At 34.6% G+C, this 72,089-nt stretch overlaps 2 protein-coding genes across 2 annotated transcripts; one reads left to right on the top strand and one right to left on the bottom strand.

Annotated features, from left to right (window-relative positions):
• Positions 1-38,349: 38,349 nt before the first annotated feature.
• LOC145136716 (leucine-rich repeat receptor protein kinase HPCA1-like) lies at positions 38,350-44,673 on the bottom strand. Its single transcript, XM_079070825.1, has 19 exons — positions 44,509-44,673; positions 44,074-44,194; positions 43,901-43,972; positions 43,714-43,788; positions 43,375-43,446; positions 43,122-43,283; positions 42,824-42,898; positions 42,656-42,727; positions 42,497-42,568; positions 42,330-42,398; positions 42,156-42,230; positions 42,003-42,074; positions 41,787-41,921; positions 41,050-41,531; positions 40,551-40,709; positions 40,143-40,279; positions 39,849-40,068; positions 39,341-39,576; positions 38,350-39,042 (listed from the first exon to the last, which is right to left on the bottom strand). Exons 1-19 carry the CDS (start codon positions 44,582-44,584, stop codon positions 38,569-38,571), a joined length of 2,856 nt encoding a protein of 951 aa, XP_078926951.1. The 5' UTR covers positions 44,585-44,673; the 3' UTR covers positions 38,350-38,568.
• Positions 44,674-52,096: 7,423 nt separating this feature from the next.
• Positions 52,097-52,489, top strand: LOC145140412 (uncharacterized). The gene has a single exon (XM_079073914.1). The coding sequence runs from the start codon at positions 52,097-52,099 to the stop codon at positions 52,487-52,489; it is 393 nt and encodes a 130-aa protein (XP_078930040.1).
• The last annotated feature ends 19,600 nt before the right edge of the window (positions 52,490-72,089 follow it).

Genomic DNA, 72,089 nt, shown 5'->3' with positions numbered 1-72,089 from the left:
GCCCGAGTACAGAGGTTGAGATAGCAGAAATAAGTCGAGTACCTTATGCTTCTGCAGTAGGCTCGATCATGTATGCTATGACCTGCACTCGTCCTGATGTAGCCTTTGCTTTAAGCATGGTTAGCAGGTATCAGGGGAATCCTGGTAAGGCTCACTGGACAGCGGTAAAGAATATTCTCAAGTACCTGCGAAGGACTAAGGACTGGGTCCTTACCCTTGGTGGGAATGATGACTTGAGAGTTGCAGGGTATAGTGATGCCAGTTTCCAGACTGATAGGGATAATTTCCGCTCTCAGTCGGGCTGGGTCTTTACCTTAAATGGAGGAGCAATCTCTTGGAAAAGTTCCAAGCAGGAGACAGTGGTTGATTCAACTTGCGAATCAGAGTATATAGCGGCAAGCGAGGCGGCAAAGGAGGCTATATGGCTAAAGAACTTCATTGGAGACCTTGGAGTTGTACCAGCTATAACGAAGCCCATAAAGATTTTCTGTGATAGTGAAAGTGCAGTTGCCTTAGCAAAGGAACCTAGGGATCATGGGAGATCCAGACACATTGACAGAAAATACCATTTCATCAGACATCGTATAGAAGAAGGACTCCTCATGGCAAAGAGGGTATCATCGGATGAGAACCCGGCAGATCCCCTCACGAAGGGACTGGGTAGGGTTAAGCATCTCCAGCATGCTAGGAGCATAGGGATGAAGGATGATATTAGTTTTAGTAGTTAGATAATTTTGAAATATGTAAAGTGTAATTGACATTTGATGATGAATAAAAGTTGTGTTTATTTATGAGTAAAGTGTTGCTATCCCTTGTCAATCGTTTACTATTATTTCTTTTGCATGTTTTGACTTCCTGAATATTTATGTTGTGTTTTTACATATTATTCAAATTATCCACAGTCAGTCATATGTTGGAAGTAGATATGAAGTAAGATTGTCATGAGTTGCTTGTAGAGGTCTAAGATGTTGGACATGGCCTCAACACTCATGAGTGCTCATAAGTTCTGAGTATTGGATTCAACCCACGCTCGCTGATATCACTTCATGGAATTTATCTCGAGTGATCGCGAGACGGTAATATCATATAAGTCTTCAAACCTAGAGATATGACTTGTTAACTATGAGTTAGTTATGCATTGATCGTGCGAAAACGCATTGGTAACTCCATGTTATAAAACGTGCGTTTGTGTGTAATTTAACAAGTAGTAGAACAAGCATATGAGTCGAAGTTTATCTGTTCCTTCTTGGATTAGAAGCGATATCTGGGCCCCTCGATGATCTTGTTTTGACCCATGTACCGGGCCCGGTCAAAACTAAGTTGATGTGTTCAATTAAGTTCTATGTCAAACAAATCGGAAATCAGGAAACAGACTGCTGGACAAAAGTAAGACATTATTCCATATATTTGTCCGGCTGATATCAAGAACAGAGGATTATATGATCACTTAACTGAAATGGCGTACCAGCATCTTCTCAGTTCCGAGAAACCTTGAAAAGAGCTACGATTGCCGATCGGTTCCTGAAGTCATACTTGCAGTTATAGTTATTAGACTTATCCAAGTGGGAGACTGTTGGATAAGGTGTCTAAGTCCATAACTATTTCTGGTATGTACTTGACCCGACTCGGCATGGTCCATTTGGGTTGCATGGCACCATGCAATTGGATAGACTAAATAAGAGAAATATTACACTTGTGGTTTAATAATATATTATAAGTTCTAATATATTAATAGTATTATTTAATTAGTATTGATCAAGAATTAATCTATAATTAATTAAGTGATCAAGTGGTGACTAATTAAATATATGGGTTGATTTTGTAAATCATCCATAACTCATATAGTGGGCTAAAAGGCTCCATGGATAATCAAGTTGGGTTAAACCCATTGGATGCTACATGGAGGCTCCATGGGAGTTACAAACCCATGGGTCATGGAAATGAAGAGTCATGACACATTAAGGTTTACATGGTGTAACCCTAGATGTGTCAACACTATATAAAGAACATACTATTCACCAAAATCGGCTACACAAGAAAGAAAGAGGGCTAGGCCGATTTTTGCAAGTGTTCAACTTCTCTCAAGTCTACTCCAAAATCATTTGGTGTTGTGTGAAGCATTTGAGGCATCACACTTGGGGTGCTAGGCTCTCAAGGTTTCAAGGAATCATAACAACAACAAGGTATGTATTTCTAGCTATCTTTTATGTTATAATGTTCCCCATGTATGCTAGATAGGTTTATGAACCTTGGAATAAAGTATTTTGCATGTATCTTAGACAAACATAGATCCAAGGTTTTCTAGGGTTGCATGTACACTTAGGAGTGTTAGAATTGCTCAAAACCCTTCACAATCTCCAAAGGTTACAATGAATTTGAAGTCAAAACCCAAATGTGTTGGTGGTTCATTTAAAGATGTTCTTGGATCGTTGATGAACACGAAAAACACGAAGAACGAGTTGTACATCTCGCATAATGGGTGGTACAATGTTCAAATTGGAGATTTTGTCATTCCAACAAAAGAACAAAGATCTTCAAAATTTGATTCGTTCGTTGAAAACGGAACTCGATTCGTCAAAAAGATATCTCAAATTTTCAAATGGATTCCAAAACGTCCATGATTTCAATTCGTGTTTTTTGTTTTTCGTTTTTGATCGATTTGTCTCATTGGATCAAACCCGTTTCAACCCCATTGATTGATCTAATTATTTTTGGTTAGATCAAACTCAAACCAATATCAAAATCATAATCTCATAAAAAAATTTAATTCATTTTTGTTACTCAATTTCGAAATATTACAGTTCACGATTTGTTGTAGTCCAATATCTTGAATCTGATTACTGTTCATCCAGTCCGAATACGAGCCCAAAATACATAATTCTTTTTGTTCAATTTTGTGATCTGATCAACTTTGAGCCCACAATTCTTTTGATCCGATAATTCTGAGCCCATAAATCAAGGATTGAGCCTAATGATTCAATTAAGAGAAAATGACAAAATTAGCCAAATACACTAATTACCTTACAAATTTAGCCAAAAAAATAGAAATTGCAAAAATAACCAGTAAATTCGCAGATGGAAAAGCCCCATCTGCGATTTTGGCTTTCCATCTGTGAATGTACAAGTGCCTAATGCACAACTATGCTTTATACACTTGTACATTCGCAGATGGAAAAGTCCATCTGCGATTTTTGTTGTTCATCTGCGATTTTCGAGGTGAAAATCTATAAAACGGTTTTTTTTTCTTCATTTTTCACTCTTCAATATAGAAAAACTTTCTCTCTCTCGGGGATTCCTTTTGACGATTTTTTGAAGAAAATTGACAATTATTTCAACAATCCTGAAAATATGGTTAGATTTTAACTCTTTTTATGTTTAAATTAACATTTATTTAGTATATGTCTTTATTATTTTATTATTTATTGTATTAGTTAGTGTAAAAAAAATGAAATTATATTGTTTGTGATAGGGTAATTTTGTTGTATTTGATAGTTTTAATATTTGTTATTAGTAAACTTGAAGTTTAAATGTTATTTTGTTAGTGGTTGTATGAATGTACAAATAGAGACTGCGTAGAGTGTGCATCGGGTAGTTGCACATTTAGTAAAATGGTTAGAATATGCTAAATTTTTTAAGTTATTAGTTAAATAAATTGTTAGAAAAATGTTTACAATATGTTTTGGTTAGTGGTTTAAGTTGATAAATTGATATAGCATGGTTAGAATATGTTATTTGTCGTTTGTATAGTTGTTGTATAACTTGCAAAATTGTATATTCTTATCTCATAATTGTTTTTATAAATTGAAAAATGGTTAAAATAATGTTTACAATATGTCTAGAATAGTCGTTTGTATATTTGTCGTATAAGTTGAAAATTTGTATATATTTGTTGGTGAAGTATAAAAAAATTTATAGTATGGTTAGAAAATTTTATAATATGTGTACAATAGTCGTTTATATATTTGTCGTATAACTTGAAATTTTGTATATATTTGTTGTTTTATTAGAAAAAAAATTTATAGTATGGTTAGAAATTGTTATTTTATATAATTTGAAAGTTAAAATTTTTTTGTATATTTGTCGTATAACTTGGAAAATTGTTAATTTAGTTGTCGTTTTAGTTAAAAAACTGTTTGTTTATATGGTTAGAAAATGTTATTTTATATAATTAGAAAGATAAAAATCGTTTGTATATTTGTCGTATAACTTGGAAAATTGTTTATATAGTTGTCGTTTAAGTTGAAAAATTGTTGTAGTATGTTATTGTTTTTAGCGTAAATATATAAATTATTTATTAAATATTTGTATTCGCATTGTTATTATTGCATTTAATAATCATATATTTTAAAATGAAATATTTGTTTAGTTTTCTAATACGTTATTGTGTTTTGTGCAGCATGATTATAATAATTTCAATGTGAAAGCTATTGTAAACTTAAAAGGATAGGGGTGTAACATATGGGAAGTATTTAAAGTGTTAGATGGTGTCAGACGTGATATATTTAGAGATACGGTATTTGGTTCCTTGTTGGACGTCCCTCGTTTACAAGGGGACGGATTGTTGTTCCACAAAATGTTCCTTCATCAGATACGGATGGACGCTGTTTTATCTCCAGATGGAATAAAACGGTTATATTTTAGAGTAGGCGATACGAAAATGGTATATGGGCCGGAAGAGTTTTGTTTGATAACCGGGTTGAAATTTGGGGAGTATCCAAAAAACATCGGGAAAAAAGTGTCAGAAAAAATAGTTAGTAGTAAAAAAGATGTTTATTGCGTGAGCGGCTATTTCCCCGAACTATACAAATAGTTCGGTGAAAATCGGTGACCTGAAAAGTTTTATTTTAAATCAACCATTCTTAAAAGTTGACGACGCCGATGCAGTTAGAGTATGTTTGATATACATTTTGTGTGAAGGTTTTTTGGGAAAAGAAATAAATGATCGGGTGCCACACGATTGGTTTTTTTTGGCTGAGAATTTGGATGTCTGGAACAGGTATTTTTTGTTTACTTTGAAAGTTTTATATTATTAATGTTAATTTATATTATAACTAAAAAAATTTGTTTTGTTAGTTTCGCTTGGGGTAGCTATTTATGGGATTTTACGTATGATGACCTTGAGGATACATGGAACAAGATAAATAAATATTTATCACTTCCTTAGCGTCGTCAAACTTTAAAATACAACGTCTCAGGATTTACGGCTCCAATTAAGGTATAAAAATTTACTTATGTTTAAATGGTTTTATTGTTATGTTAGTTATTTTAATTTTAACTTTTATTACTATAATTGTAAAAATTGTAGATATGGATATATGAGATGCTTCCGGCTGTTCGTGCCTGTGGATTTGTATTGAGAAAAAATGGAGACATGCCTCGGATGAAACGATGGAGTGGGACAAAAAAATTGAAATTGTTGATGTGAACAAGATTTTTTCAAAGATACAGGTTTATAAATATTTTTTTATTATTAATAAACTTTATTATTATATTTTTATATGCATTTTTAATATGTTCAATTTTTTAGGAGGGACAACCACCAAGACAAAAGATGTTACCCAGTGATGATGAGATGACATCTTGTTATTATATGTCATTTCAAGAGTATGTATATGGTGAACGAAAATCAGTTACATCCCCAGTACGGGACCATTTTAGGAGACAAGACGAATCTTCGTCTAGTGGTCGCTCTCATGGTAGAGGTGGGCGCAGTGGGAAACACAAGCTAGAGGAGGTGTTGAAACGGCTACATGCACTGGAGCAACATGTGTTTACGAACCGAGAACCTAGAGAGGTGTTTGTTGAAGAAGTGAATAATGAAAATCTATGGAATAACATCACTTTTGAGGAGCCTGCAGTATTCCAAACAAAATTTGATGAACGGGTTAGTAACAAGCTACATTATTTTTTTTAATTTATTAACATGTATGAATATTTGTGTTCATATTTTATAATTGAAAATGTAGGTTGTAGAAGATGAAGTGATGAATAAAAATAATACAAATGAAAATATTTTTGGTGATATTGAAGACGACAAGGTTATTATAGATATTACATTTACGATTTTAATAATTAATTTTTAATGTGTCTTTCGTTAATAAGTATAATGTGTTATTTTTAATGTAGGAGTTGGAGGAGAGGAATGACAATGCGGGTTGTAGTAGGAACAAATTTGATGATGATGTGTTTGCTGTGAATGATTATAATGAAGCTAAAGAGATTGTTATACTTACATTTATTTTAATTTTGTTTTTAGTAGATTGAAACATTTTTTTAATTAGAGATTATTGCTTATTAAATTAGGTGTCGGAGGAAGATGAAGTAATAATTACGGGAAATGTAGATTATTATGATGCTTATGGTTTTGATGGCAAAGAAGTTACACCCGATAAACCGAGGACTCGAAAACCATCACGGTATTTGTGCCCTCCTTACACCGAGGTATTCGTTTAATTTATAAACTTATATCATAATAATAGAATTTTATGTTTATGTGAATTATTTGAAAGATAGAGATTCAAACATTTGAATATTGTTTTTAGTTGCACACGACACCGAAGCAAAAAAGAAGACCAAAAAAGAAGGTTGATATCAAATCAACAAGCTCCGTTCCTCCTCCAGCTTTTGCTGTTGTTCACGACTTCTCCATGTTGCGCCTGCAGCCTTACGTAGCAGGCGGTGAGGTTGTCATCCAGAATTATTTATTTCATTCATATGATGTCCATCATCGTTTGTTTAATTTCGTGTTAGATAGAGATTTTTGGAGCGCCTTGTTTGGGCATACACACGACGGATGGTTGGAGTCATCGGTAAAATAATTGTTAATTTATTATTTTAAAAGTATTTTGTTTTTTAGTCAATAACAAAAGTATCATAATTTTCTGCAGCATATAACCATTTGGTATAGACTACTGATGGAGAGATGTTTTGATGGCGACCGACATACAATAATGCCTCCAAATTTTTTTTATTTTCCATGCTGTGGAGGAAGGGCAGGATTGGAGGGCGTTTATGGTTGGTATTGCTACGTACCCCAACTTCATGGTTGCTTGGTGGGATGTCGATACGGTAAACTGAATTGTTTATATTGAAAATATTATCGTTATTGTCGTTATGTTTTTGTATTCTGATATAAAAAACATAATTTTATTTTTTGATCCTTATACAGGTCCTGTTGCCGATTCATTCATCCCCTAATCACTGGTTATTTGGGGAACTACGATTGGCGTCAATGGAAGTCCATATTTATGACAGTCTCGGTAGAGTGGCTTATGAAAAATTCAACTCTGATGGAATCTTTACCAAATTTGAATCTCGGATGGCAAATTATTTAGACAAGATTAACTATTGGGTCCGGAGGAACATTCCAAGGATTCCATTGAATATGCAATTCGTTTTCGAAAAAAATGTTCCCCAACAAAGTAGTCATTTGGGAGATTGCGGTGTTTTTGTTTGTATGTTTATGGAACAATTAGTTTCAGGCCAACCAATACATGAACTTATTGACCCAAGGAACGCAGCTTTAGAGTTTCGTCAACGGATGGCAAAAATTTATTGGGGGTCGAGTCTTGGTCGTATGTAGTTGGATTATATATTTGTATATGTAATTGAATGTTGGATTTGATTATTAAACATAACAACAATTACAACAATTTAATGACCTACTAATAACTTCAATACTTACAACATAACAACGACACCAACATTTGTTTTAACGTTACAAGTACACTGTTCTAAACATAACAACAAATGCAACAAGTTATTGACCTAACAACTTCAAAACTATCAAAACAATATTAAAAAGCTTACAACTTGTAAACAAGAACTGCCAAAAACAACACTCAACTACAAACCAACAATATTAAAAAGCTTACAACTTGTAAACAAGAACTGCCAAAAACAACACTCAACTACAAACCAACGCTATCTTTAACTTCTTATTTTCTGATTGAAAGAGCTTATTAGAGTTAGCTACTTTAGCTATTACCATAGATGATTGGTCCTTCTCTTCATCAACCCAACTAATAAACTCGCATTTTGGTCCCTGTAAATTTAAACATTGACAGTAAGAATTGTTGCCATGTAAACATGAGGGTGTAAATATGAATGACGTTAAGAACATGATACCAAATATGGGCAAGCGTAAAACAATCTTATTGGGTTTTTAGTTGTACCCGAAATCCTAACGATACGTTCACCTCCGCAATTACAGTATGCCATTCGCCTTATTTTTTCTATTAAATAGGAGTTACTTTCTCAGATAAATTTCATGGAATGACTTTACACCCATTTATAGAAGAAATTTTATTACAGACAATTATGTTTGACTATGAAATGAACTTGTTTGACTATGAATTCAAAAAGTTGAACTATGAATTGTAGACAAGTACATTGTCTTGTCTTGTCTTGTCTTGTCGATCAATGATATTTGACTATGAAATGAATTTGTTTGACTATGAATTCAAAAAGTTGAACTATGAACTGCAGACAAGTACATTGTCTTGTCTTGTCTTGTCTTGTCGATCAATGATGTTTGACTATGAAATGAATTGGTTTGACTATGAGTTCAAAAGGTTGAACTATGAACTGCAGACAAGTACATTGTCTTGTCTTGTCTTGTCGGTCAGTGATTTTTTACTATGAAATGAACTGGTTTGACTATGAATTTAAAAAGTTGAACTATGAAGTATGAACTGTATAGAAACACCAATTTCAATATAATTATAATTGGATTTGTGTGATGATTGTAAAACACTTTCATTGGCTGTGAAAATGAGTATTTACACCGAAAGAAGCTTTTCTCAGCTACCAATATTATTGCATAATCTTCAAAGAACAAATCCTAATACCTTCACAGCCATTAAGAAAACGGATACCAACCGCTTTCAATTCTGTTTTGTGGCTTTAGGTTGCGTGGTATAACATATTTGTTTTATTGAGTTATATAATATTTCTTGGTAATGTATCTCGTTTACTCTTTACTTATCACTAATATATCTTTTTTTATGCAGATCCGTACCTTCCTTAGGTGCATGATACCGTTAATATATGTGGGTTATTTACCCCTTCTTGGCAACTATCTGACAACAATGTACTTTGCAGTGGCTTTGGATGGAAACCATGAACCCCTACTCTTAGCAATTGGTTTGGGAACCTTAGAGTGTGAATAATCATGGAGATGGTTCATGATGAAGTTAAAATAGTGTTTAGGTGAGGATACAGAGGTTGGTTTCATAAGCAACCTATGTGCTAAAATAGACTTTGCTGTTCAGAGTGTCTACCCAGATTCGTATCATGGATATTGTCCTAAAGATATAGCCAGAAAAATACGAGATTCTGTCGGACATAATGATACGGAATTCGAAACGTTGTTTTGGAAGTCATGCAATGCATATAGTGTTCATGATTTTTACTTGTGTCTAGAAAGGTTGCAAAGTGCATGTAGGAAACCACCTTTCTGCACCTTGCTTAGGAGTCCAATTTTCTGGCTTGACGATATAGCAATTTCAAAATGGACACGAGCATTTTTCCCAAAAGTACGTTACAATGTTAAATCGATTGATGTCCCTGAAATGTTGAAAATTATATCCACGTCCACACGTGAGTTTCCTATAACAACGATAATTGAGTTAATCAATACGTCGATACAAAAAACGTATGTTGAACGAGCTGAAGTGGCAGGTAACTTTATACTTATATTTAGTTTTTTCTTGTATTATTATTTTAAAATTAACAAATATTGCAGGGAGGTTGTCTGGTGGGGTGACCCCTTATGTTGAGATTAAGGTTCAAAAGCCTGTAAACAAGTCTTATAACTGGGTGGCAAGACGTTTGTATGCGGATACATTTGAAGTCGATGACAATTTTGCCACCAACAAAGTACAATTTGAATGTAGGGTATGTAGTTGTGGGAAATGGCAAAAAAGCGGTATACCATGTGGCCACGCTATAGCATCTCTAAGAACCCGTACGTCTGAAGCCATTCACGAAATGGTTGATTATAAGTTTTCTGCTGTCGTGTACCGAGTTGCATTTGGATTTGAGTCGGTGAATTTTGTACCATCACATGTGCACTGGGAAATTCCAAATGAAAGGGTGGTCCTGTTACCTCCCTAAAAGAAGTAGTTATTCATGTACCCCGTTTGCATTTTATGTCCTATTATGTATTAGTTATTTATGTACAACGTTGCATTTTATGTTATGTTATGTACTAGTTATGGGTTAATGTTTTAATGAATTGATTATGGATGTGTTATCTTAATTCATTTTTAATTGTCATTGAGGAAACAACATACATTAAAAGTATGGGAGATTTATTAAGTACTGACAAAACACACGTACAAAAACAAGAAACGAAACTAACGAAAAACAAACAACTTAACCAACATGCATATTAAAAGTGAGGGACATTCTTTAAAAGATTACATGCATCTCCATGGTTAAACTCTCTACCATCAGATTCGAAACGGTATAGTTCCAAAGCCACCTGTATGAGAATGTCTTCATCCATATTCGCATGTTCATTATCCAGCTCGTTATAAATACGTTGAAAATGCTTGACCTTTTTTTTTCAAATCCAGAAACTTCGCTTTGACATCTCTTCTTCTTCGATATTGAGTACGCCCCATTTGATGGTGAAACAAATGACAGACACGAGACCAAAATGATCCAGCGCGAATTTCTGGCGGACCTGGTGGAAAATCGTCCTCTACAGTTACAATCCAAGCTTGAACCAAAGCGACCTCCTATTCGTTGCTCCATCTAAGTGGTGCAGGTGAGTCCATAGTTGCAAGAGAAAAAATTAATGTGATACAATTAAAAAGGGTATGAACAACTATTTATAGTGACTCATTATTTTCCCAGCGCAATGGCTTGTCAACTCAAGTAGCAGTGTATTGTGTTCTCATTCGATGCAATGACTTGTCAACTCAAGTAGCAGTGTATTGTGTTGTCATCCCGGTGCAATGGCTTGTCAACTTGAACAGTGATCTCTTGTGTTCTCAGTTGGCACACTGCGTTCTTCAGTTAAGTTGGACTATGAATTGCAGACATAATTAGAAGATTAGATTGCGATATTGTGTATAAACTACTATAAATATAATTTTAGTTAAAAAAACAATTTAATAACCAATGTTACAATTATTCATATATTATTTTTGAATATTTACTCTCTTTGTTTCACTAAATATGAGTTCAATACCATGGAGCAATGAGGAGTTCTTGGTTCTTACACGTGCATATATTCATGTGTACGAGACCAGCAAGTTGAACGATCCAATGTTTTGGACTCGTTTGACCAATATCTTCAATGCTGAAAACCGAATGACTACAACAAACAATCGTGACGAACTAGACATGTTAGCAAGATGGTATGAAATGAAAACTGAAGTTCTATTATTCAACGATCTTTATACCAAAAATGACGACGCCCGTTTAAATGCTACTGAGGACGTCATCTTGGAAGCTGCTAAGGAGGAGTACAAGTCATTAAGTGACGGATCCGAATTCCAGTTTGAAGCCCCTTGGAATATTTTGAAATATATCCCGTTTATTTAATATCTATTTCTATTTAATAGGTGTGTACTAGGTTATTTTCGTGTATTACGTATGTATTGGATGCACCTCCTCTGTTTATTTTTAATAAATAAATGTTGGTTGCATTAGTGTTAACGACAATATACAATACATTACTAACAACATTTCCATGAACCATTAAACTTACAACATTACAAATATTCCAACTCTACGCCTTAAACTTAAAACATTAAACTAACAACCATTACATGAAACATTAAACTTAAAACATTACTACAAACAAAGCATTTAAATAAAAAACAGGTACATGGGTTATTTATAATGGAAAATAGAGCGGACTATATGAAATACTGATTATTTTTAACAACCTTCCAAACGTCTTCATATTCAAAGTCTCTGCCTTCACGCTCCAAGATGTAAAACTCATTAACAACTTCCAAGAACTCTTCCTCGTCTCGACAACGAACTCTGGTACTTTTCGCATAATTACACGCTCGATTGAACCATGTGACTTCTTCCTTTACATCCATCCATTTACTAACAACATCTCATTGTTGTCGTTGTTGTCCTTCTCCCATCTCATGGTTGAACATAGTTGTTATGTGGTTCCATTCATCACCTACTAGGCAATGCAGGGGAGCAAGTAACGGTACACCCTCCTTAACACTTAGCCAGCATCGTGTTAGAACCAACACCTCGTTTGTCGTCCATGGTCGTTCAGAGTTGGAACCAGGTACTTCATTCGAAGAAGTTGCTGCATTCAACGACATTTCTAAATATGGGAGTTGATTTCATTTATATGATATGGGTGTTTGGTTAGTAGAGCTTAAACATCTATTTATAATAATAAATACATGACTATGATTTGCAGGTTACTGCAGTGACTTATCATGTCAAACAGTCATTTATGTCTTGTCACTTAAGAGTTTGACTACGATTTGCAGGTTACTATAGTGACTTGTCATTAATGTGTAGTCGTTTCAAAGTTTGACTATGAATTACAACTCTGACTACGAAATGGTTGCATTTAGACTATGATTTGCAGATGCAGTAGTATGTATAAATACCACTTATAGCACCAGTTTATTATAATCGCGACTTTATTATGAGTTCCTCAAAAAATTTCGAAATTTGCTCATGCAACGAAGTAGATTGTTACTACTGTGATTCAGTCGACCCTTTTTTTACACCCTCTTCAACAGGCCCATATATGTCTGATGAAAATTTTGAAGAATTGAAAAAGGCTGAAGAACAACAAGAACAGGACAAAGAGTCATCCCGACTTCTCACTCAACGTGGTAATGAAATTGCATGGGAATGCAAACAAGCTCAAGAATGGATAGACCTCAAAAAAACGAAATCAAAGAGCATGAAGAATGGATAAAAAAACTAAGAAGACAATCAAAAGGGCCGAAAAATGGGTTGCTAAGAAGGACGAGCAGATGATACACCTTAGGGTGCAAAAGGATCGTTTGGAAGATAAAATTAGAATTATGGATGACTATATAACAATCAAGAAAGAGAAGTATCCATTGCAGTTCCCTGAGTTTAATAATTAGTTACAAAAATGTTGTAACATTATCATGAGTTCAGTTCAGTTTGTTGTTTTTTTTAAATAACTTTTTTTTACCGTTAAGCTTCATTTCTTGTTATAATCCGCAAACTAAATATGATAATATAAATGCTTAATTAATTTTTATAATCTGCAAACTAAACTAAAATATGAAAGCATAACAATGTCTTGTAAGATTTAATAAAAAATTACAATACATAAAAAGTTAACAACTCTTCATTTCAAGGTTGTTTTATACCAAAATCAGCGTCATAGGTTTGTGAGCAACTCGCTGAACCACCAATATTAAATGCCATTTCTGTAGTAGAAATTGTCGTGCGACGTCCTCCACTACCGGACACCCTTATAGTACAATTGTTTCTCGTGTGTCCTACTTGACCACATGTAGAACACTCTTTTCTAATTGGACCCTCGCCTTGGGATGGAATGCGGTCTGTGTTTCTTGGCCTGCCTGGCTGACGTTTATCCATTATAGGTGGCTTAACAATCATCAAATCATCGGGGATCTCCCATTCGGATGGCTTTGGCAGAGGGTTTATTGATTCCTCATATGTTTTCCTTAGTGTTTCGGTAAAGTAAGCATTTAATTCATACCTCGATAAGTCTTGGTAATTGTTGACTGTTAAACATCTTATGACATGACCACAAGGTATCTCATCAAGTTGCCAATGCCTACATGTACATGTCATTTGATGTAAATCAACTATCACGTTTTGTGTCCCCTTTTTGACCTCGCATTTCGTATTTGCGATCATGCGAACATCCCACTTACTAGATGTTTTTTTATTTTCTTTAACAATTTCATCGGCCCAAGGGGTAAGTGTTGTTGTTGCTTCCACTTAAAAAAGACACAAAATAAAGAAGTTAAGATCAATAAGATTTATTAAAACATTAATATTAAAAATTAAAAATTAACTTAATACCTACAAAGTTACGTCTTTGAAACCACCACTGTTGCATTGTTGCACGAAAAAAATCGATCAACATAAGTATCGACACCTTACGTGCGTGTCTAGATAATGCATTTATAGACTCCGCACTGTTGGACGACATAAGATTGTATCGGTTCCCTCTAAAATGTGCCCTAGACCAAGTTTCTGGATTTATACTTCTTAAGTACACCCATACTGGTTGTTTTGTCTTTCTCATAACTTCCATGGCGGCGTCAAAAGCATCAACTGTGTATGCCCTACAAGCATCCCAAAAAATTCATTTAACTGTGTTACTCTTCCCGAATCTAGATACTATGTTGAAATACAAATGGACACCACATATTCCGTGATGAGCGTGAGGAAAAATGTTGGCAACGGATGTTGCTATAGATGGAGACCTATCAGATATAATTGTAAGCTCCTGCATATTGCCTAGGCAATCACGTAGTTTTTGAAAAAACCATGTCCAAGAATCTGTACACTCATTTTTGAAGATACCATATGCAACCGGTAATATTTGGTTTTGTCCGTCCTTAGTAACTGCAAGTAGCATGGTTCCTTTGAACTCGCCCTTTAGGTGGGCTCCATCTACTACAAGGGTCGGTTTACAGAAATTGACAAAATCGCGTACCTACAATACATTGTATATCTATTCAAATACACTAAAAAAATGGAAAAAATAATAAAATATTAAAATACTAACCGAACAACCAATTGCGACGTACAAAAACTCAAATCGATCATCACCATCTGTTTTAATATGTGTCACCGTACCCGGATTATGTTTGACCAAGTTATGGAAATAAGCCGGAAGTTTGTTAAAAGAATCTTCTTTCGTACCCCTTAACGACAACAATGCATATTGCTTCGCACGCCATGCCTGATGGTATGAATATTGATATTTAATTGAGCATTCATATCATTAACAATATCTTTTCCCCGATAAACTCTACTATAATCTTCAGCCAAAACATCAGCAAGATATTCACCAAAAACATATTTGTTTGCTTGTCAATAATTAGGTTGCAAAATTGTTGAAGAACATGTGTGTACATCAACAAATTTATTCACTTGGAAAAGTCCATCAGAATTTTTAATTGCTTTTGCTCTTAGTAACCAACAACAGTTTTTCGAAACACACACAGCCTCATACCTTGATTTGGTGGATCTACTTGTCCTCGTCTGAAAACCTTCTCGAAGACATTTTTTACCAATACACCGCTATAAGAGTTCTTTGTTCTCAAATATACTCTCACATTCAATCTTTTGAAGATTGATGTCTACCATTTGTGTTGGGATATCTTCATTAATATCAACTGGACATTCTGGTAGAGGGGGCATACCGTAAAAAAGGTTATCGGGAAACTTAGCTTTAACCTCATCACCCAACTCATCTCCATCTGAATTGCTTTTTAAGTCGGTTATATCTAAACATACATCAGCAACATCAACATAATCCCCGTAAACATGCTTTTTTTCATCTTTTTGACGCATAAATTTTTTCTTTTTACTTTTATCTACTACACGCTTATTCATAACTTTAACTTCTTGTTCGGCAACATCAACACAACGAACACCCACGTCATTAAGATATGTACCAACATCATCATCACCAACATACTTGTAATTCTCATGATCCACATAGTTAATAGGTGAATAACTAACAATAACATTTTCAGCAACACTATGAAATTGAGGTACATTGGGAGTATTGAAAGTACCTATCGGATCGTTGCTCCCTTTATAGCTGCATACATTACCAACCGGCTGATTTCCACTATCACCAACCTCATTAACCTCATCTCCTTCATCAACCACCACAAACACTTTCATAGCCCTTCCTCCACTACATTTGATAACATTTATCAACATTCTAACATCCATATCTTCAGCTATAGCTATATAATATTTCAATTCAGGATGATGGAAACGAAGACTAATTCTATATTTGTCTAACAAACCAATTTTGCTTCTTACCAAAGATACAAATTCACTATAACAAATATACTCAGAAAATATCAACGCGAATTCAGAAATACATCCATGTGGACATACGTATTCCAGATTTGTTTCAATAACTTGCCATCTCCCACCGGTTACAAGACAAACCAGATATTCAATCATTTTTAGAGAGATTTTAAAGAAATTTCCTAAAGAAATAACAACTAAACTGATAGTGTTCATAGTCAAAATTTAAAAAAAAAACAAACAAAAAAAAAACCAACAATTTCGCAGATGAAATGGAGAGGAAATCGCAGATGGACAGTGTCCATCTGCGATTTAAGCCTGGTAAAACCCTATATATACACAAAAAAATGAAAAAAAACCCATCTGCGAATGTACAAGTGGCAAAAGCACAACTGTGCTTTAGCCACTTGTACATTCGCAGGTGGGTTTTCAAATTCGCAGATGGACCATTCCCATCTGCGATTTTCGTGGCCAAATTTGTAATTCCTATTTTTTTTTGGCTAAATTTGTAAAGTAATTAGTGTATTTGGTTAATTTTGTCATTTTCTCTTCAATTAAATCAGTTCGAGACAATTTTTTTTTCGTTGGCCATCGTTTTTCCTCGTATGCTTAAACGAGTTGTACACTTCACAGATTCTTGACTCTCGTGTTGATCTGTGAGTCCTTGAATCGATTAGAAATATTTGGTAATCTCAACTTTTTAATCGTTCGACATTGTTGCTTGAAAGTAGAACAATATTTCTTGGAGGAACTAATTTTGTTGATTTTGAATGTTCACATCGAATGTTCTTGAAGACGTACGAAATCGATTTCAATTCTGGTTGAAGGTCCTAAGCATCGCAATCTGATTTGTTGATAATCAAAATCGATTTGAGTGATGATATCAATTCTACTTGCTTAATGTTGAGTCGATGGCTGATCAATTATGTTCTTGAAGTTGAAATTGAAAAGTCAAACTAAAAGTCAACATTTTTGTTCTTGAGAAATTGAACACGAAATTGAAAGTTAAACTGGATTTGGAGATTGAATGTTGATATCGATTTTGGTTGATGACCTAATTTCGAAACCAGAGGCTTGATTGATTTTGCAAGTCAAGTGTCGATGAATTGGGTTTACTAGCAAAGGACGAACCTTTGTTGAAATCAGGTTCAATGGTTGGTGGTATGCTTGGGAACAGAATTATTTTTGTGTTGGCTTGTTGGTTGATGATGTATAAAGCTGAAGAACGAACTTTGGGAAGGCGATGGTTTGAAAAACAAACTGAGACTCACGAACTCAGAGATGTTCGTTCGTTGATATTGAAATTGATATATTGGTTTGATCAATTTTAGATTCGAAAGGCTGAAATCGATTTTGGTTTGATATTGATGAACTGGAAGACGAACAGTAAAATCGATGCATTGGTTTTTTGAAGTTTCGAAAGGTCGATTTCCGTTTATTGTTTGGCATCGACTGGGAAAGGAGATTGGATATTGACTAGAATGAAAAGTGAATTAGGAGGATTCGTTGTTGGTGTTGATGATATTGGGTCTGAAATTTCGTAAGTTTGAGTCTATGTTCGTTAATTTGGGATCTGTTGGATTTTGAGGTCCTTGTATTGAAAACGAAGTATGATTTTCTTGTGTATCAAAGTCGATGACTGGAATGAACAGCGAGGAACGAAGACTTTGATTTCTATGGTCTTGATTGATTAGGAAGTCTGATAGTTTTGGCTTGAGAACGAAGATTTGGGATGATAGCGGATTTTGTTTTGTGGGGATATCAATTTCGAAAGTAAATGTTTAAAGACTTGAGAATTCGTTTTTGAAGTCAATGCTTGGGGTGAATGAAAAGCGAAGGATGTAAATTTCGTTGTCAATGGCCTGATGCTTGTTAACGAAGAATTGATGTAAAAGGAGACTTCGTTACCTGATTAACGAAGTGAAAAAGAAGAAAACACAGATTTTCGAAATTGGTCCCTCAACTTTTAACGAAGTGGCAAAAAAGGTCCAACTTCGACATTGGAGTAAAAGTTTGTGAAGAATGGCAGAATTTCTCATTTAGCCCCTGCAGTTTCGAAATGTTGGCAACAAATACCCAACTTTGAAATTGGGCTTATTTTCTAAGAAAATGAAGATTTTACAGTTCTGGTCCCTGCAGTTTGTGCGAATTTACGCTTTATGCCCAGTTTCGCAAATGGGATAGAGTTTCGCATATTTGGTTGTTTTTGGCGCAATGGGTCCCTGTAGAATTCAGGAAGTTACATTTTTTACCCGGATTTTGGAAAATCTTGCAACTTTCACCCAAAAAGTAAAAAATTTTCACGAATTTGGAAATTTTTTGACGCTTTTCGTGATTGTTTTTCCGTGCAAGATTTTTGGTGATTCATTTTTGGTACACATCAAGGGGGCGTATTGTGAAGTTTATTCCTCGGGCGCTTCTCACCATTAATGGGTTTTATAATCATTTTTTGATTATAAAAAGGGGGAGAATGATGGGTATTCGAAGCGGGTTTGTCGGATATTCATTTTCAGATTTGAAGACCGGTGTTACTTCGAGGGGGAGTTTGGTCTTGATCGCGCTAGCTCGTTGGAGACTGAAGCTGGGACATCCAATCCTAACTTTGAGGGGGAGAATGTTAGGGTGCAAAGTCACTTTTGGATGTAATGTTTTAGGCTTACCCTCTTGTATGTGTAAATGGGTTGAGTCTTTCCTATAAATAGGAAGTGAGTGACTTCCATTATGTAAAAAAAAAAGGAACCATTTGGAGTGTTAGACTAGAGAGATAAATTTGTACAAACCCATTTGTATATTCTTTCTAGATCTAATATGAGCTTAAACAGATTTATTTACTCCTTATGTTCTTGAATTTGTATGATGATTCACTAGATCTTTTCTAATTCCGCACATACCATCATAATCAACACCACTTCAGTGTTTAGTTACTTAGGGTTTATCATTATACTTTTAATGAAAGGAGAATTAGAATCCTATCCTACCCATTCGGCTAACGACCCTCCACCAGTCAAGGAAACGGTGGGTGAGAGTGGACACCCATTAAACTGCCATTTTATAGGCAGTAACCTTATACCCCCCTTAGTGACTGGCGTGAATGAGGCCTACTAACGGTAAGATTGACTTTACTCTTATTTATATATATATATATATATATATATATATATATATATATATAATCATTAACTTCTAATATTATAATAGTATAAGGGTTGAATTTTAAACTATTAAAATTCTAGGGTTTGATTTGGAATTAAAGTATACATGGGGAGGTAAATTTTCAAATTCCAAAACTTGAGGGCAAGTTTTGAAACTTTTCAAAACTCTTAGATTTTCATAACCTATGAGTTTAATTAAGGTTTTAAAAATCTTTAATGAAGAGACTCTTGAACATCCATAACTTGAGGACAAGTTATGGAGTTCATAAAACTATTTATGACAAAAAGACTCTTCATTTTGTAACCTATGACAATTTTATTTGTCTTAAGAGTCATAAATGTGACTTTTCATATAATCTTGAGGACAAGTTACAAAAACACATTTTATGAACTACTTTTAGATCAATTTAGATTGAAAACAACTAACACATAATTTTTTCATTAATCTAAATTAACTCATAAAACAAGGTAACACAAAAACATATGGTGTTCCATAACTTGAGGACAAGTTATGGAGTCCATTCGATGTCATTGAGATCAAAAATTACACTAACAAACAATTTGCACATAATTCCTATGATCTACCAAAACTCATAAGCATGAACAATCCATATCAACAATTTTCAAGAATCATAAAAACATATATAAATCTTAAAAATTTGATAATAACTTTGAAATTGGTTTACCAAAATCATTACCACATTTAAAAACAGGTTTTATAAGTCCAAAACAGTTAAAGGTAATGATTCTAAACAAATTCCAGCACCAAAACTCGAAAATCTGCACTCATGAGCACCAACTCGTCGAGTGCATGAACTGACTCGGCGACTTGGTTGAAGATACACATGAACTCGTCAAGTTCCTTCATGGACTCGGCGAGTCCATTGTCCAGTGAGCAGTTTTTTGACATTTTCAGCAAACAGCATCAAGTATAATTGAAAACAAGCCTAGGCTCTAATACCACTGTTGGGTTTTGAGCATTCTAACACTCCTAAGGTGTTCATGCAACCCTAAATACCTTGGATCTATGTATTCACTAATTATACATGCAATGGTGTTTCCAAGGTATTAAACTTATAACTAGCATACAATTATCATATACCACACAAGAATCTAGTTAAGATAACATACCTTATGGTGGAGATTGAAGTCTTAATGTATCTAGCCTTAAGAGCTTAGCCTCAATAGTGTGGAAGCCTCAAGTGGAATCACAACACATCATGGACAAAGGAGGAACTTGAGAGAGAATCTCCATGCACCCAAAACCACCATGAACTCCAAGAATACACTAGTCACGATTTTGGGCAATGAAGTATGTATTTATATGTGGGATTTCTAGGGTCATGGATATAACCCAAATCCATACCCATAGGTCTTATGATCCATGGTTCATGTGGCCCAACTCTTTATGTATCCATACATAAACTTGGTCCAACATGGATCATAAGCCCAACACACATGAATATAACTAATTAACATAATTAGTCCCCATAAATTTAATTAGTCTTTTTTTGATCACTAAATCAATTCTAAATTAATTCTTCATCAATACTAATTAAAATCATATGATTTCATATTAATATATTAGTACTTATAATATATTAATAAATCATATATAACCTTCTCTCAAGAGTCCATCCTAACAAATTGTCCTGATGATATGCAACCCAAATGGACCATGCTACTCTCGGGTCAAGTACATACCAATAATAGTTATGGGCTTAGACATCTAATCCAACAATATGTTTGTTGAGACTATTCATATACTCTATTGTATAAATATAAAGTTTTGATATTATCTAGTGTAAAAATATTAAATCAAAACATAATATTTTTGGGTTGTAACCCACCAAATTAGTAAATGACTATAATGTACCCATTTTTGCTAGAAAAGTTATCTTTCAGTAAATGTTTCCAAAAATCATGTAGTTTTACAAATCATAAATTTTCTTATGATTTTATAACATAGATTATGTTTGTTTTGTTAGTTTTTCTATTGAAACTAATATATATCACAAATAGTTATACCAAAAACTAGTATTAACCATGTCTTATGCAAATAATATCTTATCTTTAACATAAAGATGAAAACATGTAAATATTTGTGTGATAAACAAGTTTTACTTGTATCCCCCCCCCTTCCCCTAAAACATGAAAAAGATTGAAAATGTCGGGGTATGAACTCACATTTAGTGGATTTGTGGGTTGCTTGAAGCGATGAACTGAAGATTTCAAGCCTAAACTCTTGAATGGAGTTGATGAACTTCCATCAGAATAATGTTATCCTAAAGGTTTTAACACATTTTAATGTGTGTAAATAGAGTGAAACCAACATAAAAATGTATAGAATCACTAGGAAATCTCGAAAATACTTACAAAAATCTAAGGATGATGCTTGGGGAATGTTGAACTTAGAAGATCCTAGGTTTGTCTTGAGAGAATAAGGAGAGATTAACAGAAAGTAGAATAGAAGAGTGGTGGAGTTTGGGTGTGATTTTGTCCAAATATAAGGAAAGGAAGGTGATGTGGTGTTTACTTGGTTAACTGTGGGTTAATACATGGATATACGTTGTGTATTGTTTTGCATAGGAAACTGATGAGATATCACATCTTAAAGTCAAACATTATTCTTTGTATCCCACTGGAATCACTCTAGGATGGACTACCTTGGAGTTTTCGGCCATGCATGACCGAAATCACTTTATTTCCTTCGTGATTTTGGTCCTAACTTCCCCCACTAATGTGATTTTGGCCTTAGTGGACTCATCCTTAGAGTTTTCTGCCTTAATGGACTTACCTTTGGAGTTTTCGGCCTTAGTGCTTTCTAGGCTTTGGGATTTCGGTCTTACTTCATTCCCTCATAGTGATTTCGGTTTTGAATCACCCACTAAGGGGATGATTTCGGTCTAGTACTTCCTAAACATTAAATGGGTGGGGTCCTAGGCTTAAGATTATAAGGCAAGGTATTAGTTCATGATCTATGTTTCAACTATTTGATTTTGTCTCGACTTGTTATAGTTTGTTTACTTTCATGAGCTTGTTATAAATATGATTTCTAAGGTATATATATATATATATATATATATATATATATATATATATATATATATATATATATATATATATATATATATACATACCCATATCACTAATGCCCTTATGGCTTTCAAGAGTTTATTTGCAACAAGGTTACATTGTGAATTCACTTGCACATGGTTACAATCTAGACCTTGCTTGATCCAAATCTTTAGGGTTGTCACATATTTCAACTATTTATATATATTATGCATTTGATATAATCTCTCCTCTTATAAAATTATATATTATGCATTTGATATAATCTCTCCTCTTATAACAATATCATTTTATTCCTCTTAATTATATTTTTTATGTACATTCTATTATTCATTGACTAATTAATGTAATATATTATATACGATGAGTTTGGATACATAAAATATAGAGTCTTTTCTTAAAAACGGCAACAAACGTATTAATAAAATAACTAATTTATTTTAGATCATTTTAAAGGTAAAATCCATCAAGGATCCCTTTACATAGGTTAAAATGATATTAAAATAACCATATGGTGTTTTAGAGTGACAACCTTTAGAGTCTTTGAACCCTATTAGAATTGGGGTGTTGATGTATATGACACGAATAAAGAGCTTGAACTTCTCTATAAGTAATACCCCATCAAGAGTAAGGCACAACGAATGTTAGTTCATTTCTTGTATTTTGAGTTTCTTAAGCCTTTAAGTGCTTAACACAAGTAAGACCTAAAGGAGAAATGCAAATTAGCACCAGCACTTGCAAGTAGCTTCAAAAGAAAGTAACAATAAAGAGAGAGTAGAGAGACCTACGAATTTGTGCTTTTTCTAAGGGATTAAAGTGATAATATTAAAAGCTTAACATTCTTATCCGTACTTACATGCAAGACCAATAACTCATAATTCCATTTAATGCAAAGAGGTGGTGTTTTTCAAGTAAGGTATGTGTAAGAGGGAGGTTGGCAATCCACATTCCATCCATTCCTTATCTATGGCTTAACTAGCCAAAAAAGAGAGGGAAATGTTGTCGACTTTTCTTATTTAATGACTAGCAATATATGTATAAGTCTAATGGTATCCAATATGCCCAAAAATTTGTACATGACCAATTATATCATACTTTATGATATAATAGCTAGTCATGACATTTTGACATATTATTTTCATGAAATAATAATTTTTCCTAATTAAATACAATAGTTGATTATATTTATTAATAATCATATTAATAATAAATAATTTAATATGTACCAACTTGATTAAGGTATGCCCATATAGGATCAAATTTTATTATCAATATCATTCAATAATGATTCTTAAGCATATAGATAGAACAATATACACAAAATAAAATTCAATGTTATATAGAAAACAGAGTTAATGAACTAGAAAGGTAATGAACTTTGGTCTTTGTTCACATTAAGGTAATCATGTTTTTTTCGTACACATTTGATCATTGAACTTGTTTGACCAGTTTATAATAAGGTAATATGACTGGTAATTAGCAGTAACATTACCCTATTATGAACAGGTCAAACAAGTTTAATGGTCAGATGTGTATGAAAAAAATATGGTAACCTAAATATGGACAAAAACCAAAGTTCTTTACCCATTGTGGTAATATTGGGTTCTTTATGTTTAGTGCAAATAGTCATAAGATCCATTAATGTGACATGAAATTGAGTTTTTCGATCTTTGTGTATGAGGAGATGGTCAAGTCTTGGGCCAACCCAGTTTAGACCCAGATAGTTAGGGGTTAGGTTGTATACACTTAAGGGGTTAGACTGTATGTGCTTTACAGACCTAGCAACACAACCTAGCCCATGAATAGTCGGGACTGAACTGGGTTAGACCACACCTAACCTAATTGTTCATTGAGTGTCGGAGTCGGATCCCAGGCATAGTCCTTGAGACAGTTCTTGTCCAGTATTACCAAAATGGGTAAGAAGCTTTGGTTTTTGTCCATATTTAGATAACCATATTTTGTTTTGTACACATTTGACTAATAAACTTGTTTGATATGTTCATAATAAGGTAATATTACCGTAATTACTAGTCATATTACCTTATTTTGAACAGGTCAAACAAGTTCAATGGTCAAATGTGAACGAAAAAAACATGGTTACCTAAATGTGAACAAAGACCAAAGTTGGTTACCTTTCTAGGTCATTAACCCTAGAAAAAATATACAAATAAGACTTTTAAATCAATTAAAATATCATCAAGTAATTTTAAAATCAAAAATCAAATGAGTATATTTTGTAAAACATATCAAATATATAATACAATCAATAAACTTAATCATATATATGTGTATTAGATTATAATAACACAATCATCGAAATATAGATTCTTCTAAAAACCATGTAAAAAAATGAATGTTATCATGTGGAAAATTTTCAAAGTACAACTCCTAAAAAGACAAGAATTAAAAAATTATTTCGTTTAATAATGGTGGGACAAAGAAACTACAATAACATCCACATAATCCCCATATCTTTTTATTCAATAACTAGAGAAGGATCCCCACTTTTGCGGGGGTTGGAAGCCATAAGTTGATTGCAGATGGAAGGCATTCCTTAATTTTTTTGGTTGTACTGTTTTTAATTCAGTGACATAGGTAGGATATCTCTAAATATTTCCATAACTAAATATTACTCTGGAACTTAATTGAATGCAAATAAAAAAATTAAAAATAGTTATCAGCAAGAAATGTCAAAGACTTTGAGGAAAAGATTCCAAACAAACAAATGAAATAGAAATTTTAATTGGCATAGTCATCCTCAAAGCTCAAATTGACTGCATGTAACTTGAATCTAGAATTTTGTATGATCTCAACCAGATTAGAAGCCACTTCAGTAGCGTGCACTGTTGTTTTCTTCTTTAACTATAATAAGAAATAGGATTTGGGAATGTGTTATTGTCAATTTCAAAATCAAATCAATACATATACAAAAAGTCAGCTCACCTCAACGCTTGCAATACCCTCAAGAACTTGGACTTTTAAGTTTGAAATGTCCTCCGTCTCCTAAACAAAATAAAGGGATGAACATTTGGATATAAACATCAGAGGTTGGAGACAGATGCCTCAATGATATACACAAAATCAATTCATGGAAGGGATATATATTTGTTTGGCTGTAACTATAAAATACTGGATGAAGTTGAAGATAATGTTTACCAGTAGAGCACTCGTCACTGAAGGAATAGTTGCTTCACTCATTGTTTCCTCGACCTCCATATACAAAACAATCAAAGATTGTTAGCATTTTCAAAGCAAATTGGATGATTATGATAAGATATTTAAGAAAATTTAGCTAACTGCTATTATGAATCCAATATCTTATAAAGATGAGGTTATTACAGATACTCAACTCATCTCTGTGACTCTATCCATTGTGTTCAATTGCAATTGAATTTCAGTATACTTTTATTCAAAGAAGAAGGTAAACATGTTTGCCATATTTTCCACTTTGAACTAAAATCAAACAGTTGAAAATAGAACATAAAGTCAAGATTTTTCTTACCTTATTAGATTTAGGTTTGAGACCTCCAAAAAGCAACTCGTAAGTTTTTTTCCATTGTGAAGTACCTCCTATATAAACAAACTCCATGCATCATTTCTGAATCCCAAATCAGTTTTCTTTCGTTGGTTTCAGTGAATAATTCATAAATATTATCTAATTAAGTTGGTGTAAGATTACAAATTTGTTTGAAGAAGAAAAAGGAATGGAAAGTAAATATTTATCCATAGAGGATTTAGTAATACTATGTAGGCATTTCAGTGGTTAATAACAGCTACAGACAAGAAAATCATCTGGTTACAGAAACTAACCTTCGTAGTCATGACCAGTCCAATTGTGTGCCCATAAACCTGCAAGATAAAAAAAAATTTAATTTACATGGGATAAATGTGAATAAAACTGTCTATTTCACTTCTACTTGCACATATAATATAGTTTTGATTATCTTTCGACTAACTTGATAAAGTCTCTAATCTCTCTATCACGATATGACTACATTGACACACCTGAAATCTTTTTGCAACAATCGGAAGCATAAGCCTTCTCCAGCCGAAGAACAAACCGTAATTCCAGAAAGCCCTGGTGGGACAGGAATTGGTGGAGTTCAGACTTCACGAATAGCATCTGAAGCAGATAGAAAATTTATATTTTCATCTTCTTTTACTGGGGATAGGCAATCTTTTGCATCTGCTGGAGTTGAGGCAAACAGCAATGTGAAAAGCCAGATGTCAACACATCATTCATCCACAGGTTCGGTGAATGGTGTTGAGTCAACTAATAAGTAAAACAGCACAATCAAGTCTTTCATAAATGAACCCAGAAAGGGATTTAGTGAAGATGTTGAGACATATAGAGATGATAGGGACGTATATGGGTTAGCAAGGTGAGAGCTATGGGAATTCGTATGACTCGTGATCTACAAAGGAACTCGGATCTAATAAAAAGAGATTGAACATGATAAAGATAAACCAGTTGGAATGTTTTATGACAGAATTACCCATTGTAAAGAAACAGAATTCCCAAGTAAACTTCTTGAAAAATCCAACGTTTCTAGTCCTTCATATCAGGATCTATTCGTTTTCCCCAACAAAACAAACTTGGAAACTATCCCAAAAACACCAAACAAAACCCATTTTCACAAAAAAAAAACCCTTGTTAACCTTTCAGAAGGGATTAGAGGGATGAGAAGTTGATTTTGCTAATTGACCTAATTCTTGGTTTTTCCTGTTCAGACATGGCGACGGTGATGTCTATGTTTGAAACCGGAAATCCAATTACCAAATCACAAAAACCGAACATGTTACAAACCCTAGACACCAATTGACAATACTAATAATCTAACCCGATGATGCTCTTGGAGAAATTGGAGAAGGTGGAAGAATGTGGAGCAGGGAAAGAGAAGCGGCCGCAATGAAGAGGCCCTGTTATCACCAGCAAAATCAAATTTCAAACAAAAAAACATATTTTCATGGAAGCAGGAAAAAACTGAAAGGGAGAAGGTAGATGAAGACGAACCCTCTCATCAAATCTAACTGCTATTCCCTCCATAGGTCTGACAATAGGTATAAGCCCCTGTTATCACCAGCAAAATCAAAATAGTTAAAGCAGCAGGTTCAAGTGTAACCATAAGAAAACATGGATATTATTGAAATAGAATGTCAAAGGAAGAATTCAATCGAATAGATCGTGGAACAGATGGAGCATAGAGAGAACCAAAGAGAGAAGGTGGAGACTAAAACGGTGAATAAGAAGAAGCAGACACATATTCTATAGAGTAAAAAGAAGAAGCAGACATTAACGTATTCTACCACCGGGAAACGAAAAAAAATTAAAGTGGTCCAATAGGAAAAGAGTATTGTTCATCTGGTACTTCTAAATTAGTGTATATATATATATATATATATATATATATATATATATATATATATATATATATATATATATATATATATATATATATATATAGGTTTAGGTTCTATGGAAAACAAAAAACCCTAAAAAAAACCCTAAAAATCATTAAAATGAATAAAAAATACTTAGATATCACAAAACTTTTTTTTTAATTTTTTTTTAAAAAAATCGCAACTTTTAGGTCAAAATCGCTGAAAAAAAAATTTGAAAAAAAAAAATTTTACAAAAAAAAAATTTGATTTTTTATTTTTTTTCAGCGAAATAGTAAAAAATGCTGCGATTTTTTGAAAAAAAAATTCAAAAAAAAAGTTTTGTGATGTCTTGGTATTTTTTTTATGCATTTTTTATGATTTTTAGGGTTTTTTTAGGGTTTTTTTTGTTTTCCAAATAACCCTTCCTTATATATATATATATATATATATATATATATATATATATATATATATATATATATATATATATATATATATATATATATATATATATATATATATATATATATAGGAGCGTTCAATCGAGAACATTTTACCCGCGAGAACATTTGAGAACAAATTTGGACCACACAATTTTTTAATTAAAATTATAAAATAATATTTATATAAATCAAAAAATAGTTACAAACAATTAAAAAACTCACTAACTAACACTACTCACGACCCAACCAACACCACCCACCACCACCACCAACAACCACTTCCTACCACCCATAAATACCCACCACCCATCACTACCCACCACCACCCACCACCCACCACCCACCAACCGCCACCACCACTCATCACTACCCACCACCACCAACCACCACCCATACTACCGACCACCAACCACTACCACCACCCACCACCCATCACTACCCACCACCATCACCACCACCACCAACCGCCACCACCATCACCACCCAACCACCACCACCTGCCACCACAACCCACATCCACCACCCATCACCACCGCCTACCACCACCACCCACAACCACTACCTACCACCCATTACCACCACCCATCACCACCACCCATCACTACCCACCACCACCAACCATTACCCACCACAACCACCTATCACTAACCACCACCACCACTAACAACCACCACCCGCCACCACCACCACTACCCACCACCCGCCGCCACCATCCACCTCCACCACCCATCACCACCGCCCGCCATCACCACCAACAACCACTACCTACCACCCATAACTACCCACCACCACCAACCACTACCCACCACCCATCACTACCAACCACCCACCTCCCACCCACCATAACCACCACCCACCACCACCACTCATCACTACCCACCACCACCAACCACTACCCATACTACCCACCACCAACCACCACCACCACCCACCACCCATAATTACCCACCACCACCAACTACTACCCACCACCAATCACTACCCACCACAACCACCACCCATCACCACCAAGCACCACACGCCACCACCACTCATCACTACCCACCACCACCCACCACTCATCACTACCCACCACCACCAACCACCACCCACCACCAACCACCACCCGCCATCATCACCACCCACCTAGCACCACCCGCCACCACCACCCACACCCACCCATCACTATAACCACCACTTGCAACAACCCACCCACCCACCACCACCCATCACCACACACCACCACCACCCATCACCACCACCCCGTCTCCACCACCCCCATCCCCACCTACAAAGATTTGTTATTTTGTTTTTTATCCATTAGTTTTTCTCGTGTATATAATCACATGTGATTATATGTATCGAGTCACATGTGATTATATGTATCGAATCATATATGATTTATATGTTATTAAATACATATAATCACATGTGATTAAATACACGTGAAAAACTAGTGAATCGAGAATGCAAAAATGAATATAACCACATAAATCATATGTGATTAGATACATATAATTACACGTGATTATATGTATTTAATAAAATATTATTTACGTGGGCCGTATTTATTTTTGTGTTTTCAATTTTATAATTGGCATCGTGTATTAAATCACATGTGATTATATGTATTTAATCATATATGATTTACATGGATAATATTTCTTTTCACGGGTTGATTCAATGGTTGTTCTTGTGTATTTAATCACATGTGATTATATTTATTTAGTCACATATGATTCGCATGGAAAATATTTATTCTTGCGTCGATTCAATAATTGTTCTAATATATTTAATCACATGTAATTATATGTATTTAATCACATATGATTTATGTGGACATGATTCATTATTTCTTTCTCAATTCAATAGTTGTACTCATGTACTTAATCACATGTGATTATATGTATCAAATTGCATATGATTTATAATTATAATATTCATGATTCAATATTTTTTCTAATGTATTTAATCATATGTGATTTTATTTATTAATCACATATGATTAATGTGAAAAAAGAAAAACTATTTAATAAAAAACGTGAAAATGAATCTTGTGTACAGAAATCATACGTGACTAAATGTAAAAGAACAACTATTGAACAATAATGTGAAAATGAATATTGTCCATATAAATCATATCTAATTAGATACATATAATCTCATGTAATTAAGCACACAAGAACAACAACTGAATCGAGAACGCGAAAATAAATATTTTCCACATAAATTCTATGTGATTAGCTACATATAATCACATGTGATTATATGCATTTAATCACATATGATATATGCGGTCAATATTTATCTTTTTGTTCTCGATTCAATAGTTGTTCTTGTGTATATAATCATATGTGATTATATGTATCTAATCACATATGATTACAGTGGACAAAGAACAATTATTGAATCGAGATTTATTTTTTCCTTCTCGAGAATGTAACAATGAATCTAATCCATATAAAACACATGTGATTATATGTATATAATCACATATGATTTGAGGTGGACAAGATTTATTTTTTCCTTCCCGATTCAATAGTTGTGCTCATGTACTTAATCACATATGATTATACATATAATCACATTTGATAAAATACATAAGAACAACTATTGAATCGACAAAGCAAAATTGAATTATGTCCACATAAATCATATGTGATTAGATATATATAATCACATGTGATTATATACATTTAATCACATATGATATATGTGGACAATATTTATCTTTGTGTTCTCAATTCAATAGTTGTTCTTGTGTATATAATCATATGTGATTATATGTATCTAATCACATATGATTTTTATAGACATCATTATTTTTTGTCCGTATAAAACATATGTGACTAGATACATATAATCACATATGATTATATGTATTTAATCACATATGATTACAGTTGACAAAGAACAATTATTGAATCGAAAATGTGACGATGAATCTCATCCACATAAATCATATATGATTGGATACATATAATCACATGTGATTATATGTATTTAATCAGATATGATTTATGTAGACAATATTTATTTTTGCGGTTTGGACTGAATAATTGCTTTTGTGTAATTAATCACATGTGATTATATGTATATAATCACATATGTTTTGAGGTGGACAAGATTTATTTTTTCCTTCTCGATTCAATAGTTGTGCTTATGTACTTAATCACATACGATTATACATATAATCACATGTGATAAAATACATGAGAACAACTATTGAATCGACAAAGCAAAAATGAATTATCTCACATAAATCATATGTGATTAGATATATATAATCACATGTGATTATATGCATTTAATCACATATGATATATGTGGACAATATTTATCTTTCTATTCTCGATTCAATAGTTGTTCTTGTGTATACAATCATATGTGATTATATGTATCTAATCACATATGATTTATATAGACATTATTATTTTTTGTCCGTATAAATCATATGTGACTAGATACATATAATCACATATGATTATATGTATTTAATCACATATGATTACAGTGGACAAAGAACAATTATTGAATCGAGAATGTGACAATGAATCTCATCCACATAAATCATATATGATTGGATACATATAATCACATGTGATTATATGTATTTAATCAGATATGATTTATGTAGACAATATTTATTTTTGTGGTTTCGACTGAATAATTGCTTTTCTGTAATTAATCATATGTGATTATATATATGTATATAATCACATATGATTTGAGGGGGACAAGATTCATTTTTCCCTTCTCGATTCAATAGTTGTGCTCATGTACTTAATCACATACGATTATACATATAATCACATGTGATAAAATACATGAGAACAACTATTGACTCGACAAAGCAAAAATGAATTATGTCCACATAAATCATATGTGATTAGATTCATATAATCACATGTGATTATATGTATTTAATCACATATGATTAATTTTGATAAACATTTGTTTCCGCGTTATTGGTTCAATATTTGTTATCGTGTATATAATTACATGTAATTGTATGTATCTAATCACATATGATTTAAATAGACTAGATTTGTTTTTTTCCAAATAAAATCATATGTGATTAGAAACATATAATCAAATCTGATTAAATGTATTTAATCACAAATGATTAAAGTGGAAAAAAACGATTACTGAATCGAGAACACAAAAAGAATCTTAGCCACATAAATCATATGTGATTATATACACATAATCACATGTTATTAGGGTATCTGTGAACAATAACATAAAACAAGTAATGCCTACATAATAGGAGAGTTAGTACTTACCTCTTTGATCTTGAAAATTAGCTAGCATGAGCAAGATGGATCCTTTCCTTTCCGAGAACCTACACAAAAATTATAACATTATTTAGCTTGTGTTTGTTGTATTAATCTTATAAAACTTATGTACATATTTCCTTATTTTCTCTTTTATTGTAGTCCAACTGTTTGGGATATGTTTTCTTACCTTTCAACACATTATTAAATTCTGAAAAAATTATATTGGTAAAGTTCCCCCCTTTTATTTTTTCAGAAATATAAAGATCTCATTCTAATGATTTTTGGCTTATTTTATATTAAATTTACAAGTTTGTAACTTTTAGCTGTCACTTTCTGGACCACTCAACACTATTGGAATAAACTGTATCAATCTACTAAGAATTAAATCAGACCCTTTATATGTTGGAAACTATACATCCATATCTAACTATAGGCTTTGGAATTTTGGCATTTGGAGTTCTGATGAATTTATTATGATTTTTTGAAGACAGTGCATGAAATCTATGACAGCATGGACCAGCCTGAGAAGATTGCCAATTTTACCCCTCAAGGAGTTGGAATTTCAAAATGTGATTCAAAGTTCGAAGAAAGTAGACACACTAATATTTCCCGAAAACTAAGTCTCATGATTTTTAGATGTTCGTATTGACTTGCACAGATTTTAGAAGTTGGAGGAAAGATTTGGGAAAATTGATCATAATATCTTCTAAATCATTTTTGGTGTTCTATTAAGTAATTAATGGTTAAGACTTAAGTTTATTACTTTTAACATGATTGTTGGTTACTTATTAGGCTATAGAAATGTGAAATTCAATTTAACCTAAGGGCCTTAATGTTTGGCTTAATGAGGGTTCAAAGTTAAGGATTTTCATATAAAATGTCACTTTGAGAAAATGAAGTCCAGTAAGAAAACAGAGGCAAATTAAATAGAGACATCAAAATGATGTTGTTTCAGCAAAAAAAACCATCAACAAGCACCTACAGACTGCAACAATAAGTACACCACCATATTCTTGATTTATTTGTAGAGGTTTTTTCATTAAGGCATTTCATCGAACACTTGGTGTTCATAAAAAATATGTAAGCTGTCACAATGTCTATGAGATTATATGAAACAAGATATAAGTTAATTACCCCAAATGAAATAGTAATGAAGCAACAATAACAACAAGAATCACTAATCATCCAGCAAGTATGTATTTGACGTCATTCAGAACTCATAAGAACAAATATGTGTAAGAAATAAAGGACAATACGTGAAGATGTAGAGGAGGTGGTATGTGAAGGAAGGAGATGACAATAAGCAGACCTGGAGATCGGGAAATGATATCGGGAAACCAAACAGATCTAAAGAGGGTGAAGAAGCAGATCGATGATTCCGACGAAATTAGTGTGGTTTCAACATCATTACGGTGATTCCGGTGACGTTAAGGTAGTTTCGGCGACGTTAGGGTGGTTCCGGCGTCATTACAGTGGACATTGGTCTCAAAAGATATGTAGAGAGAGAATGATGAGATAGATATGTAGAGAGAGAAAGATAAGAGAGGGATGTAGAGAGAGAAATATAAGAGAGATATATACCGAGAGTCTAAAAAATGTTTTCAAATGTTCTCACGGGAAAAATGTTCTCATTGGAACATAACTCTCTCTCTCTCTATATATATATATATATATATATATATATATATATATATATATATATATATATATATATATATATATATATATATATATATATATATATATATAACCATACTGATGTAATACAAATTTGTTAATTGCATTCGAGTTCTATTTTAATATTCCAAATTTTCAACTTTCAGTTAACGGTTATTTAGAATTAAACCACCAAAATTAATGAATTTTTTTCATTCATAGTACATAATTAATAATTATTAGAATTAATTAAATAGGATTAAAATATGTAAATTATGTTTAGTAATTAAATGAATAATATAATCATCTAATGCCTAGACCAAATGTCTTCAAACCAATTATTAAAAACTAAAGTATGAGCATCTATTATTTTGTGTGTATCTATTTATATGAAAGTGTAAGTTATTTTTGCTCTACAAAACATATTAATCAAATAAATAATAAAAAAGTTATATATTTAAGAGAATAATTTTATAACTACCTAACGAAATTATTCATATTTATATATATTAAATTATAAAAAAGATGTTGGGAAGATGCCATATATAAACTTAAGGCCCTACAATTTCAGAAATAATAATTGTGATATATTTACAATTAGTAATAAATAACGTTCGGCCTCAATATATGATTAGTAAAGATAATCACATTTATGTGTATTAAGTTACAATAACACAATCATCGAAATATAGATCCTTCCAAAAAACCATTTTGTAATTTAAAAAGAATGGAAGTTGAACGCTATGCTATGAAATTTTTTGAAAGTACAACTTTCAAAAAAATGAAAAATTAAAAAATGATGCCATTAAAATAAAGGGATATATCTATAAAAGTCCTAATATTTTGGGAAATTTTTTAATAAAGTCCTAATTTTTTTTTTCACAGAAAAGTCTCGACTATTTAACTTTTTGAATAAAAAAACCCAAAAAACCGACTAATTTATTTATTTTAGCCCTTTTGGACCTGTTCAGCAAGTCTTGGGACCAAATCGATAATTTTTTCAAAATAATGCGATTTTTTTTACAGATTTCATTCAAAATCTGTATATAATGTATAAATGTATTTTTTTTACGTATTTATATCTATCTTTATGCATGTATGTATTTTTTTTAAGTTTTATATATATGTTTACGTGTTTTTATGTATTTTAAATGTATAAAAATATTTTTTTATGTATTTATAGGTATTTTTAAGTATTTTACATATTTTTATAAGTTATTTTTTTATGTATTACGTATTTGTATGCATTTTTATGTATTTTTGTATTCTTTTCAAGTTCTTTATATAGATGTATATGAGTATTTATTTATATTAAATGTATAAATATATTTTTTACGTACTTATATCTATTTTTAATTATTTTACATATTTTTATATGTTACTTTTTATGTATTACTTATTTATTTGTATTTTTACGTATTTATATGTATTTTTAAAGTTTTTTATATAGATGTTTATGTAGTTTTTATTTCTTTTAAATGTGTAAATGTATTTTTTACGTATTCATATGCATTTTTACGTATGTATGTATTTTTTAAGTTTTTTTGTAGATGGGTATATATTTTTATGTATTTTAAATATATAAACATATTTATATATATTTTAAGTACTTTACATACTTTTTATGTTTTTTTATATGTATTTTTTATGTATTATGTATTTATATGTATTTTTACGTATTTATGTATTTTTTTAAAAAAATTTGTATAGATGTTTATGTATTTTAAATGTCTAACCGTATTAATTTTATATATTTATGTATTTTTACGTATTTATGTATTTTTCACCATTTTAAATGATTTGCACAGTTTTTTCGAATATGTCTAGATGGTTTAGGTAAATACGACTTGAAGTAAAAATAATACATAAATTTGTATAAATAATATGGTTTTACATTTAAAATACATAAAATTACATAAATATCTATATCAAAAACTTAAAAAAAAAATACATAAATATGTAAAAATACATATAAATACGTATCACATTAAAAAATACACATAAAAATATGTAAAATACTTAAAAATATATATAAATACGTAAAAATAATATGGTTATACATTTAAAATACATAAAATTAAATAAACATCTATATAGAAAACTTAAAAAAATACATAAATACGTAAAAATACATATAAATATATAATACATAAAAAACACTTAAAAATACATAAAAAAACAGGTAAATACTTAAAAATACATAAATACGTAAAAAAACTATGTTTATATATTTAAAATACGTAAACATTTATGTAAAAAACTTTAAAAATACATAATTACGTAAAAATATATATAAATATGTATTACATAAAAATAACCTATAAAAATACATAAAAAGATATGTAAAATACTTAAAAGTATATATAAATACGTAAAAAAATATGTTTATACATTTAAAATAAATAAAAATTTATATAAAAAACTTAAAAAATACATAAATACGTAAAAATACATATAAATACATAATACATAAAAAAAATAATACATAAAATTACATAGAAATATGTAAAGTACTTAAAAGTACATAGAAATACATACAAAATACGTTTATACATTTAAAATATATAAGAACATGTAACATATACATATGAAAACTTAGAAAAATACATAATATGTAAAAAAGATATATAAATATGTAAAAGATATGTTTATACATTATATACAAATTTTGACGAAATCTATAGAAAAGTCTCATTTTTTTGGAAAAATTAACAATTTGGTCTCATGTGAATAAATTATCCATTTTCTTGAGCTAAAATGAATAAATTATCCGTTTTCTTGGGATGAACAGGTCAAAAGGGTTAAAGTGAATAAATTATCCGTTTTCTTGGGCTGAACATATCAAAATGGCTAAAATGAATAAATTATCCGTTTTTTTTTTTGGGGTTTTCTATTCAAAAAGTTAAATGGTTGGGACTTTTATGTTCAAAAAAAAAATAATAGGACTTTAATAAATTTTTTGTCAAAATATTGAGATTTTTTTTAGAGATATTTCTAAAATAAAAGTCACAAAAGTGACAAAAACCAATAATATTCATAGAACCACCATACCTTTTTATTTAGTATTCATACACAAAAATTGAGCCATAAAAATGAATTAAAATATTTATATATTCATTAATGTGAATAGAACCCATTAAAATCCAATTCATGGTCTTTTTTTTTTCTTTCGAAAACACACTTTAAACACATTATTTCATAGTTTCTTGATGTATTTATTTCTTCAATGTGAAGAGAACTCCTTAAAATATTATTATTGTTTAAACACACTTTAAAAACATGAAAATATACAACACTTCTCTTTTAGCTCTCTAAACATACAACATTCACCTAAAAAGTTAGCATTTCTATCTTTTTTTTTTCTTTCACAAATATACCTTCAACTCATAATACAACAAAATTGACAACATTTTTCTTTTGACTCTAAATGTACAACCTTGAGACAATTCTTCATCATCTCTAAATACTAAAAACTTTTAGATTGGATGTTGTAGACAACAAACTTCTTATTGAACTTTAAGAAGGTATAAAGAAAAAAAAATGTTGAAAGAAGAAAGCAAAACTATTTGAAACATCTTCATTCTCATTCACTCTAGATAACAAAAATGAAAACAGAAAATGAAGCAAAATGAAAAGAGAAAAGAAGCAAGTGTTTCTTATACAAGCAAAATATTTCAATTAAATGATCATTTAAGTATCATAAGATGAAGAATATTCAAATGAAAAGTGAAAAGGAGGCGACATATTTGGTCTCTACATTCTATTTGGTTAATCCTTCTATTGCCGGCGAGAGAGGGAAAGAAAGGTAGGTAAGGTAATAAGGTACGTCGGGTAAATGTGAAAGCAATTGGAATGACCTACTTTAATCATTAAACAATTTTTTAATAAACAATTAACAAGTAAACCATATAAAATAAAAAATGTAAGATAGTGTTTTTAGGTGAGATTAAACGCCGCAACAAAAATAGATCTTAAGAATTATTCGAGTTAAAAGAAAAAAATTATGAACCAAACCACAAGGACCATTCGTGTAATTTACTCAAACTTTTATAAACCATTCGTGTAATTTACTTGCACTTTTATAAACCAAATGTTCCCCGAGTATTCTTTCTTGGTTCTCCGGGTTTTCTCCATGTTATCTAATATTCCTTTACGAAGCACAACCAGACGACACCAAATCGTTGTTGCTCAAGGGCCATACAAAACTTGGAAAAATAATATAAGACCCAATTGTCAATGTCATTATATTAATAATAGTTTTTATCATCATATAAGGTATTGATTATTTATTTATAGATTAAAAAAAAATATGATCAAGTCAACCCACATCTAACCAGATCATTACATAGCATAGCAGTTGTAAGTTGTAACACATTCGGCAATAAGAATAAATCAATAGCTTAAATTTCCATAAGTACAAACATATAAACAAATTTAAATAAATGGATAGACACTCACAAGTTTCCTTCCAAAATCCTAATTTTGTAGGTCTCATTTGTACAAAATAAAGTATATATAAAAAAAAACATTTTACCATCAAACAGCTGAGAGGTATTAGCAACGGGGCCCGTCACTAATACCCGCAATTTGTTTCTACTTGGGATCAAACTTTGTTGGGAAATGGTCGCCACTATAGGCGAAAAGACTATCATTAGTATAAGGATGCTCACTTCCCCGACTCCCATCATCATATCCTGCTGAATTTGCTGCTGACTCAGCATTCGGGTTAAGACCCGCGAGTTCCATAATCCCCTCAATTTCTTTAACAACATCACTCATTGTTGGTCTTTTACTTCCAGTTTCTTCCACACACCTCAATGACACATCCACAAATCTTTCTAAACCTTTGAGTTGAGTGCTCAAACCAATGGTTGGGTCAAGGACTTCGTGAAGATTGTATAACTCTTTGCTTCTGTCCATGGCTTGTCTCACTTCTCTCACAATGTACTTCCCTTTCTCGATTGGACTTCTTGCAGTTATTAGCTCCAACAACACGACTCCAAAGCTATAAACATCGCTCTTCTCTGTCAATTGTTGTGTCATGTAATACTCGGGATCCATGTAGCCCTACATAAAATAAAAATAAAGATTTAGCCTTGGGAGTTAATTGCACCGACCACTCTCTATCTGATCTGCAAAAGGGTTTTTCTTCTGGAAACCCTTCAATTGGCCCATACTGCCCTGCTCCAAGAGCTTCATGTGAGATGTAAATCAGATACATGGGGCCCACTAGGTGATTGACATAAGGGTACATTGGGGTTTGGGGTTCGGAAAAGATATAACCCTAGAACCAACTGTGCTACATTTCGAGGCCTCCTTTTATCTGTGGCCATAAAGAAAAGTTGGCAATGAAGGAATTACTTACCATTGTGCCTTTAACTTGAGTAGTAACATGAGTCCTATTAGCATCACCAAGTGATTTGGAAAGGCCAAAATCAGCAACTTTTGCGACTAAGCGTTCATCTAATAAGATATTGTTTGTTTTGACATCTCTATGTATGATTGGAGGATCAGCAAGATCATGCAAGTATTGCAACCCTTTTGCTGCTCCTAGTGCTATTCGAAGTCTTCTCGTCCAATCCAACCTGATTCCAGATCTCCCTGCACATGTCATGTTCAATGATCATCACTTTTGTAATTCAGACTATTAGTAATTTAGTATCATTATAACTATTATTGTATCATTAGTGTATTTGCATTACTGGAAGTTGAAAAGGGGAAAAAACAATGTATACCCAGCATAAAAGCTGTAATGACAATAATGGTCCCTAGACTATATATAAATACAAATATACAATAATAGCTATAATAAGGCTAACTGAGACAAATAGCTAATGAATAATGATGATTTTTTTTTGGAAAAAAAAAAGTACCTGAAAGACTATCTTTGACTGTGCCATTCACGATATACTCATATACCAACATCTGTTCACCTTGATCGAAACAGAAACCTACCAGACTCACAAGATTTTTGTGATGAACTCTTGAAAGAAGTTCAATCTCAGTTTTAAACTCAAGCCCACCCTGTGTTGATCCCTGCTTAGCCCTTTTGATTGCAATCAGTTGCCCATTCGGTAGACTTCCTCGGTATACCTATGCAAAATAATTTCATTCTTAATCTTCTTTGATCTTTATATATGTAAGGAAACAATCACAAATATGCTCACCATTCCATATCCTCCAGTTCCTATGTTGTTCGTTTCTGAGAAGTTGTTTGTGCATTTGCTAAGTTCCTCAAAAGAGAATGCTTTTGCTCCTTTCAGTTGAGGGACACCACCACTTCCAGTGGTTGTATCCCATAATGCTACAAGTTTTAAGCAAAAACTATTAGAAGCCAAATTATATACTCCAAGGTACTGAGGATGATGTCAATGGCACAAAAATTGCATTTTTTTTGTCCCACCCAAAAAGGTCGAACAGGGTGGGACCGGGACTCACTCTTGATCTCTCTCATGTGCTAAAGACATTAACACCCTCCTCCTCATTTTTGAAAATAGCCCTACAAAGCTTGTCCACTCTATATGGTTATGTCTGTGTAACAAATGAAAGCCTTAGTGGATAATGGTAAATCATACCAAAAGGCCTGCTCTCATGTGTCGCTCTTTCAGCTCTGCCTTTTTGTCGAAAAGCATACATTCCTGCAACTACCAATAACACCACAAGCACACAACCACCAACAGCTGCCCCCACAATTATTCCAGTGTTAGATGACTTCTTTCCACTCCCTGATGATCCTGTGATATGACACAAAAATAAGATTTCATGATTGACGAACTATGCACAAGTATCTACAAAATGGTTATCATTCCAGCAACCCCTGAGATGGCCCACACTGCCTGCTATCAGGTACATAGTGGCCCAGTAGGCACCTGACACAAGTGCAACAACCACAAGGAGCCCAATCGACGTTGGAACTGAAACTCCCTTAGTGTGGCTATTGAGACTCAAACTCTTGCAATTTTTTTTTTTTTTTTGCAAAGATACCACCCTATAACCAACCGTATATGCTAACTGTAGACAAATTTAAAGCCCTCATTAAGTGGAATCATATAGACTTGGAGAAGAATCTATTACCTAGTAAGAAGTCATAGTTTTCACCGATGAAAAAGTAGGTACCGAATGCTGCAGGAGGCTTGAAAGTTTGGTTGCTAAGTGAGAAACCGAGTCCAAGAATCCCGGACCTATCAAACCTATCGTTTCCAGATGGAAACACCTGAAGGTTGATTACAAGGTAATCATCCAAATTTTTCATAGGATTCCTAACTGAAACCGAGTCCACCGGGAGTTGAGATCTCTGGAAAGATATCATCATTGCATTCCGGAGAGATTCGTAAACACTTGTATTTCCAAGATCAGAGAAGGATGGAGCCCGGAAGAAAAGGTTGCCCGTGTATGGAAATGAACATCGACAATTTGGACTCGAAGCTTGACCCGAAGGACATGATGTAGGTACACAGTTGCTCGGTGGTGTAGAATATGTAGAAGTTGTAACTGTTGGAAGATTACAAAATTTGTCTGTCACGCCCGATTCCATACAAATTGGATTACCAGCAAGTCTGCAAATAAACTGTAACTTTTAGTTTTCTACAATTAAGGCTTTTTCTTCCAGCAACCCCTGAGTTAGCCCACACTGCCCGAAAGGATCATGTGAGATGTAAATGAGGTACACAATAGCCAGCTAGGTAGCAGGCATAAAGATACCTACCCCGAACCAACTGTGCTATGAATTGAAAAGTAAATGTGCTTTACCAAAAAAGCCAAAAAAAAAACTCTCTTTCCTTTTTCAGAAGCATAATAATTACAAAACTTACATTAATTCGATACTATATTCGCTTCTTTGAGTGAAGTCACCAATTTGATTATCCCGCAAATCGACCTGCTGTAGTTGGTTGCTATGGGTAGAGCCGATATTCAAGGTGCCATTTAGTTGGTTGCCACCTAAATCACTGACAAAAAGCCGATTGAAAATAATCAGATTTGTGAAAACATGGAAACAAAAGACAAAAACCGACCAAATCATAACTCACACATTCTGTAATTGAGGGATGCTGAAAAAGTTAACAGGCAGAACTCCTACAAGATTTGTATTGGACATCTTACTGCAAAACAATGCAAACATGTAAATAATTACTCAATATTGGAATTTTAGAAGAGAAATGAAGACGATTAGAGGGACTTACAGTGTTGTCAAAGCCTGTAATGTCGAAAACCAAGAAGGAACGCTCGATTCATCAAAAGTATTGTTGCTCAAATCCCTGAAATCATATTGAGAAATTAAAATTTTATTGATCACTCTTTGTGATCAAGATCATCTTTTATAAACAGAATTAGTTGGTTAAAGTCTTACTACTTACAGATAATTGAGGACACCCAGGCCGGTTAAATTAGGCACCGGGCCAGTGAGTCGATTGTTTGACAAAAACCTATAAACAAATTTATCAGATATTAACATAATCTTGTTTTATTCTACTTTTTTAAGTATATCAGACATTAAAATAGCCTTGGAGTTTCTGACACTTACATCTCAAAAACACCAGTAAGGTTGTTGATGTTTGATGGGATATCATCAGTTAAACGATTCCTATCAAGACGCCTGATACATGAAAAACACCATTAAAACACAAAGTTACCCTTTTAAACTTACAAAATGTCTTGCAATATGATCATCAGGTGTACTCACACGACTTCTAGTGATTTCACAAGCCCAAGGGTGGAAGGAATGGGGCCCGAAAGCTGGTTGTTTTCAAATAGACTGCTCAGAGAAAAACAAGACAGAAACTAAGTTAACTTCTTTTGATCCGATCATTTACATTTTTCAAAGAAGATTGATTGTTGTATAGAAACATACAGATGAATTAGAGTCATATTTGAGCTAAAGAGCCGAGCTGGGAGAGGGCCTGTGAGCATGTTCCTTCCAAAATGGCTGAAAATACATAAGTCAGTATAACGCTAAATCAAATTATCTATTCATTGAGCTGATATAGAAAAAAAAAAACATAAATGACGTTATTTTGTCACAAAACTACGTTTTGTCACAAGTTAGCGACAGACTTTCTGTCGCTATATAATGATGGGTATTCTACAAACATAGCAACACTTTTCCGTCGCTAATTCCTATATATTTTTCTAGCAATGAGGAGACTTACAAATGTTTTGCATGAATTAGCATATCAAGACCAGGAGTTGTCCCACTAGAAACAGGTATACTTCCTGAAAGCCTGTTATCGGCTAAATCCAACCAGTAAAGATTTTCTATGTTACCAATGGAAGGTGGAATCGATCCAGTGAAACGATTAAAATTCAGAGACCTACACAATCCAAATTGTTGAATAATGGGTAAATTAATCTTTATAATTAGGATTTCAACATATATTTTGGAAGAAAAGTATTCATACTCACATATAGATAAGATTTTCTAGATTCCCGAGGGTGTCGGGAAGTGGACCGCTGAAACCACAATTAACCAGGATTCTGATAAAAACAAAAATCATGTTAATATACGAAAAAAACATTTCTACAAAAGGGTTTTTTTAACAGCAACCCATAAGCAGATCCACACTGTCCTGTGACCCTGTCCTATATTATCATGTAAGATATAAATCAGGTACATAGTAAGTAGTCAGCTAGATGACAGAACCCACAAGGAGCTCAATCCACATTGGAATTGAAGCTTCAACAAGACTCAAACCTTTTGACTCTTAAGCATATAACTTATAAAAAGAAAAAGAAAATACTTACAAATTTGTTAACTTTCTCAAATTCCCAATTGCTGGAACTAGAGGCCCGGTCAAACCCGTATTGTAAGACAAATCTCTACATAAAGAAAGGAGTTTGTTCATAAAAGACCAACATATTTTAAACCAAAAGTAATCAAAAATCCAAACGATCAAACAATCACACGAAGCTATTTGAATGAAAAACTTACAGAATCTGCAATTCAGAAAACTGCCCTATATCTCCGGTAAGCGAACCAGTCAAACCCATGCTAGCCAAAGTTCTGAAAATATAAATAAATAAATAAAAACCAAGTTATTGGGCTTGTCGGGAACTTATTGTTACACGGTTTTCTTGAAGATTGTTAATGAAGGAAGGACTCACATGGAGGTGACACGGCCGTTTGTGCACCTGATTCCGTCCCAACCACTACATGGGTCGGAGTTATCTTCCCAACTGGGTGGTGTGTTCTGCCAAGCATCTTTGAGAGCTCGCAGAAATGTATCTTCATATTCATGGAAATCAAAACAATTTTTTCTAAGTAATCCACCAAAAAAGAACAAATTTCCTCCAACTTTGTAACAAAAATTTTAAATTATATGAAACAGTTGACTTCGTTCATTCATCAGTTAAACAGAAATTCACGAATAAAAGTAGTTTTGGAACAAAATACACAGGGTGAAGTTCAAATACAGATTAGTTTGACCAGAAGTAGGAAAATTAGGGAAATGGAAATTTCGATAAAATGATGTACTAATGCTCATAATACGAAAACTTGAATTGAAATTGATGGAAGTGATATGATGGGGAAGAACTTACAATCATTGTTTTGTGCTGCTGTAAACGAAAATAGGATGAAGAGGATCAGAAGTGGTTGCCCTATTGTTGCACCCATTTGTGAATTGAATGTCAATGAATGAGAAACATGAAGTTGTGGAAATAGAAAAAGAGATTACTAGAACTCGAAATAAGAAAGTTTCTTGATGACAGCAGGTTGGCATCATTGACTTCACCTGTTCACCATCAAATGGGAATTATTATTATTTAATTGAAAATGTTTGAGCGTGGAGGTGTATAGGTTTTACCATTTACTGATTCTTTCTTTGAATTTTGCATGTTGAAGAGTCGGAATTAACGTCGGACCACTTTTATCGATTTCTTCTTTCTTTCGCGAAGATCACACTTGGTTGTTGAATTACGAGTAATAATAGTGTGATTATGTTTTATTAATATAGTTATATGGATAATAAGTATATTGTTTTTAGTTCATGTAATATATTTATATTTTTTTATAAATAGTTATAAATTAAATAACATAGAACTTATAAATTATAAATAATTTATAGTTATATATAACATATTACTGGTCTTCTTTAGAGAAAAAGTTAGTATTATTTTGGATTTCTTAATATAAGTTGGTTAAGGTTCTTAATTCTTCTTTACACATATCAACTTGATATTATTATATTATTAGATCGTTTGATCTGTTCAACTTTCATTTTCTTATTTATATTGGTTTTAAGTTTGACGACATTGTTAATGTTTGTCTTTTGTAAAACTAACCGGCCCTGTTTTTCTTGAAGGTAGTAAAATTAATTGTTATTTTTTAAATGTACGCAATTAGTACCCGTAAAAATTAAAAGCTAAACGTTTTGTTTGACATACCAGCTCAAATGCTAGCTTTGAGCTATAAGCTTAGCTTCTCAATAAGGTATCTCAAATAGTTTATAAACAAAAACTAGTTTATAAGTTTCCATAAACTTCTTTGGTCTCACCCAACCCAACAGGACCAACACTAGATTATAATAACTTCAAAAAATAAACTAACTTATATATCAAATAGAACCAAAAGCTCTCAAAAGCTAAAATGTACTTGAAAATCTTTTGAATTATAACTTTTTAATTAAAACAAAAGTTAAAGACATATGCCAAAAATAAATCTTTTTTATAACTTGAGATTTTTCTTAAAAGTTGAAATGTAAAAGTTTTCAAAAGTGTTGCCGAAGATACAACAAATAAAGATTTTAGGTATAAAAATTCAGAAAACTAAACTATCAATAACAGAAAACTTTAACATTACTGTGTTTTTATATTTTTTGAAGGTTGTATGTTTTAATTAAAATTCACTAAAAAAAGGTTGCAAATATATATTTTATTTAAGAAGCAAATATTTATTCATGAAGAGAACATCTTTAGTCATGTTGTCTTCTACTTGTCATCTTGTCCCAATGGTCATTAATATAACTAACATATGCCGTTCTATAACAAACCAATATATTATATTTATATATAAATGAAGTAAATGCTTAAATATGGGAATATAAAATTTTAATTAGTTATTCTTTTTATTCATATTTAAAACATAATTAAAAGCCCAACAATAAATAAAAAAGTAACATGATTAATACATTAAATCGAACAAAATAATAATAAGCTCCATTAGACAAGTTAAACCCAAAATTTAACATGATTAATTGGTAAGTTTCAAATCAGGACATTTGTGAAGATACTTTGAAACAACACATCCACAGTGAACAGGCTGCAATAATTTAAAAAAAAAAAAAAAAAAAAAGAGGGACTTGGTGAGCAGAAAATATTATAAGTTCTTGGAGTTTTCAAGAATATCAGATTTGAGATTACCTTCTCAAAGAATTTGCATTCCCGAACATTTGAAGGAACAAATACCAAGAAATTATAGTCAATGAAAGTCAACTCTGCTAGAGAATTTGCCAAAAACTCCAATTCAAGTCTCGGGCTCTAACATAAATAAAACACAAAATGGATCAGCAAAAATATGGGCAAATCATTATATTTTATTTTTTTTCCAATCAAAACTATAAAATTTTCAGACGATTTTCCAATGGTTAATTTGGAAATATATGGGTGAAACTTGATATAACATAACAGGACAATATGAAACATTTGGAAAAATGTGTGAAACATTTATGGTTTGATTAGAAAAAAAAATAAAGTATTAGCGGAGAAACCGTAAAACTGCTGAAAATGATATAATTAGTACTTGGTTAGAAGCGTGTGTTGCTCTTAAAAATCTCCATTAAACAACAAAGATTCATAAAAGGTACACTCTGTATGCAAAATAGGTAGAATATCCTAAAGACAAAACTGCACAAATGGTCCATGTGGTTTGCTTAAAATTGTCACTTTGGTCCAAAAAAGTTTGGAGTAGCACCAGAGGTCCAAAGTTTTCATTTTGTTGCGAGTTTGGTCCATTTTGCTTTGAACTTTTTTATATTGACGATTTTACCCTTACTTTTTTCTTTTTCCAGTATTTTTTGTTTATTTAAATACTTTTCTAATTAAAAGAAAAATAATAAAAAAAATTATCTTTTCTATTTTATTTTTATAATTTTTTATAATAGAAAAAATTATCTTTTCTATTTTATTTTATTTTTATATTTACATTAGTGGGCCATCCAATCTCCATAGCAGAAAAATCTTGCTTTTCTTCTGTAGCTGTTGTCTTGCAAGAAGCAGCAACCCAGAAAGATTTCCTGAATAGGGTAAACAAAAGTGCCAATAATGACAGCTGTTGATTATCCCTTTCTATTCGAACATTCAATTCATCGTCTTTGTTGTCATCTTCTTGGCAATCGGTAACCCTAGAAACCCTTTCTCCAGATTCTTTCGATTCTTGATTTACATACTGAAACAATGCAGTGTCATGGTGGGTTTGCAAAGAAGAAGAAGCTAAAGATGGAGAATGGAGGACCTGATTTAAGTTGTCGATTAGGGCTTTTGTTCAAGATCTGGATTAGCTATCACTCGTCTCCGCCTAGCAATCAGATGGAGAATGTGTGACAACCCGAAATTTCAATCTTGTACAAACCATTCAATCCAATCAAAGTTAGACTTGTTCCTGCTAACTTCTAGCACTATTTTGAGTCTATTTGAGCATTCCGAGCCTAGTATATCCAAAGAATGAGTGATAGGAAGTGTCCATTTAAGTTGTAAACTATCAAGCAAACCATAAACCCTCTAAAGAGGTGTTTACGGCCAGGAACCATGAGTTTACGGCCGTAAACCCATGGTGGCCGTAAACACCATGTTATATATATGGTCCTTAGTCATTTTTCCTTCATTTTCACCATTCCAAGCCCAAGAATTCGGAATTCTCTCTCAAGGATCTTGAGACTTTTGCTTCCAAACTTCAAAAATGTAAGTGATTCCTTCCCTCTATGTGTTAATACATCTCTTCTTCTTGATTCACTCTCGAATTCATCCACAAATCTCATCTTTTGAGTCCAGATCTTCAAGATCCTCAAGAACACTTAAGTGTTTTGGGCCGAAAACACCCCCATTTGCCTTCAAAACGTAAGTACAATATCCTTAACTTGTTGTATACTAGAATCACTTGTTAAACATCTAGAAAGCTTCGAGAAATCATGATCAAAAGGGTGTTTACGGCCAAGGCAATCTCCCTTGGCCGTAAACCCTAGTTAGTGGTGCAATGTTGCCACAACTCCTTCCTAAGCCTTGGATCTAAGTCTAGAACACCTCAAGGAAGAGCTTAGGACCTTAAAAACACAAAATGGTACAAGATACCATGAGTTTACGGCCGTAAACTCATTGGGCCGTGAACCCATGGGCCGTAAACTCATGGGGGTTTACTCTTGGGCCGTAAACTCCAAAGTGAGGCCCTGCAACCCTTAGATGCAACCCTTTGTACTTCTAGCACTTGAATCAAAGTGTTTTTCATGTCCTAGGGTGACTTTACTTGCTTAATTAGTTGCTTAATCACTAATTAGAGACATATATGTGTCATTATATGTTGAATAGGATCCGTGTGTGCTCAAGTCCTCACTTGACACTTAGCATCCTATCCGGCACTTCCATCCAAACCACTCACTACAGGTGAGTTCATACCCCGTAATCAACCTTTGAAATGACTTTAAATGCTTTTATGGGGGGGAATACAAGTTGAAACATTCTAGTTATTACATTAATCACATGTGATTGATAACTAGAACGAACATAAAGATTTTCTATTACTTTCAAATTGTTATCAAACTTATGGATTTCAAACACTTCAAAACATTTTATTAAACTCTTTTAAATGCTAAATCCTTTATCAAACTCTTTTAAACTTATATTATTGTCAAAAGCATGTCTATACAGATATATTTATATAAGTAAGATTTGAAGGGCTTAGGACTGATAGCTCACTTTATTTCTTGTTCCTTGTTTGGTTGTGGACTTAGAGTATCCTGTTATTTGTCCGAATGTCGTTGAAACCTTAGTTATATATCATATATATGTGTTTAGATATAAAGGCTTTTACTTCAGTTCAGTACCTTTGGGTAGCAAAGGCATACAAACAACATTACTAGTAAACTATAATAGGTATAGTTTAAGAGATTACTACTCACTATTACTAGTACAACGAAGCATACAAGAGTCAGTACATTTACAAGTCATCACAAACATACTATAACGAAATACAATACACACTAGTCACTATACAAGAGAACATACTATACACTATATAAGAGAATATACTATACACTAGTACAGAGAGAACATTACTACACTATGACTTACTATACAAACATTAGAATACGATAACTGGAATGCGACACACTATTTAAGGATACAACAAGATAGTGTTGTATCATATTGTAACCAGAGTCTCCTGGAGGGAGAGCGGGCATTGTGTGTATAGATCTATACGGTACAGACACTCCCACACCCCGACTGCTAGCTACAGTCCCAGCCGATAAGGCCAAGGGGTGACAAAATGTCACCTCACTACATATGACACCGGAGGGTCATCATTTATTCAGTCATCGATCAGCATGGTTACATACGAGTTCACAATTAAACCTTTAATTAACCGACTAAGGATTAAAGGAAAAAAGACTCCCCGAGGTGTATTGTACATTTAATACTACCTGGAGTCTGTATTTTATTACTTTATAGCCAGCAGTGTCACTGCTGAGGTAAAACATTATTTTCCCTATTACACTTACTTTGTGATCTTCTCACATATATGTTAATGAAAACTATACTTTGATAATGATAGTTATGCTTGGGAAAAACTCATACCTTTACAAATGAACAAACATACAAAAGACGGGTCTTGGTAGAAGACTACATTTCAGTAGAAAATATAGGATTTTCTAGGAAGTACAAACAATTGCAACTTTTACAAGCATTCCACAAACACTTACATTACGTTGTTACAAACATTTTCATACAAGCAATGACACTAAATACTTATGAACTCACCAGCTTTAATGCTGATAAACTCCTTCAAAATAACTTGTATTCTCAGGTCATCAGTAGACAGGTACCGATGAAGCTTTTGAGAAGATGGAGCACATTCAAGACTCATCTCTTATTTTGACTCATATTTTTGGTGACTTATAAACTATACAGAACACGCTTGTATTAAAATTATTCTATTAATGCAATGGATGTTGTTTCTTGTTTACTATTATGCATTGATATGATACTGTACATGACGCCCTCCGCCCCAGAACGTTTCCGCCGTTCCGGTTTTGGGGTGCGACAGAATGGACAACCGGTCTCCGACGAATTCCTTTGTGGTTTTACTCCTCATCGACGAAGACTAACAAATCAGAAGGATCAAGCCGTATCAGCAATCGATCGTTGGGTGTTTGGCAGGTATCGATGAGCAGAAAGAAAGGAAAAATAAAGAGGATGAGGGTTGTGCCTTTTTACGTGGCCTTCATCTCTGCTTTGGTCATCTACGGGGTTGTAGAGATCAAAGGGGATCACATAAATCGAAAGAGGGGTTTGGGGTTTGCTAATCGACAGTGAAGGGAAATTGCCTCCTCTTTGGTGACCGGAGACTCTATCTCCGATGGCAGGTTTCACCCGAGAGAGAGAGAGAGAGAGAGATTTTATTTTTTATTTTTTATTTTTTCTGTTATAAAATTTATATAAATTAAATAGAAAAGGAAATTTTTCTTTTTTCTTTTTTCTTTTTTTTTTAATCTGAAAAAATCTTTAAATAATAAAAAATGAAAAAGAAAAAAATAAGGGCAAAATCGTCATTATGAAAAAATTAATAGTAAGTTGGACCAAACTCGCAAAAAAATGAAAAGTTTGGACCTCTGGTGCTAGTCCAAACCTTTTTGGACCAAAGTGGCAATTTTTGACAAACCACAGGGACCATTGTGTAGTTTTGTCTATGCTAAATAAAAGATTGATTTCATATACCTTCGAATATGTAGACCCATTGCTATCCGATCACTAATATTAACCAATAAATTATATAAACGACTAAATTATTATTTTCTTCTCTCACTTACTCATATTTTTTCAGTTTGGTTCCAAATTATTTGGTTTTCAATTTCCATCCTTATTTTGATGTATGTTTCATACCATTTTTGGTCCTTGGATCGCAGAATCTAACTAATCAGCTACTAAATTATCTGAAATTACTATTTTCCCCTTGGATACAACATGAGAAACAAAAAATAATAAGAATAAAAAAAGAACATCACAATGACCAAACTTTAATTTCAATAGATGCTTACTACATAGGTACCACTCAGAAGTAAAAAAGAATAAGTGCAAGTTGAAGAAATGTACTTTTATTTATTTCTATTACAAATTCGCCATTTTGATTTGAAGAAAAATCCCCTTAGATTTTTAATTACCATCATGGAAGACGAAACACTGAATGGAAATATTATGCATTGATTTGGTCATCTTCTGATGATACTCCCCTCTTCTTTTTCTTGAGTGAATTTTTTTCCCGATTCATTACCTGCAGCTCACCAAATAGAAATATCAACTCTGTAATTCTTCGAATCAATTAACATAAATTTAGCAAGGTTTAATTTCTTAGAGTCGCCATCTTTTTTTTTTAGGATTGAAAGAAAATAAAATAGGAGGTTGCATAAAACTAATTTCCAATTAAATTCCATAATCATTGATTTTGATTGAACCAAAACAGCTTCAATTCGTAGTAAGAACATCAAATTAAGCTTGCAATTTTGGTACAGGGATCAAAAACCAAGAGACAATGTCGTAAACATGTTGATTTTTTAAACAACCGGTTGATTGACCAAATAAAGAAATTAAAGATTGAGAGCCTAAATACACAATGAGAGTAATTAATGTTGAGAGTCGTCACTGTCAATTTACTTCATCCAGTTAAGTTTGTTAATGACAAGGGCATTTCTGTAATTTAATGTACAGGTAGTTAGCTTGATTAGTAAGTTGTATATATTAGTTCTTTTGAAAAACTTGTAAAGTTCTAATCAATGGAAGATTTGAATTCTCTCAATACTGTGTTTATTTTCATACAAGTTAACATGGTATCAGACTGAATTGATCCTCACCTTCCGCAATTTCATTTTCGATTTCACTTTCAATCTTCGTCTTCATCTTCAATTCATTTTTTCTTCAATTCGTCATGTCTGATTCGGAAATAAATTCCACCAATTCAACTATCATTTCTCAATCGAACCCCTATTATCTTGGATCGTCTGATAATCCAAGCTCTGTTCTTGTTACCAATGTCTTTAATGGTGTTGGATTCAACGCATGGAAACGTGCAATGATCATTGCATTGTCCGCCAAGAATAAATTAGGATTTGTAGATGGTTCGATCGTTCAACCTGCTATTACTTCTTCTGAGTATCCTGGATGGTATCGAGTCAATTCCATGGTGATAAGCTGGTTATTGAATTCTCTTCATAAAAACATTGCCGATAGTGTGCTTTTTCTTCAATCTGCATCACAAATCTGGACTGAATTGAATCAACGCTATGAACAATCAAGTGGTGCATTGATTTACCAGATTTAGCAGAAGCTTTACTCTATTTCACAAGGTTCAAATGATTTTTCTACTTACTACACTAAACTCATGAAGATCTTGGATGAATTGCGTGTTGTTCAGGATCTACCTGCTTGTTCTTGTACTGCTGCAACTGCTATCAACAAGTTTCTTGATGATCAGAAACTTATTCAACTTCTCATGGGACTCAATGATTCTTATAAAATCATTCGAGGTCAGATTCTCATGATGAAACCCTTACCTTCTCTTTCCACTGCTTATGCTCTTATTATTCAAGAAGAACAACAGAGGGAAGTTAATTCTGTTCCAGTTTTCAACAATGATGCTATTGCCATGAATGTTTCTCATAATCAGTCTTTTGCTTCATCAAAAAAATCTATTATATGCACACATTTCAAGAAATCAGGTCATACGAAGTCTCAATGTTACAGACTTGTTGGTTTTCCTTCTACTTTCAAGTTCACTAAAGGAAAGAAAGATGAGTCACAGTCTGTTGTGCAGAACGTTCAAAGTGTTTCTACACCATCTACTATGACCTTTTCACATGAGAAATATCAACAACTTCTTCAACTATTGAATAATAGCAACATCAACAATACTTCTTCTCCTCAAGTGAATTCTGCTATTTCAGAAGGAGCATTACATCCTGATGGTACAATTTTTTCTTTTAAACATTTTTGTGCAAATGTTTACAAATCTTCTCATCTTCTTCATAAACATAATTCGTGGATCATAGATTCTGGTGCTACTGATCACATTTGTTCTAATCAAAGTTTCTTTGTCTCTCTTTCTAAACTCATTCAGCCTCATTCTCTTGGTCTTCTTAATGGAATTGACACATCTGTCAATTATATTGGTGATGTTCAGATTCATGATTCAATTGTTCTTCGTGGGGTACTTTATGTCCCTGAATTCAAATACAACCTTCTTTCTATTCCCAAACTCACTTCTCAACTTCATACTTTTGCAATTTTCACTGATGAAAATTGTTTTCTGCAGGACCCCTTCATGAAGAATAAAATTGCTTTTGGACTTCTTGGTCAAAGAATCAATGATTTGTATGTATTTGATCATCATCAAATCAAGACTACATTAGCATATGATTACTTAGTTTTTCCTTCATCGTTGTCTTGTCAAACTTCTGTATTTAGTTCTACTTCTAATAATCAAACAATGTTATGGCATAATAGACTTGGCCATATTTCTGTTGCAAAATTCAAAGATTTGTCTCTTGTATCTTCTAAATGTACTGATTTGAATCTTGAATCTTGTGTTGTTTGTTCAAAAGCTAAACAACGTAAATTGCCATTTCCTGTTAGTGAATCCATGTCTAAGGCATCTTTTGATCTGATTCATGTGGATGTTTGGGGTCCATATAAACACATGACTCATGATGGTTTCAAATATTTCATAACAATTGTTGATGATCATAGTCGACATACTTGGATTCATTTGCTTTCTCATAAACATTATGCTTTTACTCTTCTCAAAGCTTTTGTTAAAATGGTCAAAACTCAGTTTAACACTATGGTCAAAGTTATAAGAACTGATAATGCTTTGGAGTTGGGGTCAAGCACAGAAGGTGTTACTTTTTTTCAAGACAATGGTATTTTGCATCAAAAATCTACTCCTTATAATCCTCAACAAAATGGGATTGTTGAAAGGAAACATCAACACATTTTAGGTACTGCAATAGTACACTTACTCAAGAATTGAGAGGCGGAAGGCGAGTATGATTCAATGAGAGCAGAGAGATCGAGAAGGGCAAGATTCGTGGTCCTGGAGACACAAAAACCTTATTACCATCGTTGTGTTGAATCGATTGCTCAGATTTACAGGGTGCGTCTATCACTTCCATGCATATGAAGATTAACACCCTAAAATTACCGATATTGACATGTGAAACAGATTGATTACATATGTGAGAACAAACTAAAAACAAAGTCATCTTCAGGAACAAACCAAAGTCAAAAGAATAAGGTAACAATGAAATTGTGACCTATGCAGGAAATAAACTTGTTAGACTTCAAATCGGTAGAAAAATGCAAATAAAATATTTTTATCTTTTTGATAGCCTAAATTGGAGGAGTGCAGCTGAATTATGATCGATCAATCTAATAAGGACATGAAGAACTACTGTACCAATTGGTAAATTTTGGTTTGGTTAGTTGGTCTTTCCGCCACGAGCCCTTTTGTACAAGGGAGGTGATAAATCCACTTATAGTTTTTATCTATCCACTTAACAAAATTAAACTTTTACTTTTATGCCCTTTGAAACCACCACATTCTATTATTTTGATTTGTCGTTGTTTCTGTTATCATTTATATATAGCTTATTTAGAAAACCACAATATTCCGAGTGACCCTTAATTAGTTATTATTATTATTTTAGTTGAATTTTGATTTTGATTTTATGTCATATATATATATATATATATATATATATATATATATATATATATATATATATGATTATTATGATTTTATGTCATATATATATATATATATATATATATATATATATCTTTACTATATTATTAAACATATTATATTATTAAACATATTGCCTCTTTCTTGAAAATTAAGAGGTACAATATGTATTACCTCATGTACAATAATAATAAGCATATAACAAATCATGTACGTTTTACACTACAGGGTACACGGTATTACCTTCCCTAATCTCCTAAACACACCACAGCCGCCATCAAACCAATTCTCATCCGTCTCCACCAAAGATACACTCCACCTTTTCCGTAACCCTAGAAAACTTAGATCAACCATGATCAATCAAGATTCTCGGGGAAGTTAAGCATGACAACCCGAAATTTCTATCTTGTACAGTTATTCAAATCAATCAAAGTCAGACTGATTTCTGCTACCTTCTAGCATTGTTTTGAGTCAATTTGAGTGTTCGAAACCTAGTATCTTCAAGTTAGGGTTTAGAATTGGGTTCCACAAGTTCACCCCTACCCAGAAATGGCCAAACACTCCATCATGAGGACTGTACGGCCGTACACCCCCCTCTGGCCGTACACTCTACCCTATAAATGTAAGGCTTGGCCTTCATTCAACCATTTTCACCCTCCTAGTCAAGAACTCATTCTCTCTCAAGTATCATCCGATTTTTCAACTAGATCTTCAAGTGGTAAGTGTTTCCTTCCTTTGATCTGTTGATTCCTCCTTACTCCATCTAGTAAAGATCACTGATTTCATCCATGAAATCACTGAATTTTGGTAGATCTTCAAGTATTCTTCAGTTTCACCAAGAACACCTACTAAGTTCTTGGACTCCAAACACCCCTAAACGCTTCTATATCATAAGTACCCTTCTTATGCTTGTTACTTACTAGTTATGCTCCTTAGAATTCGTCCAAACCATGATCATCAAGGAGTGTGCGGCCGTACACACCTCATGTGGCCGTACACCCCTTTGTTTAGTGTTGAAGGACCTCAAACTCAAGTTGTATGCTATCACATGATCAAGGACACTTAGGGGATGCAAGATATAACCTTGGAATACACTTTTTGACCATTTATTCTTGGAGTGTACGACCATACACTCCATGGTCGTACACACCAGGCCGTACACCCAAGTGGCCGTACACCTGGTGGCCGTACACACACAAGTGTGGTCGTACACCCATTATATGCAACCCTTTGAGCTTTTAACACTTCAATCTAAGTGTTTCCTAAGTCCTAGGGTGTTTTCCTTACATGATTAGCTGTATAAACACTAATTATATACATATATGTGTCATTATATGCTTATTAGGACCCGTTGTGCTCAAGTCTTCACTTGGCACTTAGCATCCTACAAACCAATCTTTCATTCGTATCACTCACTGCAGGTGAGTTCATACCCCTTTAACTTACCTTTTAAATGATTTTAAATGCTTTTATGGGGGGGAATACAAGTACAAACTTTATAGTTATTATATCAATCACATGTGATTAATAACTATCAAACAATGGATTTCTTACACTTCAATCTGTGTTGTCAAACAAATTGCTTCAAATCGTTTACAAACTCTTTTATATATGCAAAACTATTTTGAACTTATATTTTGCCAAAAGCATATCTATATAGAGATAGTTATATAAGTAGGATTGAAAGGACTTAGGACTGATAACTCGCCTTACTTCCTGTTCCTTGTTTGGTTGTGGACTTAGGGTATCGGTTGTTTGTCCGAAGGTCGTTTGAATCTTAGTTATATATTATGTATATGTATATAGATATAAAAGTTCTTCATTCAATTCAGATCCTTTGGGTAGAAAAGGTGTTCAATCATGTTCATTTATACCAACAACATTGCTAGTAAACTATAATAGGTATAGTTTAGGAAGTCACTAATACTATTACTAGAAAATGAAACATACTAAGAGTCAGTTCATACATGACTCAGTACATACTATAACGAGAAACAATACTCACTATAAAGAGAAACATATAGAGAATACTATAACGAGAATCAATACTTACTACACACTATATACTAGAGGACATACTGCATACTAGACGAAGAGAATACTACACTAGAACATACTATAATACAAGAATACTATAACGTTAATGTGAGATACTACTTCATGGTGCGGCATATACTGCTGTGTCACGTTTTGTACCCAGAGTCTCTTGGAGGGAGAGCGTGAATTTGTGTATAGTTCTATACGGGATTGACTATCCCACACCTTGCTGCTAGCTACAGTGGGACATGCAGGTCTACGAGTGACGAATGTCATATCCTTTCGACGTCTCGAACGTCGTGTTATACTAAGTCAAATCAAGTATGGATACAATCATATCACATTTTACCTTAATTAAACTAACAAGTTTAAGGGTAGTTAGTACATTAGTAGTTACCTAGATAAAACTACTAGTACATCTTTATTTTCCTATTCCATTCAGATTGTGATCTTCTCACATAACGGTAATGAAAAACTATATTTTTGGTAATGATAGTCACACTTTGGGAAAACTCACACTTTTACAAAAGAACAAACATAGAAAACAGTCGAGTCTTGGTAGAAGACTACTTTAGTAGAAAATATAGGATTTTCTAGGAAGTTTACAAACATTTTCATCAAACACTTACAAACTCTTACATCAAACATTTACAAGTACTTTCTTCAAACTTATACAAACAATGACACTAAAATACTTATGAACTCACCAGCTTAAATGCTGACCTACGCTTTCAAAATAACTTGTATTCTCAGGTCGCCAGTAGACAGGTACCGATGATCAAGTTTTTGAGAAGATGGAGCACATTCAAGACTCATCTTTTATTTTGATTATTCATTTTTGATGTCATATAAACTATTGAACACACTTGTATTTAAATCATTACTATTAATGCAATGGATGATGTTGTTGCTTGTTTACTATTATGCATTGTTGTGATACTGTACATGACATCCTCCACCCTCGAACGTTCCGCCGTTCCAGTTTTGGGGTGTGACAGATTGGTATCAGAGTATTGTTTATAGTGAATTGAGTATATCAACCCATAAAAGATATACAACTATAAACACAACGGGATTAAATACTCTGACCAAGAGTTTATACTTTTAAATAATAAAATATTTAACCAAAGTATACATACCTGCATTCATACTAAAATCAGTGCCACTAGGACATAACAAAAGTATTACGATTGTTGGACAGCACAAGTAGGCTTGGGGACATATAATCAGATCTGGGAGTGATATAGCCTGATCAACTATATCTTTCCGAGGAGTGATTAGCATGTGCCTAGGAATATTTGTGATGTTGCAGCAAGTCTAAAAGCTTACCAACACTACTACAATGAGAACATTAGAACATAACATAAACTTAAAATACTATAGGAGTATTTTGTGTTACTATAACTACTCATGTGCAAACTAAAAAGGTCTTTATTAGTATGTCAATAGTTGCTAAGTGGATACGCTAAGGTTATATGTGACTAGGGTGTTATAGACTTAGAATCTGAGATCTTTGCTTTACTTCCTGTTCCTTGTTTGGTTGTGGACTTAGAGTTAGGATCACTTATTCGAAGGTCTATCCTGTTTTGGTTACATATGACTGGTATGCACTACGCAAATGTTGGAGTAACTGGTAAGGATCATCTTATAATTATCTTAAATAGTACGTCTATTAATTATTTCTTTTACCCCTATTCTCGCATATATAACATGGCTGGATTCCATATCCTCGGCGACCCGTACTTTCCTAACCAAGGTAACGGTGGATGGCTCGATGTTGAGCCAGAAGAGGAACCTGCAATTCCACTGGACGATGACTTCGCAGAGAACTTCCCGGAGGATTCTGACTCCGAGCCCGAAGTCAACAATCAACCCCTGGTAGCTCCAAACCCAAATCCTAACCCTCGTCCGGCTTTTCAAGGCCCGACGCCTCTGTGGGTGGAAAGTTTGGAGACATGAAGTCAAGAACAGGGTCAACCCATTCCATACAACGGAGACCGAAGCTTCTACAATGTGAGCGAAGGAGTCTCAGCGGACAGAGTCCTGCCTATTCTGGTCCGCAGGATTGCTCGTAACGAAATTCAGGGTAGGACAGCCCTCAACCGAATTGCGGAACATGATGCCAATGCTAGGGTCAATAATATTCGCATTATTCATCTGGAGGATGCTCGCGATAGAACTGCGAGAGACCATGAGTCTCTTTTGCAAGATCTAGCTGTGACTCGAGCTGAAGTCATAGAACATCGCGTGCGCCAGCGAGTGTACGAGCGACGCCTTCTTGACTTGGAGCGTCAGCTGGCTGACTTAAGGGTTCACCCAAGGGGTTCCCGTCGCCAGTAGGGAATGCTCTGCTCAAATTTCCTTCTTATCTAAGGATCAGTCTTCTTATCTATGCTCTAAGTAGCACTTTTCCCTATAAATTCCTGTTATCTTAAGATGTTGAACTTTTGGTCAATAGGTCTTTATTCTCTCAAAATTTTCTTATCTTGGTTTGATGTAGGACCTACTCCTGGGTCATTTTTCCCGAACTTATTACATCTGTAATACCAATATTATTGACAGATATCTAATTTCATGGAAATTATCCAAATGCTTTCATCTTTCTAGTACTAGATTTCTATTCGATCGTACTTTCATCTGTGTTGTTGGGCTATGGAGAGTTAGTCCATGAGTCACTCTCATCATACTCTTTATTAAATTCTTACCAATATCTTCATCTTCGTGATTTCATAGCTTCAAGATGCCTCCGCGCAGATCGAACAGGCGCGCTACTCCAAGAAATCCGAATCAAAATCCACCTCCTCCTCCTTAATTCAACCCAGCAGTTGTTTAAGCTGCTGTGAATATGGCTGTTACTGCAGCCCTGGCACAATTCAACACTATCGGTACCAGCGGGAGTTGGATTAATGTACCTCCCACTGTTGTCAAAACTCCAGTGCGCCCTAGGGAGTGCACGTACAAGGACTTCACCAGCTGCAAACCCAGGGCCTTCGATGGAACTGAAGGAATCATTGCCCTCTCGCAATGGTTCGAGAAAACGGAGTTGATCTTTGAGATCTGCTCCTATCCAGAGGGGAGCAAGGTAAAATTTGCCGCTTGCACCTTCTCGGACCGAGCTCTGACGTGGTGGAACAGCCATGTCAAGTCACTATCTCTAGTAGTGGCAAATGCTATCGGCTGGGAAGCTCTCAAGGAACTCATGATCGAGGAGTACTGCCCGAGGTGTGAAGTTCAGAAGTTGGAGCAGGAGCTCTGGAGCCTAACCATGAAGGGCTCCGACATAGTCTCCTACACTGCCAGATTCAGCGATCTGGTAGCTCTATGTCCGGGAATGGTCCCGACTGAAGCGAAGAAGGTGCAGAGGTATATTTGGGGGCTGGTGCCTTCATTTCAGGGGAACGTTCTAGCTTCAAACCCCACTACCTTCGACAGTGCCAAGCGATTGGCACAAAGGCTCATTGACCATGGGGTCCGTACCCCGTCGGCAACAACAACCCTAGCCATCTCAGAACCATCCAAAAGTGCTGTCAACAAGCGGAAGTTTTGGGATGACAAGAAGAAGAAGAAAGCTGCCAAAAAGCAGCAGGTCGTAGCTGCTCATGCTGCGATGGCACCTGCCGCTGCTGCCCCGATAAATCAGTACGCGGGAAACTTGCCCAAGTGCAATAAATGCAGTTTCCATCATAATGGACCCTGCCGGGAAACACAATGCTCTAACTGCAACAGGAAGGGGCACATTGCCCGTTTCTGCAAGGCTCCGACAAGACCAATCACTCAAGTCCCCGGCGCTGGTGTGGGCCAGGCTTGCTACGGTTGTGGCGAGGTGGGCCACTACAAAAGGAACTGCCCGAAGGCAGGGAACGTCGGCGGAGTGGGAAGAGTTTTGGCCATAGGCCACGAGGAAGCAGTTGCTGACCCCACAATGGCCACTGGTACGTTTCTCCTCGATAACTCATATGCATGCATACTGTTTGATAGTAGAGCGGAGAGGAGTTTCGTGAACCAGAAATTTGCCCGCTTGCTTAAACATAAATCGCATGCACTTAAAGAACCGTTCACTGTAGAAATGGCTAACGGGAAAAAGAGCGCTAACTGCATATACATAGGTTGTACACTAACACTAGATAGCCATTCATTTCCAATCGACCTCATGTCGGTCTCAATTAAAAGTTTCGACGTCATAATCGGCATGGATTGGTTGAGTTATGATCGTGCCAACATCATGTGTTACGAAAAGGCTGTTCGCCTTAATCTGTCGTCTAGCGAGACTATAGTTATCTACGGCGACAAACCCGACACAAACCTTCGCCTCATCTCGAGCATTCAAGCCCATAAATTCTTACGAAAGGAATGTCGCGCATTCCTTGCTCATGTTGTCGATGTGAGCCAAGAGACGAAGGACATAAAGAACATTCAAGTGGTACGTGATTTTCCTGACATCTGTCCAGAAGAACTCCCAGGATTACCTCTGCAGCATCAAGTCGAGTTCAGAATCGACTTAGTCCCAGGGGCTACCCCAGTAGCCAAATCGCCCTATCGTATAGCACCAGCTGAAATGCAGGAGCTATCCAGTCAACTTAACGAATTGCTCAACAAGGGCTTCATTAGACCAAGCTTCTCACCATGGGGAGCACCGGTCTTGTTCGTCAAGAAGAAAGACGGATCGTTCCGTATGTGCATCGACTACAGAGAACTGAACAAACTGGCCGTCAAAAATCGTTACCCTCTGCCTCGCATAGACGATTTGTTCAACCAACTACAAGGGGTGAATTTCCTTTCAAAGATTGACCTGAGATCCGGGCATCACCAGCTACGAGTGCTAGGGGAGGACGTCCCGAAGACAGCCTTCCGAACTCGTTATGGACACTACTAATTTGTAGTGATGCCGTTCAGATTGACCAATGTGCCCGCAGTATTCATGGACTTAATGAATTGGGTGTGTCGTCCTTACTTAGATAAGTTTGTCATTGTCTTCATCGATGATGTAACGCCCCGTTCCTGAGACTTGTTCCCGAAACCCTAGCCTCCTTGAAGTGTGTGTGAGTGATTTTTGCCCTTGTGAAGGAATCTTGGTGCATTGTTGAGCAAGAAGAAGAAGGAGAAGGTAGAAGAACTCAAGGAAGAAGAAGTAGATCCAGATTATACTCCTCTTTGGCCATCCTTTCTGGTATTAAAGTTTTCATCTTGATTATTGTATTGCTAGATCTAGTTTGTCCCCAAATTGATGGTTTTAAGCTCAAAAACCCCAAATCCCTAGTGATGAAGCTTTGTAATCAAGCCATATCTCAGATCTAGCCTCTCTTGAGTTCCAGGAGCTCAAGAAGGCCACCTTTTGGCAGCCATGGCCTTGTTCTAGACAAGTAACCCCCATTATAGCCAAGTTTGAGTGTTATTGCTTCATTGCATCATAGATACACGTAAAGTTAGCAACTTTACGTGTTCAGATTGCCCCAGAAACCTAGATCTATGAATTGGATGCACTGAAACTGATTAGAATCGACTGAATAGAATCTACATGCAAGGGACTCAGCGAGTCGTTCTTCGGACTCGGCGAGTCAGGACGTGAGTCTTAGATTCCCTGTTCAGTAGAAGCGAGTCTGTTTAGCGAGTGGAGTAAAGACTCGGTGAGTTAAGGCATGGATCTGAGTGTAGAGGGACTCGACGAGTCTACGCCCTGACTCGGCGAGTCCAAGACAATCTTCTTCCCACAAGAACAGACTCGACGAGTTGTTCATACAACTCGGCGAGTCAGATAAAGGTTGACTCCATGTTATTATAGAAGTAGAATTCATCGAGTCTTCGCTAAACTCGACGAGTAGAGTCGGAAAAGGGAGTAGAAGGAAAGATAGGGACTCGACGAGTTGGCGGCCCAACTCGGCGAGTCAGGTCAACGAATTGTTGACTTTGACCAGGGGTAAAATAGTCATTTTACCTTAAGATTGGTTATCAGTATCTGATTAAGTGTCTTGTCGGAATTGTAGTCGGGGAGTTACCGGAGCAGCAGTCAGACAGTTCCCGAGCAGCATTTCAGCAACCAGCCTTTCGAGGTGAGTTTTCCTTCCAGTAGGAACGGGTCTACGGCCACAATGTCGGCCCGTTTAGTTAGCAGTAGATCCGGATTACAGTCCGATGCAGTAGTTCAGTATGCTTGGTGTCTTTGTGATACAGGCATGGTATGTGTTATGTGTTCCGGACTATGGTCCGATGCAGTATGCAGTATATGCGTTCATATTATATGATATGATGATGTTATGCTATGTTCAGTCAGTCCCGGACTTCGGTCCGATGCAGTGGGCAAGGCCCTAGTCAGTTCCGGACTTCGGTCCGATGCAGTTTCGGACTTCGATCCGATGTAGTGGGCAAGGCCCTAGTCAGTTCCGGACTTCGGTCCGACGCAGTGGGCAAGGCCCTAGTTAGTTCCGGACTTCGGTCTGATGCAGTGGGCAAGGCCCAGTATGTGTTTTATATGTTATTGTATGGTATGTGGTAGTTTGGGGGAGCTCACTAAGCTTCGTGCTTACAGTTTCAGTTTTGTTTCAGGTACTTCAGCTAGCAAAGGGAAGGGCTCGGGATGATGGCATGGCACACAGCACAGTTTTAGCCTGGGAGTCGGACTCTGATATTTTGATATGATCTTGACACTAGTTTCGATTTGATAAATTTATTATGACATTTTGAGATACATGATTCATGGTTTTTAACTTCTAATATTTGATATTATGGTTTAGTACAGTTTTCAAACAAAAATTTTTGGGTTGTATTTTTGGGACGTTACAAGTTGGTATCAGAGCCTTGGTTTGAGGGATTCGGGCGCACTCCCGAGTGTGTCTGAACTCAAACTAAGGAAGTGTTATAAAGTTTTCAAAAGAAAAGAGTTTTAGAAAAGCAAAAATAATTTTTTTAAAAGAAAAGAACTTTGAAAAGAGAAAAAGGGTGTGGTGCATGCAATCAGCTGAGATCAAGTAAGTACTCCCAAATTATCCATAGAAGTTTATGCTATGTTATGATTATCAGCTTTGTTAGAACAGAATGCTAGATTAGGACTAAGGATCTAGGAAGGATGCCTTATGTGCCTGTTATATGTGTTTCAGCTCTATGAAAACTGCATGCTAGTACAGTTTTGTCAGTATGATAGCCAGAGTAGTATATGCTTGATTATGAGTACTCGATGCTCGAATGCTGCTTGCTTTGTGCTTTTAGGAGTCTTAGTTATCTTTCACTAACTAGTAAATGAATATGTTACGTTACATATGGTGAGGACTAAATAATTTCAGAAGGTTAGGTCTAGCTCTATTGCGTAGCTCTTGTTTGAGTCCAACCGTTGTAGGGTAGGATCTCTCATTCGAAGAACTATCTAGTCTTAGTGATATGTAATAGTATTTACGAGCTAGTTACGGGAGGTAGTCGGGACTTCTGGTGCAGCTGATAGCGGAGAGTGGGTTGGTGATTACCCTAGGGCAAGCCTAGGACGAGAGTAGCAGAGAGCAGTGGTAGTAGAAGGGACTTGGTGGAGTCAAGGCAGTTCTTGAGGAAAGTACGGATAAATGTGGAATGTAGTATGGGCCCGTACTACTGAAAGCAGAGGATCCGTACTCGAATCAAGGAAGGCTGAGATGAGACCATGAAACTTGTAGTAGTAGCGATCCTTCGAGATATATCTGTATTCCTGACGTTGTCATTATGTGTTTTTCAGAATCGTGGTTTTGCGCCCTAGACCAGCAGTTGGCAGTTCAGGTGCCGGTGAGGGATCGGGATCAGGCTCGGGGGCCGAGCATTTGGATGAGCAGACTAGGGAGCGGGATCCCATTGCGAGTACCAGGTGGTTGGCGGATGTCGCCAATGCATTCCGCACCAGCAGATGTCCCGAGGTGGGCAAGGCCAGACTAGCATCCTGTCTCCTGAAGGACAGGGCACGAGATTGGTGGGAGGAGATCAGACATGTCATGGGAGATGACGCAGCTCTCGATGCGATGACCTGGACCGATTTCACTACCAGGTTCAGAGCTGAGTTTGCACCAGTTATCGAGGTGCAGCAGTTAGCGAGGGAGTTTCAGGATCTTACTCAGACTACTGAGACTGTAGCGGAGATTACCGCCAAGTTCAGGGAGAGGGCTCTTCTCGTTCCTCAATATGTGGCTGATGAGGAGATGAAGAAGGCTTGTTATCATGAGATGTTGAGGAGTGATATCAGACAGTTTGTGAGCCGGTCCAGCTGTAAAACGCTGGATGACATGATTGTGAGGGCTCGTGAGAGAGATATAGATTTGGAGATGAAGAAGAAGTGGAAGCCATAGGCGGCATCTAGCACAGGGAGTTTGGGCAAAAAGCCCAAGGTATCGGATCACACATCCAGAGGACAGCAGAGCCACAGTAGGTATGGCAAGTGTGGGAGATTGCACGATGGGGCATGCAAGGCAGGGATCTCCGGCTGCTACAAGTACGGTCGGACCGGACATATGAGTAGAGATTGTACAGCCACCACCACTACCACAACAGCTGATCTGATTTGCTTCCATTGTAATCAGAGGGGACATAAAAAGTCCCAGTGCCCGAGTTTAGCAGCAGCAGGGAAGGTGGCAGCACCTGTCCCTGCTACTTTGAGGATTACAGACGGCCGTCAGGGTCGGGCTGAGGCGCCAGTGGCGAAGAGTAGAGCTTTCCAGATGACAGCAGAGGAGGCGCGAGCGACTCCTGATGTGGTGACGGGGTCGTTCTTAGTGAACGACATTTCAGCTACAGTATTGTTTGATTCGGGGGCCACCCGATCGTTTGTCTCGCTTGCGCTTAGCAAGCGGTTTAGCAGAGCTCCGGGGGAGCTGGACCGTCCACTTGAGGTTGAGATAGCTGATGACAGGACCGTCTGGGTCGCAAAGGTACATATGGGGTGTTCGATGCAGTTATTTGATGAGCAGTTTTCAGTAGAACTGGTTCCTATTCCCCTGCGAGGGAATAAGGTCATAGTGGGTATGGACTAGTTGAGCCCCAATGGGGTAGTGATTGATTGTGAACTGCAGTTAGTGAGGGTTCGCACTCCTAGTGGGGGAGAGTTAGTGATTCAGGACGAAAGTGTTGGGTTTTGAGCATTCTAACACTTCCTAAGTGTACATGCAACCCTATTAAACCTTGGATCTATGTTTGTCTAAGATACATGCAAAATATTATTTTCCAAGGTTTATAACCTATCTAGCATGGCATGGGGTACTTTTAAACATAAAAGAACTAGATGGGTTACATACCTTTTGTTGATTGTTGATTCCTTGGAGTTTGAGAGCCAAGCACCAATAATGTGAATGCCTCAAATGGAAATCACAAATCACCACAAACTTGGAAAATGTATGAGAGAGTATACTAACTCTTGATTTTGGCCACCACACTTACACACACATTAGTATCTTTTTCATGCAACATAAGCTTGTTTATATAGTGTGCATGGTTAGGGTGAAACCCTAATAACCCATGTCTTTTCCTCTTCCAAGGATCCATGGGTTAAAAGCTCCATGGATCATCCATGGACTTCCATATAAGCTTAGCCCATTAACAAATGAGCATTAGCCCACACCATATAAATACAATAGCCCATGATTTAATTAGTCTTCCTTTTAATCACTAAATCAATTCATAATTAATTCAAGATTAAAACTAATTAAATAACATGACTTTATATTAATATATTATAACTTATAATATATTAATAAATCGTAAGTATACAATTCTCATAAAATTATCCATAAACAGTTTGGGTGAAGTGCAACCCAAATGGACCATGTCGGGTCGGGTCAAGTATATACCAAATAAGTTATGGACTTAGACACCTTATACAACAGTCTCCCACTTGGATAAGTCTAATAACTGTATTTGCGTATGTTACTTCAGGAACCAACCAGCAATCGTAGCTCTCGAAAACTCTGTTGAACTATGAAGCGCCATTTTAGATAAGTGATCATATAATCCTCTGTTCTCATGATATCATCTGGACAAATACATGGAACAACGTCGTACTTATTGTCCAGCAGTTTGTTTCCCGATTTCCGATTTGTTTGACAAAGAACTAAATTGAACACATCAATTAGGTTCTGACCGGGCCCGGTACATAGGTCAAAACAAAATCATCGAGGGGCCCAGATATCGCTTCTAATCCTCCAAGGACTAGAAGGAACAGATAAACTTCGACTCATATACTTGTTTCTACTACTTGTTGAATTATACACAAAGGCACGTTTTATAACATCAAGTTACTGATGCGTTTACGTGCAATCAATGCACAACCAACTCATAGGTAACAACTCATATCTATAGGTTTGAAGACTTATATGATATTACCGTCTCACGATCACTCGAGATAAATTCCATGAAGTGATGCAAGTGAGCGTGGGTTGAATCCAATACTCATAACTTATGAGCACTCATGAGTGTTGTAGCCATGTCCAACATCTTAGACCTCTACAACCAACTCATGACAGTCTTGATTCATATCTACTTCCAACATATGACCGACTGTGGATGGTTTGAATAACTTAATCATTCGGAAAGAATAACCTAGTTATTATGGAAGTCAAAACATGCAAAGTGAAACACAATAATAATCGAATCCAATATGGTCTCAGAACCCTTTTGAATATAAATAAAACCACCTTTTATTTATCACCATATTGATTACACATTATTCATTGTATAATGTTTCAAATAATCAACTTAATACTTGAACAAAAACAACAGTCGTCCCATGCTCCTAGCATGTACACTTTATTTTTCTAAACAATAGTTATGCCATACTCCAAGTATGCACACTATGTTTGTCTATAATCTTTACTTTGTGAAATAGATCAATTGAACATGATTCCAATGATGCTCATTTCACAATCCCAAATCCTTATTGTAAATGTAAGAATTCCTAATTCCTACCATTTACCAAAAAACTGTTAGATTTTAAACTTATATGCACTGATCCTCTCGTAATGGTTATGCACAAGGTCACCAAAACCTTGTCATCAGTCATTACAGAGGATTCCAAAGGAGATCAACTCTATGGAAACGAAGTCTCATATTCAAAGTACATTGCTTTGAACATCCTTCTTGCATAAAAGTTTCTAACTTTCTCATAGATTCTTAATATCCAACTCCCAATATGGAAAATTTCCATATTCCTATTTCGATTATCATATTTGAACAAGAGCTACCTCTTTTCAGAATATATCCATATGGTCCTTCCAAAATTTAACACTATACTTCCAACTGTCCCTGAGCAACCAATCTTTGGAGAACCTTAGATTGTCCTCGACAATTGCTTAATCATTTTAGTCATATCCGGTTGTATTCCTTTTTCCCTCTAAATGCTCTAAGCATTTCGAAAAATTTAGAACGGATAAATATTATAGCACATGTGACCGATCCTATATCCGAAGCATATGGGACACGATTCATGATGTCTCACATAAAGACCTGATACTAGATCAGTCTTTTGCTACAATACTTTTTATTTGCCATGTTTTCAAAAATCGACTATGAAGAGGGATGTAGTAATCATAATCGAATTTGAGAACGCAATATATATAGAATTTCCTTATGTTGAACCATTCCAACATAAAATTCATATATATATATCCTTGACTAAAGATGATTAAAAACTCAATCTAAGCTTTTAGAATTGAAATGAAGTATAATTTCCTCTCCCTTAATTATAGCAAAACAACTTTTTCAACCCCTACAACATTACGAATTGAAACTTTTGTTTTTCTATAATTAACATTGCTAACTTGCAACACTAAACATAATAATCATGCTCCCACTAACATGATGATTATCAGCATAACACTTATGCTCCCACTAGCTCTGACATATTTCCAGAAATCAGCTGGACTTCTGAAATTTAGATTCGTACACCCTTTCTTAGATAGCTCACATGTGTGTCTAAACAATTTCCAGAACTATGAAAAGGGATGCCGTAATCATAGTCTTAATTGTTTAGACCTTTGCTATTTCTCACAAGTCCATGTTAGTGTGTCGGTTAACCACACACGCTCCACTGACGACTTTGAGAATGCAAACATCACAATTGCTATCTACTTAAAATCTTCTTAGTGAAAGCATTTCCTCACCATCATTTTCATGAATCGGAGAGAAACCTTATGACACTTAGATTTTATGGTGTATGAGTTCCTATCCATGTGAATTTGTCAAAACCATAATCACAAGACTAGGTTAGTAACAAATTCAGCCTTACATGGATTGAACTTGTTCAATCTTAATTTCTTGTCATCTGGTAGCACAAGGCCCACCAATGCTTCCAAGCTATTATGCACACAGTTTAGAACTAACAGAACTCATATGCATAGTCAACTTAATAGGAACAGACACAGAAACAAGAATTATGTCAACTTAATAGGTTTCAAACCTTAAGTCGTGTGCTAGTGATAAAACTCAGGTTTTACTCTTGATTAAATCTTGAAACTTTCAAGACCTTTAAGACTCCCACTGTCCTCTTGACATATAAGACTTTCTTGTCAGATATTCAAGAGATAGTGTGGATTCTAATCAAGACAAACACTTCACACAATTGGCCTTAGTTGGTCTTTGTTTTATCCAAAACATCACAACTTACCAATTTCAAATGTACAAGAGCAGAAAACTTTTACTCTTACATTTGACAAGTGTTTTAAACCTTCTTTATGTCACTCAATGTTACAATCTTGGATTATGACTCTAAGAGTTGTTTTGGAACGAAGTATGATCCATCTTCTTGATTTTAACCATTCCAACAATTCATGACCCCTCATCTTAGTCATAACAATGCACTAAGATGTCCTTAGAGTATGAATTTGTGATATGGTTTCATAATCATTAAGATGATTATAAAAACATGATACTAAAGTACTCTCCCATCTTTTCAGATTTGAGAAACTTTTATCTTTCTGCCATATTTGATTCTTCTCATCCGTTCTGCCATACATTGAAACTTTTCCAATGTTACAGAATTATACTTAACCTTATAAGTATAACCATATTTACTAATCTCTAGTAAATCATGACGAATTGATCTTTGTGGTGGACCTTGACCAGCACACACCCAGTGTACCTAATTCCTTAGTCCTTCAATTGACTCACATATGCATGTGATCAATGAATTAGTCTCAATTTTACAAAGATGAAAATTATCATTCATCATACAATACAACTTGTATGATTCCAAGTTTCTGTCTAACTGAAGCTTGGATGATGAGAACCTTTCCTCATTTGGAAAATTCAGACACTACCACATATGAGAGAATCAAACTCATATTTCCAATATTGCTAGAAACATACAAACATCAATTTCCATAAATGCCATTGTAAGGGGATATAATATAAAATAAACTAAACAAAACTTTTATTTCTTTATTAAAATGCGGAAAAATATTCCTTACAATGCATCTTCAAATGAAAACTATGATATTACATATTTCCTAGCAATCTATCATAACTTTTAAGTAGTAGCTCAAAAATCCGATCCTCGAACCATGCGATAGAAATCCATCTTCGTGATCAGATTCAGCACACTCTTATTTTAACCTTCCTTTTGCTCGATCCTGCTAAACATCAAGATGCAACCTAGTCACATCATGTAATAAGAATCAACAATTAGGAATTTTAACAAAGTTAGATAGTGGACTTACCTGAAGCCGAGTCAAACATTTTGTCTCTACTTGCTTTCAAACATTTCAGGTATTCAGGGCAGCTTCGCTTCCAATGTCCCTTCTCATTACAATAAAAACATATAGACTCTTTGGGAATGGTACACGAGACAATCACAGACTTAGCCTTTCCCTTTACCTTTTGGTCAACCGGGTTGACCAAGGCCGATCCCCTTCCATTGGGACGAGAAAGCTTTTCTGGACTTCCAATGTTACCATTGTCCATGTCCATGGAAGTTTGAGAATTAGACCTTCCATCAATATTTGCTTGACCATTGCGCCAAATCATTGCTGATTCAGCAGCAACAAGCAAATAAGAAAGATCTATTAGGGTTATGTCAGGATCTGTCATATGGTAGTCTTTAATAAACTCACTATATGACTCAGGAAGTGACTGAAGAACCCAGTCAACAGCGAACTTCCTTGAAATAACAGCACCCAACATTCTCAACCTGTTTATGTGTGACTTCATTCCTAAGACATGAGTGCACACAGGTCTTCCATCTTTATGTTTCATTTCTAGTAGAGCTTGAGTGATCTTGAACCTTTCAAGTCTTCGGGCTTGTGGGTCAGGGAGAATAAATGGAGGAGGTGGGGGGAGTGAAGCACGATGTTGAGGGACATCATCTTCAGGCGAAAAGCTTGTTTCAAGCGATTTGGGAAGATCATAGTTGTCTGAACCAGACATCTATAATGGGAGAAAATCAAGTTAGTTGATTCAAGTCCTTAATATAACACCCAATATGAAATATTAAGGCTAGGACCCAACACAATATTTTATAACTTGGAAATGGATGCCGTAATCCAAGCTATAAAATATTTGAAGGTAGGTGAATGACGATTCACCAATTTGCACCATGAAAAACGAAATAATTTATTAGGTTTTAATTGGATTTTGAAACTCCTAGATCTTTTGAGATTCATTTAACTTTTCAATGGCATGTTTCAATCTCGATTGTGCCCTTCAGGTTTTGTGACTGGGATGCCGAGGATCACAAAACAAGGTGTGAATAACCATGCAAACTCACTTGGTACCCTTAATATTATCACCTAATCGATGTGCCGGTTACCCACACACGCTCCACCGATCTATGATAAACATTAAGTCACCCTTCGTGATCCTTACTAGTCCATGTTAGTGTGCCGGTTAACCACACACGCTCCACCAACGACTTGGTAAGGTACAAAGTGTGAATTTCATGGGTTAGCACCATTATTCACATTTTCCTAAAGTAACTAAGATTGGGAATTTATAAAAGGTTTAGTTACTTTATAATATTCATTATACTTTTAATGAGAATTTAAAGTCATTGTCCTACCCGTTCGGCTAACGACCCTCCACCGATCAAGGAAGCAGTGGGTGAGAATGGACACCCATTAAGTTGCCATTTTATAGGCAACAACCTTATACCCCCCTTATAGACCGGCTTCGTGAATGAGGCCTACTAACGGTAAAACGACTTGATCTTATACAT

Source organism: Lactuca virosa, chromosome 9 (genome assembly GCF_052849685.1).
Source record: "Lactuca virosa cultivar CGN04683 chromosome 9, Lactuca_virosa_CGN04683_v6, whole genome shotgun sequence".
In the NCBI taxonomy this organism is placed as follows: Eukaryota; Viridiplantae; Streptophyta; class Magnoliopsida; order Asterales; family Asteraceae; genus Lactuca; species Lactuca virosa.
This window is presented reverse-complemented; position numbering and strand designations above follow the sequence as displayed.

Excerpts from the sequence above, each read along its gene's own strand:
- LOC145136716 (XM_079070825.1), bottom strand. The coding sequence starts at position 44,584 with ATGGGTGCAACAATAGGGCAACCACTTCTGATCCTCTTCATCCTATTT. Across the intron at positions 41,922-42,002 it reads ATCCCTCAATTACAGAATGT|TGATTTAGGTGGCAACCAAC; the intron begins GTGAGTTATGAT and ends GCTTTTTGTCAG. Across the intron at positions 39,043-39,340 it reads CTCAAGTTAAAGGCACAATG|GGCTACATGGATCCCGAGTA; the intron begins GTAAGTAATTCC and ends TATTTTATGTAG.
- LOC145140412 (XM_079073914.1), top strand. The coding sequence starts at position 52,097 with ATGTCTGATTCGGAAATAAATTCCACCAATTCAACTATCATTTCTCAA.